The following is a 70,690-nucleotide window of genomic DNA, read 5'->3' on the forward strand; positions in this document are numbered from 1 at the left end:
CACATAGGTATGACAGACAAGCACCCACAAATAGTTTTGTCTTGCATTCATTAAAATAACATAGTATAGTTTAAATAGGGTATCTATTTAGAGCATCAGATTGACTTTCTAAAATTTAAATTTAATTACTTCATTTCCCTACTTTAAAAATATTCTAGGGATCCCCATTGAATTTGGATTATAGTTTAAATAAATGGCATACTATATCTGTCATAACCTATTTTTTAGCCTTATCTCTTAGGTAACCATCATCCTCACCATGAGCCCTGGGTGTCTTTCTTTTCCTGGCACAAAGGGTACTTCGGGTACTTCCTTCAGGAAGTCTACCTTGATTTTTCATATTGGTCCTAAGGCCTCTTCTCTCTATTCCCCCATTATCTTTTGCATAGCTGTCTTATTAGTTAATATTGCTAATTATATTCTAATAATACTAATTAATATTATTCAGTAGTGATCTGGGTCTATGTCAGTCTTTTTCTCCAAACTGTATGTTCTCCAAGCACGTGGACACTGTGGCTCCAGGATGTAGCCCAACACAGTGTGAGTTCAAAACAATTACTTGTTAAACTGAACAGAACTGCATTTATTAAAACACCTATTGTATAGAAGTGGATAAACACTATTCAAGTGGGGTGGACACGATTCTCCCAACACTAGGCAAATTCTCATTTGGACAGGACACCTGTCAACATGCACACCTGAGCTAGAATAAAGAAGGACTGGGGACAGGGCAGAACTCGAACTGACAGGAGCCATTGTTTTTCTGTTTCTCCTCTTGTGTCTTGCCATTTCATCTCTCCTTCTGTTCCCTGTACCATTTTTCATCTCAACACATGTGCATTCTCAGATAGCCACCATGGTAAAATGGTCAACTGCCCATTAGACAAACTCTTGGCTTGAAAGTGGGAAGGATTTAAAGGCTGACTGGCTTATACGGAGAGCTGGCTTAGATTAGGGGACGCAGATTTAAATACCTTCAAGAGCTAAGGAGAAGAGGTAACTATGTGAAGAGGTAACTATGTGAAGAGAATTTGTATTAGCTTGTTTTCATGCTGCTGATAAAGACATACCTGAGAGTGGGCAATTTACAATAGAAAGAGGTTTAGTTGAACTTATAATTCCACATGGCTGGGGAGGCTTCACAATCATGGCAGAATGTAAGGAGGAACAAGTCACATCTTACATGGATGGCAGCAGGCAAAGAGAGGGCTTGTTATAGAAACTCCCACTTTTAAACCCACCAGATCTTGTGAGACTCAATTCACTATCACGAGAACAGTACAGGGAAGACTTGCCCCCATAATTCAATCACATCCCACCGAGTTCCTCCCATGACATGTGGGAACTGTGGGAGTTACAATTCAAGATGAGATTTGGGTGGGGACACAGCCAAACCATATCAGCATTTGAACACAGATTTTTTTTAAAAGAAAGCATTTGCAGACCAAGTCAAATAGGACCAACTATTTCACCGGCTGGCTGCTAATATTGGACCTCTGGCTTTAACTATTAGTGAAGATCCAACAGTGGACTCAGGAGCCAATGGCTGGGAATTCACATCACAAATGTAAAGAATTTTAAGGTAGAATACATTGAAAGAAAAAACAGTGAGGCTCTGGCATAAATATTGTTGAAAAGATATGCCTCCTACATATCAAATGACCTCAGATTGAAGGTGGTGGTGAAACACACACACACAGATATAGACCATCTCCAAGACCAAGGCTTCTGAGCCCACATGCTTGTAGATCCAATCATGCTGTTTCTCTATTTTGTTATTTCTTGATTGCCTATTTATGTTATTTATAGGGCATCATCTGTAAGCTGCATGAGCTAGATATTGGAATGGAGGAATGAATAGAAATAATTACTGTCCTCAAGGACTTAATGGAATTGTAAAGGAAGACAGATATTTATATCTTAAAATGTTCCAAAACGTTAGAGGGAATAGTAAGGTCTACAGAAGAGTGTCAGTTACACCTTAAGAAGCCTCCTTGAGGGGATAAGCCTTCTGATACATTTTTGTACATGAATGAATAGAAGTTTACTAAAGAGTTGGGGAAGTGGGATTGGGGGAGGGTACACAACAGAGAGAAGTTTGAACACAGTTTCTTAAGCATGAAAGTGCCTTAGAGGAATGTGGGGGAACTATTAGCAGCTCTGCAGAACATTAGAAACATAGGGAATGATAAAAACTAGAAAAGCAAACAGAATCCAGACAATGCAGGCCTTAGAGGTCAGGCTAAGGATTTTGAATTCTATTCTATTGTTTAAAAATGAGAGTATTTGAAGGTGTAGCAGGATAATTTTATGATTATTAATTTGCATTTTTCATTTATTCCTACCCAATTCACTGCAGTCTCCTTTCAAGAAGACAGCCTGAGCTTTTCTCTTTCCTTGCCCTGGAGCTTTGGCAGGGCCAAAGGAGAAGCTGTTGGAAGAACAACATTCTTTTTGCATGTGTTCAAAGACTCTGCTTTGTGGGGAGATTGTGCTCAGCATGCTGGCTAGGGAGAGGAGAGAGAAGAATGGGAGCGAGAGACAGGAGAAGGATAGAGAGAGAGGGAGGGAGAGAGAGAGAGGGAGGGAGAGAGAGAAGGAGAGAGAGAAGGAGAGAGAGAAAGAGAGAGAGAGAGAAGGGGAGAGAGAGAGAAAGAGAAAGAGACATAAAGAAAGAGAGAGGTGTTTCTTTAGGTAGAGAAGGAACTAAGGTTGGCAGTTGACCAAAAAGTCAGGGAGGCAAACCTGGTAACCTAGATAGTGAGCTCAGAGAGGTGATTCAGAGAAGCCTGTCCCAGGCACTACTGCTTCTTGCTAGGCAAATGCATCAGTTGGCACAGTAGCTGCAGAGATGTCAACACGTCAGGTGCCATGTAGGTTTGGAAAGCGAGGATATCAGTGGCATCTATGACAGTACATTACAAGCTACATTCGTTTTTTATGGGCACTATGTAAGGTTTCTGGGCTACTCTAGGCAGAGGAAAGAACCCACATTAAGTACTGTGATTGAATTTTCTGCCAACTATAAAAATTGGGTCTTAGAGTGAGATTTCATTGGATTTAAAAAATGCGATATCTTTAAAATCTGTAGAATAAAATGTATGTATTCACCACAAAGATTTTTATAAAGGAAAATTACATGATTGGGTTTGAGTTATGACGGGATGTTTGAGAAAATTCACCTGGTTTCCATAAACCTTATTGCAATTTGGGAATCAGATCTTTCCACAAACCGAAAAAGGTGGACAAAAGACCAAAGATAAAATTCACAAAAGAAACAGAACCTTTCTTTAAGAAAGGTCAGCCCTTCCCAGATAGAAGGAGTATTTTCTAAAATCTGTGCTCAAGGAATGAGAGCTCAGAAATGGAGATCAGCGTCGGTCCCACTCCCAACAGCTAAGGAAGTTATGACACTAGTGCAGCCTTTCCCATATCAGTTCAATCTTACAGATATCTGTGTCCACTAAAATACATTTCTTGAAATCTTACATGTGATCATGGATCTAAAAAAGAGCCACAGCGTCCTAATCTATTTTCTATTGCTATCACAGAGTATCATAGACTGGGTAATTTATAAGAAAAAGAAGGTTTACTTAACTCACATCTAAAGGCTCAGGAGTTTAAGATCATGGTGCCTGCATCTTGTAAGGGCCTTCTTGCTGCATCATAAGATGGCAGATAGCATGAACAAGACAGTCAATGAGAGCTCATTTGTATAACAAAGTCACTCCTGTGATAACAGAGCCATTCCTGTGATAGTGACATTAATCCACTTGTGAGGGCAGAGCCCTCATTCATTCATTAATCGACTCATGAGGGCAAAGAGATTAAGATTCCAACACATGAACTTTTAGTGGACACATTTAAACAATAGCACTTAGTATTATTGAATCCAAGTCCATGTTTCCAGGGATAAAGTACTGTTACTCCTATTTCAGAGCTAAAAATATGAAATCCCGAAGACATTATAATTTTTAATTAAGTTATTTTTTTCAATAAACAGGACTGAGCTCCACCATATTCCAGACACTCTGGTAAGAAGAGCTTTGAAGAATTCTAATTATGGGAAAATATATACAAGTAAATATTTCTAATATATATGTTGATAAGTGGTGGAGCATGTTTTGCACTTATTCTTTGGAGTATCTGTTCCCCACATAACCCTGTACCTCTGAGAACTTTTCCCTCTCTGCTCAGTACTGACCCCCGGCAGATACGTTTTTGTGATTTAATGCAACCTTCTTGTTTCGGTTGATTTTATCTGGTATCATCACCGAACTGAAGAGTGGCTAGCTAAATTCTTTCTTCAGGGGATTTAGAATTGGGCTTGAGAAGTAGTCAGTCTGAGTCAGTCTCTCAAGTCAAAGACAGTTCTAGTAAATTATATATTACTATGAATTTCATCAAAACTTTTAAATTAGTCACATAAATTTGTTCAGAATAACTTATCTTTTTAATATCTGCAGCATCTATGGTTGTGACGTCTCTCACTCCTAATATCGGTTATTGTGCCTTATCGGTTTTCTTCCAGATTGTCCTTGTCAGAGATTTGTTAATTATATTAGCTTCCAAATAAACCAACATTTGTTTTTTTTTCCATCTTCTTCATTTGTTTTTGTTTCTATTTAATTAAATTCTGCTCTTATCTTTATGATTTCCTTTCTTCGATTTCTTTGGGTTTTACAGTTCTTCCTCCTGAAGTTTTGTGATGGATGCCTTGCTCATTAGTTGTTAACCTATCTTCTCTAATACAAGCACACAAGGCTATAAATTTCTAGGTACTGTTAAAATTGCATCCTCTATGGTTTTAAACTGTTTTGTTATAATTAAGTTGAAAAGGTTCCTAATTTCCCTTATAGTTCTACTTTGACCTTTGGGCTATTGAGAATATTTCCTAATTTACAAATATATAGAAAAATTTTCAGATGTCTTTTTGTTACTGACTTCTAGCTTTATTTCACTCTGGAAAGAGAGCACAGTTTTAAATGCTTGGAAATTTGTGAAGACTTGCCCAGAATATGATCAATTTTTGTGAATGTTACATGGTTGCTTATAAAAAAAAATAAAGGTATTCTGCAATTCTTGAGTACAATAAATATGCATTAAGTCAAATTTCTTAATCGTGTTGATCTTCTACATACTTAGAGCTTTGCTTTTGCTTTTTATTTTGTCCCTTGTGTTTTTTGAATTCCCAATTGAGGTGTAATGTTAAAAACCTCCCAATAAGATCATAGAGTTGCTTATTTCTCTTTAGATTTTGTTTTTTTCTTTATTTTGAGAAATGCTGAAATAAACAAACATGTGCATGTGTCTTTATAGCAGAATGATTTATAATCCTTTGGGTATATACCTAGTAATGGGATTCCTGGGTCAAATGGTATTTCTAGTTCTAGATCCTTGAGGAATCGCCACACTGTCTTCCACAATGATTGAACTAATTTACACTCCCACCAACAGTGTAAAAGCGTTCCTATTTCGCCACATCCTCTCCAGCATCTGTGTTGTCTGACTTTTTTAATGATCACCATTCTTACTGGTATGAGGTGGTATCTCAATGTGGTTTCGATTTGTGTTTCTCTAATGACCAGTGATGATGAGCTTCTCTTTGTATGTTTATTAGCTGCTTCAAGGTCTTCTTTTGAGAATTGTCTGTTGATAACCTTTGCCCACTTTTTGATGGGGTTGTTTGTTTTTTTTTCTTGTAAATTTGTTTAAGTTCTTTGTAGATTCTGGATATTAACCCTTTGTCAGATGGGTAGATTGCAAAAATTTTCTCCCATTCTGTTGGTTGCTGGTTCAATCTGATGATAGTTTCTTTTGCTCTGCAGAAGCTCTTTAGTTTGATTAGATCATCTTTAGAATTTTTTTTTGTCCCCTGTAGGTAATTTTAACTTTTTTTAAAAAGTCTTCTTTGTCTTTTTATTAAATAGCATCCTCTTCTTTCACTATGGGGTTTTTTCTTTAATCTTGTTATCATTTGAAACGTACTTATTACAATTTCTTGAAGGTTGCTTCACTCTGTCATCAGTTCCTTTTTATGATAGATGCAGTTTCTCACCATATATTTTCTAAGCTTTATGTTGAGCTTATCATCAACTCCTTCTCACCCCTATTTCCCTTAGATGATCTGTAAGGACAGAGTTCAAAATATCTTCCTCCAGATGAAATGTAGATCTTCTTTAATCAGGCCCCATGCTGGGTTTACTATGCCACGACTAAATTACACATCGATTTGTCTGCTTAGAATTTCCATACCACATGGGCGATCTAATTTAGGAATATCATACCTGTGTATAATACAATTTAGATTTTTGTGTGTCTAATGAGAAACTTTTTACCCAATCTCAAGGCCAAGAAAAGAGAATTCCTAGCCATTTCTCTAGGCCAGAAAGTAAAGCTTTTCTAATCTCCTTTTGTAAAGAAGATAACCATTTGGGGTCTTGGCTTTATGCAGAGTTTTGGTGCATGGTTTCTACCCCACATGGGTCCTAACCATGTCTCTGTTCTCGCTTGTAGTTCACAACCTAGTCTAATGTCACCTTAGGCTGTCTCAGCATTAGCTTCTATGCTTATCATCCTGGTAATAAACTCTGGGTGTTTTATGGAAATTGGGAATTCCTCATTCTTTCCATCAAGCACAGCCATATTCTCTCTCCATATATATGTATATATATATATGCACATATATATGCATATATGTACATATACACACATATATATACACATATATACATACATATGCATTTATACATATTTGTATTAGGAAGGGGATGGAGAAATCCACATTCAGTTTACAATGAGGCTGACATTTTAAGTCCCACACCAACAAAACAAGAAGTCTAGGTGATGTCCAGTAACCCTTACATATTTGAAGTCCTATTGTTTTCAGTGCCATTATTGACTTTAATGCATTTACATTCATTTCAAATTCTTGTAGTCCTTACTCGCTATTATTTTAATACTAGAAAATTTATTAAAAAATTTCCTGAGAGTGTTGCATTTTATGATTACATATTTATAAAGTGCTAAGCTCAAGCAGAGTTCTATACAAGCTTCTCTGTTAAGGTATGAGAGTGTGACCAAGCTCTTTCTCTATCTTCCTTTTTAAAATATTATCTCTGTGTTGATTATCACTGTCATTAAGTTTGTACAGAATTATTTCATCTCCCTCTTCTTTGAAGCATATGGTGGGATTGTCATTCTCCTTCATTTTAAATTTGGTGTGGCCACATGCCTCGCTTTGGCCAATAAAATGTGAACAGATTATATGCCTTTATAAGGGAAGCTTTAAGAGCTAATGTGTGCTTCTTCACATTTTTCCCATTCTCCCACAGAGACTGACAACATTCCTGGTAGTGTTGCTTCTTTAGCCTAGATCCCAGAATGAGATTATGCAAAGTAGAGTTTCTAATTGATTCATAGCTAAAATGAAGTCTGGGAAATAAACCTTTGTCATTTAGGATTTTTTTGGACTGCTTTTAATTGTAATATAATGTAGCCTTTTCTGATTGATATAAGAATCAGCGGTACAGCTTATTTCTTACTGTATTCCCATATCTTAGCACAAGGCCTGGTACAGGAAGTATTTGTGATTTGTTGAATCAGATTTTAGAATCAGAGTTCTCTAACTGCTGTGGTGACAATGCAAAGATGGGGACTGATTTTCTGTGCTATTTTGCCTTGAGTTCTCAATACATTTCATTCATTTTTCCAGCTAGAGGGAGGAGGAATGACATTTGACTTAGTCACAAACGGAAATCATTTTGTTTGGTACAAAGCCCATTGGAAAAAGGAAGACAAAGGCCATTTCTTCCAGTAGTAACCTGCTACTGCATTTCCTGTAAACATGAAATATCCTATTCTGTCAGTCTGTGAGAAATGTTGTTAGGTAGGAGAAGAGGCAAGGGTTTTCTTGTTTGTTTGTCTCTTAGTTCAAAAGAATCAGGGGAGAAATATCTTCTAATTACGGAGTTGTGTGCTTTGGAAGGACCTCTGTATTCTGTCTCTTAGTTCAAAAGAATCAGGGGAGAAACATCTTCTAATTACGGAGTTGTGTGCTTTGGAAGGACCTCTGTATTCATTGAGTCTACCCACTGCCTACAAGTAATCTATCTTGGAAAAGGTGTTTTATTCTTACAAGTATGAAACCATTCTTGGCTTTGAAGTAAGATGATTGGATTTACCAATAGACAGTTGGTCAGATAAATATTTCATACATTTTACTTTTCAAATAAGTAGAGCAGCCATAATTATTTACTGTTTAAGCATAGAGACATTGGAGTGTGAAAGAGGGCACTGCTACCCTTTGTACTAGGACAACTAGCATAAAATGACATTTTCCTGGGCAAACTATACAAACATCTTACAAATAGGGACACTTAATTGTAACTTTCTTAACATCATCGAGTCATTATTCTGAGAAGAGCCAGCTGACCAAGAGACCAAAAAGCCAAGAGAAGGAATGTCATCCTCAGTTTAGCATTTCAGTGAGTAAATCATTATTCCATTAGCTGATTGTCACTGAACTGTCTTAAGACATGCCTTTTGTGGGACCTTTGACACCTGTGTACAAAGGCATGGACTATTTGCCTGACTTAGAAGGTCCTTTCCTCTCAGCAACCCCAGACTCTAAGACCCAGACTAAATGTTATTTCCTGTGGAATGGCTTCTTCAACATTCCTGGACATGGCTAGTCTCTGATAACTGGGTTTCCCCAGCACAGTGTAAACGCTTCTACAGTGATACTTTTCATATTATAATTCTTCGTTTATGTCTGTCTTCCCTCAGGGGCTGTCCAAGGGTAGAAACTGTGTCTTATTTATTTTTGTGTCTTTCTAAGAAAAACTTTTTTTACTCAAAGGTAATTGCTCAATAAATTATTGAAAGACTGAATCCAGAGAACTACTTATTTAGAAAAAGAAGTTTATGCTAACAAAGCCTTCCCAGCTTTAGCTTGAGATAAAAGGAATAAAAAGAATGAATTGATTTACCAGCTGTTTCCAGATTCATAAGGAAAGAAATACGGAGTAATTCTGAGGTGGGAGGCAGGGGAGAAACAAAGCATAGTTCCTTCATTTAATTACATTTGGCTGTGGTGCCATTTCAGGGTAGAATTCGCAAAGCTAACTGCTAGGAGCTGTGTATGTATTACTTCAGGGAAAACAAGATAATGTACTAATCTTTAAGATATTTTAAAAAGATGATTTTGTGGTACATTGTCTAGAAATGAAAGTGAATGTAGGTTATATCCCCCCAGTGGTAACTACAGAAATTAGAGATGCTGAGAAATCATGTGGTCAAACCTCCCAGCACAGTAAGCACCACGTCACCTGAGCCATGTTTATGTTGCTCCTGTCGCTTCTCAGGAGTCGGCAGAAATCCTAGGAGAGCAGAGAAGACTGCTTTGGAAATCTAAAGCAGACATTTGGCTCCTACTGCTAGATGGCCTTGGTGAGGCACTGGGAATTGACAGATGTTAAATTGGCAGCAGAACTCTCCAAGCTAGGAGTTAAGACTAAAGTCTGAAGTAGGGAGTAGCCATATATATTTATGTAGCAAGGAGGGGCCTCTTTTGAGCCAAAAGGAAGTGGGTGGGTAGGGGGTCTATTTACTTTCCTGAGCTGTTTTGCAGGATTTGGGGAACTGATTTCATTGAAGCATGCATCAAGACAGGGCAATCACTCTCAGAGCCAAGCAGTACTGTCTGTGAAGAATATCCTGGGGCCAGAGACTGGTGGGATTACTTTAGGTTCTAATTCTGGACGGACACTTGAGTAGTTAGAAGCATAAAATATCCATGTTTCTCCCCAGGGCTAGAGTTTTCATAGCTCTGTGGTGTAGACGAGAGTACTGGTGACTATGGGAGGCAGTTTCAGAAAGAGATGGCATAGAAACAGCAATGTGCATCCTCCCTACAATGAGTCTGTCTCAGCCTCTACTATCCTTTCACTCTATTTCTCCGAAAGTATGGCCCAAGCTCATAGTACTGTGCAAAGCAGTGCAGAATTAATGGTAAAGACAGCACTGGCTCCTAAGATCTGCTGGCCTAGTGGGGAAGGCAGCCACAAAACAAACCACCATCATTCATGGTGATATGTATAGCATTGGAAATGTGGATAGGAGGTTATGAAAATATAATGGAAGGAGTTGCTAATTTTGTGTAGTTATAATTAGGGAGATCTAAAGTTTGGGGACGGCATCACATGTGGCTTCTCATTATAAAACCCAGCCCTCTTGGTCTGGTATTCTGGCCCTCCAACGTGTGTCTCTGCCAGTCGAATCTCAGCACCCACTATGCCTGACACCAACTCTCTGCTCCATCCAGGGTCTGCCTGATTCTCAGCTTTGTCTTCTTTGTTCCCTGGCTGGAATGTTCCATTTTTCTCTACTGACCTAATCTTATCTGTTAAAGGTCAGCGAAAGTTCTACCTCCTCTGTAAGTCCTCTTCTGAGTTTTCCAGCCCATAGTGAATTCCCCATTCTGGACTCATTGTTTGGATTTCTACCTTGACACTAGATTTTATCCTGCATTGTGACATGTTATATTGCTGTATAGAGCTTCTAGTATTGATTTAATACACATACATTTCTCTTTTCACCAACTAAAATTAAAGACATTCAATGAAAGAATACATTATCTAATATTCCATATAGGCCAAGGATCCCGAACCTTTTGGCATCAGAGACTGGTTTTGTGAAAGACAATTTTTCATGAACCAGGGAGGTTGGATGGGATGACTTTGGGATAAAACCATTCCACCTCAGATCACCAGGCATTAGATTCTCATAAGGAGCATGCAGCCTAGATTCCTTGCCTGGGCAGTTTACAATAGGGTTCCTGCTCCTGTGAGAATCTAACGCAGAGGCTGATCTTACAGGAGGCTGAGCTCAAGTGATAATGCTTGCTGCCCTGCTGCTTACCTCCTGCTTTGTGGCCTGGCTTCTAACAGACCACCAACAGGTACCAGTCTGTGGTCCAGGGGTTGGGGACCCCTGATACAGACCTTAGTAGAGTGTAGGACATAGCACTCAGTAGACACCTGTTGAGTAAATGAACATAAGCATTTTGCTCCTTAGGAGAGATTTAGGATAAAATTCTCTCTCTCTCTCTCTCTCTCTCTTTTTTGCACCAAGATTCAATATGGAGTGTGAAGCCTCTTCCTGTGGCTTCAAATTTGGATAACATTAATTTTTCTTTAAGACTATCCATGCATTCCTCCATCTACCAAATATTTACCCAAGAGTTTACTATGAAACATTGCTTGGTACTGAGAAACTAAGGTGAATTTGCCAAGAGATGGAGTTCTTGGCTGGAAGTAATTTTTCCTCAAAATCCTTTTTTTTTTTTGAGGCAGAGTCTTTCTCTTTTGTCCGGGATGGAATGCAGTGGTGCAATCTTAGCTCGCTGCAACTTTCGCTTCCTGAGTTCAAGCTATTCTCCTGCCTCAACACCCCACATAGCTTCGATTACAGACATGTACCACCATGCCCTGTTAATTTTTCTATTTTTAGTAGAGATAGGGTTTCACCATGTTGGCCAGGCTGGTCTTGAACTCTCAGCCTCAACTAGTCCGCCCAACTTGGCCTCCCAAAGTGCTGGAAATACAGACGTGAGTCACTGTGACTGGCCTTCCTGCAAAATCTTGAAGGCATTGCCCAATTATTTCTGTTAGTTTGGTGCAAAAGTCACTGTAGTTTTTACCATTGAAAGTAATGGTAGAAGCAGCAGTGACTTTTGCACCAACCTAATAACTTTCACTGTGGCTGAAGTCAAATACTATTTCTGATGCTTGATATTTTATGTGAGACTTCTTTTCTTCCTAATTGGTCCCAAACGCTTTAGGGATCCTCTATGTGTCACTGGTATCAATGGATATCTACCTTGGTGTGTTTTGTTGGTTGTTTTCATTACAGTAAAATACAGATGACAAAATGTACCATCTTCACCAGTTTTAAGTGGACGGTTCAGTGGCATTAAGTACATTCACATAGGTATGCTGTTAATTTTAAACTAACAGTTTTAAGCACTTAATGGGCCCTTTCAACCTGGAGATTTATATTCTTGTTTTAGTTAATAATTTCCTTCTATTTTCTCTTTCTGGAATTTCTATTAAATAGATGTTTGATCTTGCACTGCTCCTCCTATTTTATGTTTTTCCTGCTATTATTTATCTCTTTGATCATTTGTTCTACTTTCTGAGGTTTCTTTAACCTTTTCTTTCAATTATTTAATGAGTGTTTTATTTCTATATTTTACTTCTCTGTTTTTTCTTGCTTTGAAAGTATTTTTAAAATAGCATCCCATTATTGTTTCATTGATGTAAACTGCTATATTATTCTCCAAGAATAGTAAGCATATTTTTTGAAATTTTCTTATAGGCCCTTTCTTTCCTCCAAGTACCTTTTGTCTTTTTCCATTTGTTTAGTTTGGGATCTCTCTTCCACTTTAGAAAAGTTGTCCTTAAATATCAGCCATCCCTGGCTATCTCTTCTTGACTAAGAATCTGTCACTAGGAAGCTGAATGGATGATCTATGAACATTGGACAGGGATGGTTTGATTAGTTAGAAACACAGTAATTTTCCTGGTGAATTGCTTGCAAGTATCCATGGGTTTTCTGTTAAGCCAGTATGTCAGCAATCTGAAAACCCAGCAGGATAGGAACAGAAGTGGGGATCTCATCATTTCCAATGTAGGCTTTTATTTAATTACTATGTTTTAGCACAGTATTCCATTATCCCCTTTACCTCATGTGCTTAACTCTGGGAGCTCTCAGGTTCATATTCTCAGTATACCTCTCACCTCCTCTGAGCATGATGTAGGGAAGGCATCAGGCACCACCCTCTTCTTAGGAAGATTTTCGACTAATCACTCCCTACCTCAATGTCTCCTTAGAACCCCAGTGCCTCTAATTTCTGAGACTTTCCACACTTTTGCAGCTCAATCAGCTTCTCTCTTCAATCTTTCTCCACCATGCTACGTAGGTCATCATATATATAGTACTTTGTATATCCAAATTTTTTGGACATCTATCATCTGCTGTCATATTCTATTCCCATTTCCAACATAATTTATGTTTTTGATTATGTATTATTTTGGAGATTTTTCTGGATGGAGTTGACATTCACCTGCATCTTTACCTGCTATATTTAACTGGCAGTCCGTTTCCTTACATTGGACTTTAGATTTCCCCTACAGATTCTCCTGAAAGCTCCACTCACACTTGTGTCCCACCCTATACTCAGTGCTATGGTATAAGGTTGCCATATTTAGAAAATAAAAAAAACATATATACAGTTATTTCAAACTTCAGATAAATAAAGATTACATGGAACATTATCTACAAAAAGCATTATTCATTGTTTTTCTGAATTATTATTCATTGTTTTTCTGAAATTCAAATTTAACTGGTCATCCTATATCTTATTTGCAACTTGTCTTAGTTCAAGCTGTTTTAACACAGTGTAGACTGGGTGGCTTATAAACAACAAAATTAAGTTCTCCAAGTTCTTTTTTTTTTTTTTTTTTTGAGATGGAGTTCCACTCTTGTTACCCAGGCTGGAGTGCAATGGCGCGATCTCGGCTCACCGCAACTTCCGCCTCCTGGGTTCAGGCAATTCTCCTGCCTCAGCCTCCCGAGTAGCTGGGATTACAGGCACGCGCCACCATGCCCAGCTAATTTTTTGTATTTTTAGTAGAGACGGGGTTTCACCATGTTGACCAAGATGGTCTCGATCTCTTGACCTCGTGATCCACCCACCTCGGCCTCCCAAAGTGCTGGGATTACAGGCTTGAGCACCGAGCCCGGCCAAGTTCTCCAAGTTCTTAAGGCTGCAAGTCCATGATCAGGGTGCCAGCAGTCAAGTTCAGGGGAGGTCCCTCTTCTGGGTTGCAGATAGTCAACGTCGCATCATAACTTCAGGTGGTAGAAAGACAGTGAGAGAACTCTCTAAGGTCCCTTCTATACAGGCACTGATCCCATTCATGAGAGCTACAACCTTAGGAGGTAATTACTTCACAAAGATCCCAGCTTCTAATACCATCACCTTGGGCATAAAGATTTCAACCTATGAATTTTGGGGAAACACAGACATTCAGTTTATGATATAATTCTTACCCTAGCTTTGGCTTCGTATTACCAGAACTCATATGTCTATCACACATAATTCTTAGGTCTAACCACATAGCCAACATCTGAGTAGCCCTTATTTGTTCTCTTGCCTCCTCAAGAAAATAGTACTAGACATTACCCATGCTTCAAGAGCTTCTACACCATACCAGAATAAGATGAATAAAATATTTGCCCTTCACATTTTGTTTATGCTAAGCTAAAGACTTTGAACTGCATCCTTACAGCTTTGGAGAATTGTCAGATATTTTCAATGGTAAACTGATTATTTACTGGTCAGATCTGGATTTTAAAAAATCACGCTGTAAAACTAACACAAGAACAGAAAACCAAACACCACATATTCTCACTCATAAATGGGAGCTGAACAATGAGAACACATGGACACAGGGAGGGAAACATCACACACCAGGGCCTATGGGGGGTGGAGGATTAGGGAAGGGAGAGCATTAGGAGAAATACATTACATAGATGATGGGTTGATGGGTGCAGCAGTTCGCCGTGGCATGTGTGTACCTATGCAACAAACCTGCATGTTCTGCTTAAATATAATGTAACTTATATATAATAATAATAATAATAAAGAATTTTGTAAAAACAAACAAACAAAAAAATCATGCTGTAACATACAGAGTGACAAGCCTGGGAGCTGAGAGCCCTTTGGATGACTATTATAGAGGGTAATTCAAGCAAGAAAAGATAGCATCCTGAAACAGGGAAGAACAAATGAGAAGGGAGAAGAGAAAATGCAAGGAATATGAAAGAGGTATAAACTACCAGATTCGGACACTGAATTACTGTGGCGAAGGGACAGCAGCTGTTGAATGACTGCTGAGTTTCTGGCTTAGGCAAATGATGGTAAGTAGACCCTTTCACCAAAAGAAAAGTAAAGAAAAGAAATTCAGGATGAGAACAGATTTAGGGGAGGAGATTACCATTGTTTCTCTCCTAAATGGTTTGCATTAACACAGCAGGACGGGGATGTTCTTCCAGGAATTATGAATGTCTTTGGCCTCTGTCCAAACTCCCAGCAAGAAGAAACCACAAAGATACATCCAGCTTACTGAGCCTTTTGCAAATGGTTGCTCCTATTCTGACCACGAACTCAGATGCTGGAGGAAGACCTTGCATTTCTCACATGCAAGCAAGGGAGGGGTCTTCTCACGTGAGGGTCCTGTCTTTTAAACCAGGGGGTGACAGCTATTGGCAATTGTCAGCTCAGCAACACTGTAAATAGACTGTCCTCATTTTGCTCTGGTGCATAGTGACCAACAGGAATGGCAGGGCTGTTTTTTGCTCAACCTGAGTTGAAGAAACCCATTCTGGACTGAGACCTGATAGCATCAAAATGGGATTGACTTTCAGGAGGGACCATTTTCTTACCAATTCCAGAGCTTGCCCCTTTGTGTTCTCTCTTAACTTTCAGATGACATCATTTGCATCAACTTCTCTTACTGCACTAAATCATCCACTTAGAGTAATTGTCAGGAATAGTTCATCAGCTGTAAGGCACATCCTGAGAAGCTGGAAATAATGTGAACCTCTCTGTTGTTAATTTTTTTGGCCCACACCAAATCTCATTATTGAATCAATTGAGTTTGTTGAGAGTTTAACATTAACTTTAATGCTAATTCTTTGTCCTGTTAATAGTCAAGCCAATACAGGCACCTGCTATCTCTGTTAAGCTAATGAGGCAGGAAAAAAGATGGCAAGGATAGCAGGTGAGGCGAGTTCTTCATCCCCTGAGTCTCTGGGTTGCCCAGGCAACTTTCCTGCAACTGTAAATGGCAGCATTTTGCTTTTCAATGTTTCTTTGCTCTGTACTGTGTTAGCAGACTGCCATTCCCAAAGGAATGGTCCCTCTACTTTGTCTTTCAAAGGGTGTGCGGGATGAACTCAAGCAAACAGTCTTATGGCAATTCCAGGCATAGCTACTCCGTCAATTTCTATTGTTGTTGATTCAATCTCTTTTTGAAAAAGTTGTGCAGAGTTGGAAACACAACTATGTGTGTTGCACAAAGCAACAAATGGTTATAGTGCCTGGGAAAAGGGAAGGCACAGGTTACAAGACACATTTAAAGAACTTGTGGGGGCGGGGAAGGAGGAGGCGGTTCTGAAACTCCTCTAGCTGAGAAATTCTAAGCTAATGAGTCCATAAAGAAGTAAAAAAAGGGTTTGTAAAAATTGTAGCACTATGAATTCAAACCAACATGATTATGCCTAAGTTTGCCTTATCACGTGAATTGTTACTCTCAAGTCAAAGTACAGGGAAATAAACAGATTTTTTTAAGTTGATAGCTTAGAATACAGGACATCTGTGGAAGCAGAGTGAGACACTGCACTTTACTTACAGGAATCCAGGAGAAAAATAACATTCATCCGCCAATGTGGGCTTGTTGCTGGTATGTTTTTTAAACAGCCCAACTGTTTTAAGGAACAGTTTTAGGGAACATAATGAATTAAGTTTAGCGGTCAAATTATTTCTCTCCTAATCTCTGTGTGTGTGTGTGTAATTATTCATTCTCTGAGCCTCAGTGTACTCCTCTGAAAAGTGGGGGTGATTTAAAGAGAAAAAGCTGTGAAGTCCTGAGCCTAGGGCCTGGCACTTCCTAGCTACTACATTCATTGGTATAATTTTAGGAAACTTGCCTGCAAAGACCATGTCCTTTCTGCTTCTTCGGTTCACCAGCTGAAGCACAACACACACCATTCCTGCTCCCTTTGTTTCCTTCCAGGTGGTACTTCCTAGATCTTTGCCTCCCTTGCTTTTTGTTGCTGGCCAGGCACAAAGCCTCCCAGCTCTGGATGGTGGAGACTTGGTTATTTTCCAGGCTCTTTTGAGGATTCCCCAGGAGGACTATGTCAGAGGTGCTAATGAGTCTCTGTTTAACCGTGACTGTGCACTCCCCTGGCAATTGGGACAGAGAGAAACACCTTGCACAACAATTAGCTTTTCGCAGCCATTAGCAATTTGCAGTCATTAGCACTATAGAAACACTGCAAATAACACTCAGGAAGCAAATTCCGCTGTAAGGTGCCACAGGGCTTCTATGCTGGATCAGCCCTCAGCAAGGCAGGGGTCTGAGACTCTAAGGTCCCCTGTGCCCACTTACTCCAGCAAATGGGTTTTGTGATTTGAAGTGCCTCTGTTCCTTCCCATCATATCTTTGAAAATGGCTCTATCAAGCCCGTTGTTTGTTTCAGTGATACATGAATCTTTCACAAGAAAAGTCCAGAAGATGTAGTGCATAATAAAGAATTCTGAATTCCTTCAAGACCAAGAAGCCTAAAGGAGTCTGGAAGGAGTGGTGTGAATAACTGAAATTTGAGAGGAGTGAAACCCCAATGCAATGCAATAATTTAGCTCCAAAGCTCTTCATGGCAGCATTGCTAAATACCAGCACCATCTATATCTCCAACGGTAGGGACCGGTTTAATAATTGTGCTATACCCATTGAATTGAACATAATACAGTCTTTAGAAATAATATTCTGGAATTTACAGGCAGATTATATAAAAAAGATTATAAAACCTTATTAATATTTCCTTTTTATTGTAAAATATGATATGCACCTTCTAAAATATTAGTGATGATTGTCTCTGGGTGCTGGAAATGGGAATAGATGATTGTGAATTTTTAAATTTTGCTGTTCTGTTATTTTTCGAAAATAAGTATAGATGTATGCGTAATCCTTTTAAGTAGAGAGAGGAATAAAGACAGCAGAGTGAGAAAGTAAGCCGCGTATGGTGTGGTGAGTTTAACATACCTAAAAAAAACTAAGTAAATATTTTATTAAAGTACAACATATATGGGGAAACAAGACAGCAATAATAAGGATGGTTTAATGACTTTTCATGAAGTGCATAAATCCAGATACAGAATGAATCTTAAACACCATGATGGTTATGCTTGTGTGCTTGCAGCTCCACAAACAAGCATCTGCATGGCAAACAATCACAGTAGGAGGTCAGCTGCGGGTGGGAGAGTCAGTGATGCAAGTTCATCAATTGAAAGCCCATGATGGTAATTGTGTTAGTCTGTTTCACACTGCTACAAAGAAATACCCCAGAATGAGTAATTTAGAAAGGAAAGAGGTTTAAGTGACTTACAGTCCCACATGGCTGAAGAGGTCTCAGGAAACTTATAATCATGAGGGAGCAGCAGGCATGTCTTACATGGTGGCAGGAGAGAGAAGAGAGAGCGTGTGAAGGAGAAACTCTCAAATACTTATTAAACCATCAGCTCTCGTGAGAACTCACTCACTATCGCAAGAACAGCATAGGGAAAACTGCCCCCAGGATCCAATCACCTCCCACCAGGACCCTCCCTCGACATGTGGGTACTACTGGGATTAATATTCGAGATGGAATTTGGGTGGGGACACAGAGCCAAACCAGAATTTTGTAATTCTGGAAGGAAAGTTGGTAAACCTCCGATTTACTGGTGCAGAAACTGAGCCACTGGGAGTAAGAGTAACTTGAGTCCCATAGCTACTAAATGGAGGAGCTGAGATTTATTCCCATTCAGGCTCTGGAATCAATGCATTTCCAAGAAGAAAAAATACAGCTGGGGCAACTAGCGGAAGACCAGGGCATCTCTAAAAGCCTGATGACCAGAGAGTAGGAGACAGCAAAGAGCTGTGTCAGGGAGGGCAGGAAGGCTTGTCTGTTAGGAAGGAAGGGCAGAAAATCAGTTCTTGGCAATTTCTGCAACAATCAGACCAGTGGAGAAACTAAGAATGCTCAGTCTGATGCCTTTGTGCACTTATATTTCATGTGGACCCGAAAGGTGGCCTTGAGGCTGATGAACCAGACATGCAGAGCATAAGAGCTCTGACTTCCTTCAGAAGTCATAGTTAGCTCAGACGAACAGGATCTAATTTATTTTTTATTTTATTCTTTTTTGGGGGGTGGGGAGACAGAGTCTCGCTCTGTCACCCAAGCTGGAGTGAAATGGCACAATCTCAGCTCACTGCAACCCCTGCCTCCCAGGCTCAAGTGATTCTTATGCCTCAGCCTTCCAAGTACCTAGGACTACGGGTGTGTGCCACCATACCTGGCTAATTTTTGAGTCTTAGAAGAGACGGGGATCTGCCATGTTGGCCAGGTTGGCCTTGAACTCCTGACCTCAAGTTGTTCACCTTGGCTTCCCAAAGTGCTGGGATTACAGGCATGAGCCACCATGCCCAGCCAGAAAGGGATTTAATTTATATTTTCTTTTTATTTCCTAATTCATAGGGGAGCATGGCACTACTCATAATCCTCCTATGTAGAAAAGTGGCCCCCCAAATCTCCATTGAATGATCAAACTTCTTTTCCCTTGAAACAGGTGTTCTGGGGGAACCATGCAGACAGCACACTCTGGGCAAGGGGTGCCTCTAGAGAACATAGGGTACATGTTAAGAACCTTGGTCGATGAGAGGAGAAAGCCACCTTCCAAAATGAACTCAGCTGGGGAGGATCAAGCTTGGGAAGTTTGTATGGAAACCATTTCATCAAAGATATATATCTAGGAACTTTGCTATCTTAATTAACTCAGTGGTAGCACCATACTATGCTAAGAGGACTGGATGTGAGACTTGTAAATACCCCTCTTTAGGCCTTTAACCCTATTGGGTTACTGTAAGCTTTTCAAGTATTGAGGCCACGTGGTTGGTCATCTCTACATGCCCAATGCATAATAATGTGCCTGGTAGATAAGAGACGTTAAACAAATGCTTAACGAATGCATACTTTGTGTCCTAGATATTCTAGGCCAATATCACTTTAAATAGTCCACTGATCATGCACACTGGTTTGCATTCAGAAACACTGATCATCAGAGAATTAGGTCTGAAAGTGGCTGATGGAATTTCTGGGAATTTTCAAGAGACATTTCTCAGCAGTAGCCACTATACCAGCCAGTTTTCATAGTCCTTCTCAATCATTCATTCATTTTAGTAAAGGTAGAATTAGACAGACATGAGGAATACTCGAAAAGTGAAGGAAGCAAGAATTATATAGAACCTGAAATTGGTTCCTGGGCTTCATATTTCAGCAACTTCAGACGTTTTTTTTAAGTCACTTAAGATGTTTTTAAACAGTCATTTACTGAAGTCTTACTAAGTAACAGGCTTATACTCAGTGCTAAATACAAAAATCAGTAATATAGAACACACAGACTTGAAAATAGATAAATTACAACCCAAGTTGGATTGTGTTTGTACTATGTAAGATGTCTTCAGTCGCAAGTAAGAGAAAAGAAATAGCAGCTAAAACAATAGAAATTTTTAATAATCTCACAAATCATGAGAGACTGAAAGCAGATGGTTCCAGATTGGTCCAGCAGTTGAATGATACTCTATCTTTTCACTATTCTATCCTTTGTCCTTGGTTTATTGCCTCATGGTCACAAAATGATTGCTGTAGCTCCAAGTAACATGTTTGCACACAATTGCGTTTAAGTCAGGCAGGAAGAAACTTACTGCTTCTCTTCATAGCAGGAAACAAAGATCTTCTGAGATGAGCTGACCAATAGACTGTTTCTTTGGTCTGATTGGTCAGGACTGGGTCACTTGCGCATTCCCAAATAAATCATGAGCAAAGGGAAATGGGATTGCTATGGTTGGTATAAGTCAATGATGCTTCATTCTCTCAGGCTGGAGGAAGGGCTGCATCTTCCTTGAGTGCGTTGCTACCACCTAAAAAACTGGGTCCTATAACCTAAAGAAGGTGAAAAGAAGTGCAGAGGAGAAGTTAAGCAACTTGTTTGCCACAGGATTAAGCACAGAGTTGAGTGAATCGATGCACCTTATTTTTTCTAATTTGATGCCACATCTTCAGCTCCGCCTTCCTTCCCTAGCATAAGGCCAACAGCCCAAGGCTACTAGAAAACCTGGCCTTTCCCTGACACTGCGTTGGCCTTGATCAGTTCAGAGAGTAAAACAAGCTGTCAGACTCAGCTCCTGCCCTATCCTTGGTCTCTAATAACCTCAAGCTTTCATAATTCCAACCAAGTTTAAAATTCTAGCTTGTTGATTTGAGTGGGAGTTTGGAATGCTGGAGGGAGAGGGTGAAAGTCAGGTCAACAAATGAGAAATGATTTTTCTTCCTCAAACACAAGTCTCACATCAGAACTCTGAACTCAGATGGCCTCTGCTGAATGAGAGGGATGGGAACACATGTAGGGAAGGCCAGGAGAGCCCAGCCATGGGTGTAGCTGAACGTTGTTTCAGATTAAAAACAAGATTTCTCTCCATGAAGACCACTGGGTACTACTTTCAAGATTTACGTTAAGAGAGAAGTAAGGGCGTCCTCGATCTGGGGAAGAAGTTAAGGAGGTGGTTGGAGGAGAACTCTGAAAGATGTGGCTTTATTCAACACATCTGTAGACACTGGTTTCACAAGGCCACAATCAATATAATAGATGATAGGATTTATAGCATTCAATATGATTTAATGTAATATAGTAGTATAGCAGTGCAATATAATGATACCAGTAACTAAAATTCATTGATCACTTGCTGTGTGATTAACACAATGAAAAGTATTGTCCTTACAGGATTACTTATAATCATATTCACAGGCAAGTTCCATCATAATCCAGAGGCTAAGCAATTTGTGCAAAGCCGCTCTGTTCAACAGTGGCCTCAGGACGCAGGACCGCAGGGCTGTTTGCCTCTAGAACCCTCCTCTCCACCACTTTGCTATTTTGCCTCCATTTGTCTCTTACCTACCAGGGTGTTAATGCATATAGTGATGAAAAGGCCAAGTGGTGACTACAGACGAAGACACTGAGCGAGATTTAGTGAAAAATAGCTCATCAGAATAAATATTTTGCTAGCTAAAAAAAAAAAATGAAAGAAATAACACCAAAAAGTTATTTAAATGCTCAGGGCACAAAATAGTTAAAAGTTTCTTGTTTTAAAGAGCTCAAGAAAGTAAAGAACATAAGAGGAAATACAGCACTGATAGGAATTATATAAACAGATGAACTTCTTTCTCCATAATAGAATTCATGAGCATTCATGCATGCATTATTAAGATTTGGCCATTCCCTTGTGGGTTTTTTCTTTTTTTTTTTTTGGCATTCATTCTCCAGCCTATATAGTTAACTCTTTTTCTAACTCACTCGCTCACTTTATTCTTTCATTCATTCATTGATTTATCTAGTCATCTGTCAGATGTTTATTCAGTCTTTTCCTCGCACTGGGGACCAAGAAGGATAATGGAGGCTTAAGAATAAAGAAATACGGTCTCCTGCCTTAAATGTGATGGAATTTAGTATGCTCAAAAGGCAATTTTCCCCTTCAGATCCCCTTCAGACTCACTCCATTGCCTGTGAATGGTCCTGTGCAGTAGAGAGACCTCCTTCAGCCCTCTGGCATGTGGCATTACCCTACTGCAGGGAGTTGCCTATCTCTGATTTAGGACTAGAAGTGGAGGTCCAGAAGATGAGAAACTGTGAAGAACAGAGGACACTAGATATGTTACTGTCTGTCTGATTGAAGCCAATTCTAGCTCAGGAATCCCCTGGGAGGTTCTAAGACTTCAATATCTTATGGGATTTTGGAAACATCTAAGTTTTCTGCAACTGATAAAACCATCTTGGTCCCTAAAGATTTGCCTTCTACCTACTGGGAGGCACTAAACTAAGGACAGGGTAGATGCCTGGGGCAATGTTTATTTCCAACCGCACTCAAGAGCTAATCTCTGCTACTGGATGCCTGAAACCACATGCCGTATTCCAGCCTTTGGCTTGACTGAAGGATCCTAATGAACCTTTCCAGCATATATTTCTGTATACTGGAGAACCAGTGATGAGCACTATTATTGAAACATCTCTAAAACTGCCCATACTTCTTTTCTGTATGACGTCTCTCTCTCTCTCTCTCTCTCTCTTTTTTTTTTTTTGAGACGGAGTTTCACTCTTGTTACCCAGGCTGGAGTGCAATGGCGCGGTCTCGGCTCACCGCAACCTCCGCCTCCTGGGTTCAGGCAATTCTCCTGCCTCAGCCTCCTGAGTAGCTGGGATTACAGGCACGCGCCACCATGCCCAGCTAATTTTTTGTATTGATAGAGACGGGGTTTCACCACGTTGACCAGGATGGTCTAGATCTCTTGACCTCGTGATCCACCCGCCTCGGCCTCCCAAAGTGCTGGGATTATAGGCGTGAGTCACCGCGCCCGGCCCCTGACATCTCTTTTTGTTTGGTTGTTTTCTTTTTAATTTTATTTTGCTAAAATTAATAGTGAGGTAGGTTTACATTCTCACAAAATATAATACAGGCAATGAAGAGATAGTCTAGGAGCCTTTCTTAAGGCCCCTATTGCACGCAGCCCCGAGGTACTGGGACCCCTTAGAACATCTCATTTTTAGGAGGTGTTCCTAATCGCCAACAATGGCCTTTGTCAAAATTGCTCTCTATAGTGACAGCTAATGTCCTAAGCAGATGTCTATGTCTGAGGCAACTGGTCCCTGTAAGGGGTATCCAATTATCATGAGGCTCCAGGAAGATGCATATGGATGTGATGAGAAGGATGATGGAATGGGACCCAGAAGACACCCCACAGCCACTATCACCAAGCCTGGACATTTGTTCCTGCCCATTTCTATGCCCATATTTCCTCCTCTGCAAAATGAACAGTTCAGACTAGAAGAGGCTTCAGGCCCTATTGAGCTTGGACAAGTTATGACCTTCTGAGTACTGCAAGTGTCATCTGCTTTGGCAGTTTGCACTAAGAATTGGACTTCAGAGATTTGGCACATTCTGATGTTTCTTCAAGTGGTAAGTGTGCTCAGTTTTTGTGGCATGTGTCTACAAAGCACAAAAGCCTTGGGTTCTCTGGACTTCTGAAGTGCAAGAGTTAGACTGCAATCCCAGCCCAGTCTCAGGGAGAGACACAGAAGCAAATCTGTGAAAGGGTACTTCAGTCTCTATGGGAGCCAGTCTGTGCGCTTGGCAGAGAAGACAGCTTGGGGAAGGGAGGCACATCCGAGAGCTCTAAAGTCTGGGCAGAATGCCCCATGGACCCACAATCCCACATACCTGCAAATGGAGAGAAAAGAACAGGTAGTCCCAGTGTGAATATTTGGTATCCAGAGTCTTATTGACCTTAAAAATTTGGAAGTATGTGGGACCTGGAAACGCTAATACCCAGAGGCCGTGCAGTATCGTGGAAAGAGAACTGGCTTTGGAATCAGAAATTCTGGTTTGACTCTCACCTCTGCCCCTAAGAGCTACGTGACTTGGAGCCGGTCTCCTAACCCTGCTGAGTGTGGATTTTCTTGTCTGTCCAACGAGGAGCATTAGGTCTTTCCTGATGATCTCATAGGGCTGAGCTTTCTTGCATAGGGCTGTTACTTTTCCTGCACACAGTGTACAAACCCCCGGTGATGCCTTAGTCACAGTCTAACAATATTAAGGAAGGACACTGATAAAATGATAAAGATAATTTTTGTGGAGAATATAACATTGATCATTATTGCTACCCACTGTTACATTCTTAATATATACCAGGCACTCTGCTAAGGACTCCAGAAACATTAATTCATCACCCAAGGTCACATGGCTGGTAAATCACACGGCAGGACTTAACTCTGAAAGCTCTGACTCCAGAGCCAAGGTCTTCACTCAGTGCTTGCCTCATTCCTCCTGACCCAACAACCAGGTTTCCTCCAGACCTGGCTCACAGAGAGGGAGAAAGATGACTGGCTTGTCTATTCACATATTAACAAACAAACCAACAAATAAATCATTAAGTGGATGTAACATGCCGTTGGGTTTTGGCTGTGTCTTTTGATTGGGAATTCGGTCAATTTAAATTTAGGGTTACTGCCATTTGATGTTGACTGGCTGTTTTATCCATTTGTTGGTGTAAATTCTTCTTTATGTTGGTGCTCTTTACTTTTTGGTGTATTTTTAGAAAGGCTAATACTGGTTATTTCTTTCTGTGTGTAATGTGATCCAGACCTGTTTCACATGCAAGGATACACAAAGACTCAAAACAAAGGGATGGAGAAAGATTTACCAACCAAATGGAGAGCAAAAATAAATAATAAATAAATAAAAAGCAGGAGCTGCAATTCTTGTATCGGATAAAATAGATTTTAAAGCAACAAAGATATAGTGGTAAAAGGATCAATGCAACAACAAGAGCTAACGATCCTAACACCCAGATAGGAGACTTAGATTCAATGAGACAGAAAATTAATAAGGATATCAAGGACTCGAACTCAGATCCAGAACAAGTAAACTTAATAAATATTTATAGAGCTCTCCACTTCAAATACACAAAATATACATTCTTGTCAATACCACATCACACCTACCCATTAGTTTAAATGAAACATTGATTGGCCATTATTAATACCCAATTTTTTTCAAAATAAAGCAATATTTCCATTTACTCTCCCTCTTTCTCTTCCTCTTTCTTCCTCTCCTTATTTTTTTTTTCTTTCCTTCTCTCAAAAAAAAAAGAAATCAACTTGTAAACCTCTAGATCCAGGTCGGCAATGTCTCTTTCATTGCTTGATTTCCTTTCTTCGCTTCCCTCCCTCCCTCCCTCCCCGCTTCCTCCCTTCCTTCCTTCCTTCATCCCTTCCTTCCTCCCTACCGTCCTTATTCCTTTCCTTTCTGCCTTCCTCCCCCCCCCAAAAAAGAAAAAATGAATAAAAATAAAAAATAAATAAATAAATAAATCATTAAGTGATCAGTCACATTCTTTAAAAGAGTCAAACTTAGCAACTTTGAAAAATCATATGTTAAAAGACATTTATAGATCAGATTAAATAAATAAATGTATGAAAAAATGTGATTATATTTTCACTAACAGTTAACCAACATTGCTAATTGCCTATGTATGACTTTTTCTTAGGCTTGTAACAAATTATTTGTCCCACCCGTCCACCCAGCTAAAAAACAAAGTACTGAACACCTTCTCTATGCCAAATACCCATGAAGTGCTCAGATTTAATGGTGATTGTGGTGTTTCTGCCCTCAAGCATCAGTCTAACAGAAGATACTGACAGAAAAACAATTAAGTAGAGTATGAAAGGGCTTTGATAGGGGCATGAACAGGGTACTAAGGACAGACAGAAAATAAGAAGGTAATTCAGTCTGAATATGTCAGAGAAACCGTCTCAGAAAAGTTGACAGCTAGGTTGAGTGGCAGTCAAACTGTTGGAAGGAAGGGATGTGAACAGGAGAGAAGGGGAAGGACTTTTAGCAAGTGGAAGTGTCTTATGCAATGGATAAAGAGGCAAGAGAAGTGTGACCCACTCAGGGAGCCACAAGAAGTTCACGGTGGCTGAAACAGAGAGTCTAAGGACTGGAGAGGTGATAGCTGAAATGGAAGCCATATCGGGCAGGGCCACATATGTACTGCAAAGGGGTTTGAACTTGATTGTAATCACACTGAGAATTCATTGAAGGGTTCAAGTCAGGGCCAAAGGAATGGGTCAGAATCCCATTTGTGTGTTATGATGATGGAGAACGGATCTGTGAGGGAACAGGGGGTGGCTAAGAGAACACAGGACTAGAGTACTGGAGTACTTCAGCCAGCAGATGAAGATGACCACCCAGGTGGCATCAGTGAGAATGCAGAGAAGCAGATATTGCTTGAACATTTAGCAGAATGAGGCAGGTTTAGCAACTGAATGAAGGTAGCGTGAGGGAGGGCATGGTCTGAAGGATGTTGTGTCCGCTGGTCCCCTTAGTCCCTGAGTAAAAGAATTGATCTGTTTTGTTCCAGGTTCTTTTCTGGTTCAGATGACATGGCTCTGTGTCCCCAGTTTTTGATCCATCAACCCATACTTTTTGCCCCATATTTCCTTTTGTTTCCCAGTACGATAACTAGGGCAATGGGAACTGCTGTACCAAAGCCAAAACTCCGTGGTTTGACACAATAAAAGCGTATTTCTTTGTTCATGTAAGAGTCTTTTCTGGTCAGTCAGTAGCTTTCTTCCACCTGTGGGTTTAAAAAGGATGCTTTCTTCTATTGCATGGTTTGCCATTTCCCAGGGCCTGAGTTCTCAGCATTTAGATGGTAGAGGGGCAAGGGTGGAGAAAGAATCCCTTTTACTTAAAACCCCACCTACACCTCCATTAATAAGAACTTGTCACATGGCCATATTTAAAGGAACAGTTACATTCCTACATACTCACATGAGGGAAGGAGCAGGAAATTTGGCTAAACACCCAGCCACCCAGCATGCCTAGGTTTTAGTGGTGAGAGTGGGCATCCTTGTTTGGTTCCAGTTCTCAGGGGGTATGCTTTCAACTTTTTCCCATTCAGTATTATGTTGGCTGTGCGTTTGTCATAAATGGCTTTTATTTCATTACGGTATGTCCCGTCTATGCTGGTTTTGCTGAGGGCTTTAATTATAAAGAGATGCTGGATTTTGTCAAATGCTTTTTCTGCCTCTATTGAGATGATCATGTGATTTTTGGTTTTAAAGCTGTTTATGTAGTGTATTGCGTTTATTAACTTGCATATGTTAAAGCATCCCTGGTATGAAACCCACTTGATCATATTTTTTTGATATGCTGTTGGATTTGGTTAGCTAGTATTTTGTTAAGAATTTTTGCGTCTCTATTTGTCAGGGATATTGGTCTGTAGTTTTCTTTTTTTCTATCTCCTTTCTTGGTTTTGGTATTAGAGTGATACTGATTTCACAGAGTGATACTGGCTTCATAGAATGATTTAGGGAAGATTCTCTTCTCTCCTGTAGAATAGTGTCAATAGGAATGTCTGATAGAATTCAGCTGTGAATTCATCTTGTCCTAGACTTTTTTTGTTGGCAATTTTCTTATTACCATTTCAATTTTCCTGCTTGTTATTCGTCTGTTCAGCATTTCTATTTCTTCCTGGTTTAATCTAGAAGGTTTGTATATTTCCAAGAATTTATCCATCTTCTCTAGGTTTTTGAGTTTATAGATATAAAGGTGTTCATAGCAGCCTTGAATAATCTTTTGTATTTCTGTGGTATCAGTTGTAATATCTCCCATTTCGTTTCTAATTGAGCTTATTAGGGTCTTCGCTCTTCTTTTCTTTCTTTTTCTTTTTTTTTTTTTTGACATGGAGTTTCACTCTTGTTACCCAGGCTGGAGTGCAATGGAGCAATCTCTGCTCACCGCAACCTCTACCTCCTGGGTTCAGGCAATTCTCCTGCCTCAGCCTCCTGAGTAGCTGGGATTACAGGCACGCGCCACCATACCCAGCTAATTTTTTGTATCTTTAGTAGAGTCGGGGTTTCGCCATGTTAACCAGGATGGTCTCTATCGCTTGACCTCGTGATCCACCCGCCTCGGCCTCCCAAAGTGCTGGGATTACAGGTGTGAGCCACCGCGCCCGGCCCACTCTTCTTTTCTTAATCTCGCTAATGGTCTATCAATTTTATTTATCTTTTCAAATAATCGGCTTTTTGTTTCATTTATCTTTTGTTTTCTTTTTTGTTTCAATTTTATTTAGTTCTGCTGGGATCTTTGTTATTTCTTTTCCTCTACTGGGTTTGAGTTGGGTTTGTTCTTGTTTCTCTAGTTCCTTGAGGTACAACCTTAGATTGTCTACATGTGCTCTTTCAGACTTTTTGATGTAGGCATTGAAGCCTATGAACTTTCCTTTTAACGCCTCCTTGGCTGTATCCCAGGGGTTTTGATAGGTTGTATCATTATTTTTGTTCAGTTAAAAATTTTTGTAAATTTTCATCTTGATTTCATTTTTGACCCAATGACTATTCAGGAGTAGGTTAATTTCCATGTATTTGTGTAGTTTTGAGGGTTCCTTTAGGAATTGATTTCTAGTTTTATTTCACCGTGGTCTGAGGGAGTACTTGATATAATTTCAATTTTTAAAAAGTTGTCGAAACTTGTTTTGTGGCCTATCATATGGTGTATCTTGGAGAGTGTTCCATGTGCTGATAAAAAGAATGTATATTCTGCATTTGTTGGGTAGAATGTTCTGTAAATATCTATTAAGTTCATTTGTTCTAGGGTGTAGTTCAAATCCATTGTTTCTTTGTTGACTTTTTCTCTTGATGACCTGTCTAGTGCTATCAGTGGAGTATTAAAGTCCTCCACTGTTCTTGTGTTGCTGTCTATCTCATTTCTTAGGTCTAGAAGTAATTTTTTAAATAAAATTGGGAACTCCAATATTGGGTGCATATATATTTAGGATTGTGATATTTTCCTGTTGAACATTATATAATGTCCCTCTTTGTCTTTTTCAACTGCTGTCACTTCAGGTCTCTTAGCCATGGATACTAGCACTTGCTCTGTTTTGTCTGATATAAGAATAGCAATTCCTGTTCCCTTTTGGTGTCCATTTGCACGGAGTATCTTTTTCCACCCCTTTACTTCAAGTTTATGTGAGTCTTTGTGTGTTAGGTGAATCTCTTAAAGAAAGCAGATACTTGGTTGGTGAATTCTTATTCATTCTGCCATTCTGCATCTTTTACGTGGAGGATTTAGACCACTTACATTCAACATTATTAGTATTGAGGCATGAAGTACTATTCTATTAATCATACTATTAGCTGCCTTAATACTCTGGGTTTTAAAAAATTTATTGTGTTATTGTTTTATAAGTCCTGTGAGATTCATGTCTTAAGGGGGTTCTATTTTGATGTATTTCAAGGATTTGTTTCATGATTTAGAGCTCCTTTTAGCAGTTCTTTCCTGCTGGCTTGGTAGTGGCAAATACTCTCAGCATTTTTTGTCTGAAAAAGATTGTATCTTTCCTTCATTTATGAAGCTTAGTTTCACTGGATACAAAATTCTTGGCTGATAATTGTTTTGTTTAAAGAGGCTGAAGATAGAGCCCCAGTCCCTTCTAGCATGTAGGGTTTTGGCTGAGAAGTCTGCTGTTAACCTGATAAGTTTTCCTTTATAGGTTACCTAGTGCTTTTGCCTCACAGCTCTTAAGATTCTTTCGTCATCTTGACTTTAGGTAACCTGATGACTGTGTGCCTAGATGATGGTCTTTTTGTGATAAATTTCTCGGGTGTTCTTAGAGCTTCTTGTATTTGGATGTGTAGATTTTTAGCAATGCTGGGGAAGTTTTCTTTGATTATTCCCTTAAATATGTTTCCAAACTTTTAGAATTCTCTTCTTCCTCAGGAATATTAATTATTCTTAGGTTTGGTCATTTAACATAATCCCAAACTTCTTGGAGGCTTTGCTCATTTTTTGATTATTTTTTCTTTGTCTTTGTTGGATTTGGTTAATTCAAAAATCTTTTCTTTGAGCCCTGAAGTTCTTTCTTCTGCTTGCTTGATTCAATTACTGAGACTTTTCAGTGTATTTTGCATTTCCATAAGCATGTCCTTTGTTTTCAGAAGCTGCTACTGATTTTTATTTATGCTATTTCACTGAAATCTATTTCACTGAAAATTTTTTCCTTTGCATCTTGCATCATTTTTTAAAATTCCATTAAGTTGGACTTAATCTTTCTCTGGTGCCTCCTTGATTAGCTTACTAAGTGACCTTCTGGATTCCTTTTTGGGAAATTCAGAGATTCCTTCTTGGTTTAGATCCATTGCTGGTGAGCTAGGGTGATCTTTTGGGGGTGTTAAAGAACTTTGTTTTGTTGTATTACCAGAATTGTTTTTCTGGTTCCTTCTCATTAAGGTAGACTATGTCAGAGGGAAGACCTGGGGCTCAAGGGCCACTGTTCAAGTTCTTTTGTCCCATCAGGTACTCCCTTGGTATAGTGCTCCCCACCTTTCCCTAGGGATGGGGTTTTCTGAGAGCCAAACTGTAGTGATTATTATTCCTCTTCTGGATCTAGCCACCCAGCAGAGTTACCTGGCTCCAGGCCTAGGGGGTGTCTACACAGAGTCCTGTGATGTGAACCATCTTCTGGTCTCTTAGCCATGGATACCAGCACTTGCTCTGGTGGAGGTGGCAGGGGAGTGAAATGGACTCTGTGAGGGTTCTTAGTTGTAGTTTTGTTTGTTGCACTAGTTTTGTGCTATTTGGCTTCATGCCCAGAGATGGAGGATCAAGAGAGCATCAGCTGTAGCAGTATAGGGATGGTCAGGCAGTGGGCAGGGCCCTAGAGATCTTTGTCTTTGGCTACCAGGGCAGGTAGAGAATGACCATCAGGTGAGGGCAGGGTTAGGTGTGTCTGAGCTCAGACTTTCCTTGGGTGGGGATTGCTGTGGCTTCTGTGGGGGATCGGGGAGTGGGGGTGTGGTTCTCAGGCCAACGAAGTTATGTTCTCAGGGGGATTATGGCAGTGTCATGCATGTCGCCAATGAAGCGGAGGAAAGCCGACAGTTACAGGCCTCACCCAGCTGCTATGCAGCCCAAAATGCCAGTCTCACTCCCGCCATGCCCCCTTCCCAACATCACCAGGTTTGTTTCCAGGCAGCAGATGAGCAAGGCTGAGAACTTGCCCCAGGCTGCCAACCTTCTGGCTGTGAAAGCAAGCAGGGCTTTCAGGTTTTGCACCTCCTGCCTGCTATGGCTTCTGTGCTGTGTCTGCACTCCAGATTCATCCCCTCCCCCAGGTTATGTCCAGGAAACTTCGCATTCAGTTGAAATCATTACAAAGTTCAGCTGGAAGTTTCCTTCTCTGTGTGTTTTTTTCCCAGTTCCTCTGGAAGCCCTCCCCAAGGACCTCTGTGAGGCAAAGTCAGAAATGGCTTCCCTGGGGACTGTGAGAGCCCACAGGGCTCTTCCTGCTGCTTCTTCTACCCCTGTATTTCACCTGTCTCAGCTCCAGAGATGGTCAAATCCTTCTCCCATGATCTGAACCTTCAGCTTCCCCAGTGAGGGTGTATGTCTGGGAGCAGATGATTCCCCTTTCACACTTTGGGGACTCACAGTTTTTGGGCTGTCTCCCAGGCCTGCAGGAGAATCCGCTCCCTTCAAAGGGTCTGTGGATTCTCTCAGCTTCCCTGGTACATACCTGCAGTAGTCATTTGAGCAAAAGTTTATGATGTGATTCTCCACGTAGCCTTTCTCTAGCTAGGCTAGCAGTCAAGTTGTCATGTGGACACATTCAGGACCTCTGGTTAGCCAAGATGTTTCAGACAGTGAATTAGCTATTGTTTTCTCCCTCCTTGGATCAGGGTTCTTCTGCCAGGAGTTGCTATAATGGTTTGAGTTGGTTGGCCTCTAGCCAGGAGGTGACACTCTCAAGAAATAACCAACTAAGGTAGTCATAGGAAGATCTAAGCTTTCCCTAAGTTGGCCAGGGTAAGTCTTTTGGTTTCTCAGGCAATGGGCTGGGCCATAAAGCTCCAAAGAGATTCTATCTTTTGTGTTCAGCTACCAGGGCAGGTAGAGACTTACCATGAGGTGGGGGCAAGGCTAGGCAGGTCTGCGCACTGACTCTCCTTGGGCAGGGTTTGCCACGGTCACTGTTGAGGATGGAGGATGGTTCTCAAACCAATGTGGTTATATTCCAGAGGGGATTTTGGCTGCCTCTGCTGTGTCATATAGTTCACCAGGGAAGTGGGGGTAGCCAGTAGTGAGAGGCCTCACCCAGCTCCCATGCAGTTGGTGAGGCCTGTCTCACTCCTGCAGTGTCCCACTCAAACCTTGCTCCAGGCGGTGAGCTTCCCCACTGAGAAGGCAAGCAGAGTCTGTGGACCTTGTCCCTCCCATCTGCCCACTCTGTCGGCAGCAGTTCCTGCACCCATATCTCCAGAAGTTCCTGTTCATCCTCTGGATTCTGCTCAAGAAAATTTGTGCCCAGTCAAAAGTATTAGTAATTTCAGTTGGAAGCTTCTTTTTCCTTTTGAAACCTCCCTAATTCCACTGGCTGCTTTCCCTGCGAGTTCCTGTGAGGTATAGTCAGTGATGGCTTCCCTGAGTTTCAGCTGGAGACTGGAAGTGCCTTTTAGGCCCTGCTTCTACTTTCTTTTTTTCACTTTGGTGCCCAGGCTGGAGTGCAGTGGCGCGAGCTTGGCTTACTGCTACCTTTACCCCCACCTCCCAAGTTCAAGTTATTCCCCTGGCTCAGCCTCTCGAGTAGCTGGGATCACAGACATCTGCCATCACACTACCACATCTGGCTAATGTTTGTATTTTTAGTAGAGACAGGGTTTTACCATGTTAGCCAGGCTGGTCTTAAACTCCTGACCTCAGATGATCCACCCACCTATGCCTCTACTTTTGTATTTCATGAGGTTCCCTAAATCTGTGTCAGCTTTAGGTAAGGTTTAACGTCTTCTCCTGTGATCTAGATTTTCAGATTCACTAGTTCCATCTCTCACACTTCGGGAACTCACAGTTTTTTGCCTGTCCCGTGGAATTTGCAGTGGCCTTCTTTCTTTCTTTTTTTTGAGACGGAGTTTCGCTCTTGTTACCAAGGCTAGAGTGCAATGGCGCGATCTTGGCTCACTGCAACCTCCGCCTCCTGGGTTCAGGCAATTCTCCTGCCTCAGCCTCCTGAGTAGCCAGAATTACAGGCACGCACCACCATGCCCAGCTAATTTTTTGTATTTTTAGTAGAGACGGGGTTTCACCATGTTGACCAGGATGGTCTCGATCTCTTGACCTCGTGATCCACCCACCTTGGCCTCCCAAAGTGCTGGGATTACAGGCTTGAGCCATCGCGCCTGGCCCAGTGGCCTTCTTTCAACTGATCGGTGAATTCTTTCAGTTTTCCTGGTACATTCCTGCTGTGGTTCTGGAGCAACAGTTCATGATGTGAGTTTCTACACTGTTCTGTCCATCCAGTGGGAGCTGCACATTAGCCCTGTCTTCTATCTGCCATCTTGTCTCCTCCCCCTTTGTCTATTTTTAATTTTTTTATTATTGAGTTAAGAGCTCTTTATTCCTTATCAGATACATGATTTGTGAATATTTTCTACAATTCGAGGATTATTTTTTAACTTTCTGATATGGTTCGGCTTTGTCCCAACCCAAATCTCATCTTGAATTATAGCTCTCATAATTCCCATGTGTTGTGGGAGGGACGCAGTGGGAGAAAATTGAATCATAAGGCAGTTTTCCTCATATTGTTCTTGTGCTAGCAAATAAGTTTTATGAGATCTGACGGTTTTATAAGAAAAAATTCCTTTCACTTGGCTGTCACTCTTCTCTTGTCTGCCATCATGTGAGAATTGCCTTTTACCTTCCTTCCTCCATGATTGTGAGACCTCCCCAGCCATGTGGACCTGTAAGTCCATTAAATGTCTTTCCTTTGTAGATTGCCCAGTCTTGGGTATGTCTTTATCAGCAGCATGAAAACGAGCTAATACACTTTCTTAATGGTGTCCCGGGTGGCTCAAAAACATTTTCTTTTAACTTTTAAGTTCCGAGGTACATGCGCAGGATGTGCAGGTTCATTATGTAGGTAAATGTGTGCCACAGTGGTTTGCTGCCCATCACCTCAGTATTAAGGCCAGCATGCATAAGCTATTTTTCCTGATGCTCTCCATTCCCTGCCACCCCCCCCAAGATGCCCCAGTGTGTGTTGTTACTCTCCCTGTGTCCATGTGTTCTCATTGTTCAGCTCCCACTTATGAGTGAGAACATGTGGTGTTTGGTTTTCTGTTCCTGCGTTAGTTTGCTGAGGATAATGGCTTCGAGCTCCATCCATGTCTTTGCAAAGGACATGATTGTTTTCCTTTTTGTGGCTGCATAGTATTCCATGGTGTAATTATACTACATTTTCTTTATCCAGTCCATTATTGATGGGCATTTGTGTTGATTCCATGTTTTTGTTATTGTGAATAATGCAATGAACATACACATGCATGTATTTTATAATAGAATAATTTATATTTATTTGGGTATATACCAAGTAATGGGATTGCTGGGTCATATAATATTTCTGGTTCTAGGTCTTTGAGGAATTGTCACACTGTCTTACTCATTTGCATTTCCACCAACAGTGTAAAAGCATTCTTATCTGTTCATAGCCTCACCAGCATCTGTTGCTTCTGGATATTTTAATAATTGCCATTCTGACTGGCATGAGATGGTGTCTCACTGTGGTTTTGATTTGCATTTCTCTAGCAGTCAGTGATGCTGAGCTTTTTTCATGTTTGTTCGCTGCATAAATATCTTCTTTTTAGAAGGGTCTGTTCATGTCTTTGCCTACTTTTTAATGGGGTTAATTATTACTAAAAATATAATTTTATGTCTTTTAAATGAGCTGAGAGAAGAAAAGAAAGCAAGCATATATTCTGGGGGATTATATACACCAGCTAATTTGCCATTTCTTATTCTCTTCCTCTTTTTCTGTAGTCTTCAGTGAGCATATGGTGTCCTTTCCTTACTACAATACAGCTTTGTCCACCTACCTCCTTTTTGCTGTTATGATCAAGTATATTATATTTCTACTAAATATAATTACATACATATTACTTTATACCACTTTTTTAAAGTAAGTTAAGAGAAAGGAGAAGAAATATGCCTATCTTTTATAACTACATTATCACCTCTGTTAGTGCTTTCTTTATCTAGATTTAAATTATTGTCTGTGGTCACTTGCTTTTGGCCTGAATAACTTTGCCATTTTTTGTAAGGCTGTTTTGGTACTGTAGCAACTTTAGATACTAATTATTTTCCTTTTTCCATGTTTTTTCATGTTACTTGCTTATTTATTTAGTAACTTGGTTAGAATATTTGAATAAGTCCATTTCCTGTGCAGTGTGAAGCCTCTGATCTTCTTGAGAGGGTGCAGTCTTGGGCATGGGCATGGTTATCCTGGGATGACTGGTTTTGGCAGGTCTCTCTTTCTCTCTATTTCTTATCTGTCTTCTAAACTGCATGTCTCTGTAGCATCACATCCAGCTGTTAGGCTTCATTAATTGCTGGTCGATTACTCCATTTCTTAAAAACAATGTGATGGTGCATAAATTGCTCCACACTCTGATCTAATTAAATTTGGGTGTCTTGACAGCGTCAGGCTTTGAGGTCTTCTCTGACCACAGGAGGAGTCATCTTAGAGTTATCTCATCACCTGGTTCTTTCTGGTTATTTTTTAAATTATTAAATTTATTTAATTTAAATTATTAAAATATCCAATTATTATTTTTTAATAATTATCCAATATTTATAATTATCCAATATCCAATATATATCCAATATATAATTGAATATATTGGATAATTTGGATATCCAATATATAATTATCCAATATAAATATCCAAATATATTGGATATTTAAAATATCCAATATTTAATAATTATCCAATAAAATTATCCAATTATTAAAATATCCAAAATCCAGCTGGCTTACAGTTTTGCTTGTTGCTCTCAGGCAGCTACCAGCCTCCTCTTTAATTGCTTGTCACCAAAATCTCCATCGTTCTTGAGAGTGCCTTTAGGATTGAATTTACCCACACTTTGTACCAGATAAATTCAATTGGGGGAAGAAGCTTCTACATCTTACGTTATTTTGACTTGCCTCTTCATCTGGCAAAATCTCTGAACCACTACTCTGGAGATGACAGCAGGCAAAATCACCCACTTCTCAAGGAATATTGCTGATCCTTCTTTTGTTTTTCAGAGTCAAGGAAATGTGTTTTGAACTATTTATGGCCTTTCATAATTGAATAAGGTAATACACTCCTATGAGCAAGATTTGGAACGTTTGTTTTTCTCTGCCTGGTTCCCATAAAATTTGGAAACTATCTGTGAGTATTCTTATGGCAATATTGTTGTTTGCATCAGTGGAATAAGAATCCATTTTTCTTTTGCAACAGGACACAATTGGAAAAGTGGTTATTTTACCAAGTCTTTAATTGGAAGGACATGCTTCTCTTTAAGGGGTCAGTCTCAATTTGCAGGGCTGGTGAAAGCCCCGTGGGGAGACTGGCCTCATACCTGCGTCTACAAATTCCCTGTACAGGATTCCCAGCCTGTGGTCAGTAAAGAATGTCACTTTCAGCTGGGCGCGGTGGCTCAAGCCTGTAATCCCAGCACTTTGGGAGGCCGAGGCGGGTGGATCACAAGGTCAAGATATCGAGACCATCTTGGTCAACATGGTGAAACCCCATCTCTACTATAGATACAAAAAATTAGCTGGGCATGATGGCGCGTGCCTGTAATCCCAGCTACTCAGGAGGCTGAGGCAAAAGAATTGCCTGAACCCAGGAGGCGGAGGTTGCAGTGAGCCGAGATCGCGCCATTGTACTCCAGCCTGGGTAACAAGAGCGAAACTCCGTCTCAAAAAAAAAAAAAAAAAAAAAAATGTCACTTTCTAACAGGTCCAGGAACTTCAACTTGATCTTGGGATCTTAAGATGACAGGATCACCCAACTCACAGGTATTTGAGGATAAACCCATGGCTGGGCTGGGCTTTAAAAATCTTGACTGAGATCCTTTGGAGAATAGAATTCCATCAAAGCCAATCTAAAAGGCTTATGTAGAAATAATTATGCTTGCTGCACTTTATGAAAATCATCAGGACAAGTATAAAACTAGTCTATTTTGCAAACCACTCAGCCCTATCATAATTTGTTTTAATAAAACTGAGGGCTGGAGAGAAAGAAATTATGTTCCAAAACTTATCATACATTTGTCATTAAATTCTAAATTCACTAGTTGTTTTTAAGTTTTTGCCTACATTTTAGATAAATCCTGCTTGTTCCTGTGAACCAACCAGCAGTCTCTGGCTGCAGTTCAGAAAAAAACAAGAAGAATGGGTAGTGTAAAAATCTGGATCAGTATTCTAGTTCTGAGCAGTTATCCCGCAAATTCTGCTAAGTGATTGGAATAAATAGGATGCCCATCACTCTGAGGTTTCTTTTTTAGGAAAGTAAGACCAAGAAAGCTAACCAAAGTCACTCAAATCCTACAAGCATAACTATAGCCACCACTTATCTGGGTGTATCACAAGACATCCTTTTCTCTCCCTTTTTGGGGGTCTCATTTCCATAACTCCACCTTAGCATTTGGCTTATGATAAGGAGTCCATTCAATGCCCCTAAGATATGTTTTTGTTCCAAACTCAATTCCAAGCTTTGGGTCAAAGCCCTAGGAAAGAGAACTGGATTTAAGGAATCCAAAGGCTGATGACAACCGAGGTTAAAAGACACAGCACAAGTGAGTGTGGCTAATTCCTGCCGATTAAGCCAAGCCCGAGCTTCCTGTTTCATGGATAAAGCCCACATTAGTATCCATGGCATAAATGAGGTCTAGGGAACTCCAAGGCTACTGACAGAAGGGGAGATAGGGCATATGTTGGTAAGAGCAGATGATTCCAACCCCTAGAGACCTCTGCTGCATGGGTGCAAGCCACTTTGGTACTCATGGTGGCACCAGCTGAGGTCACCAGGACTTGGGGATATAAGGACAGAAAAGGAAAAGAGGATGCTCTTCCCTCTCTCCCTCACTTATCCTGCGTACCTGCTAGGAAGAGAAGGGAACTAGGCATGCCTGCTCCTCTCTCTCTAGATGGGTAGCCATTCAACTTCAGTCTGTACCCCTTTCAAATTCATCCTGAACAAATGGGACTCCTTTGAAAAAAACAAAAATAAAAAACCTTTTTTCCTTTCTCCTCCTTGGTTCTCTCTTCACAGAGAGGTAATTGTATCTCTGTATGACAGGACACCCCCCTCAGATGCATCCTCTAAACTGAAAAGAGTTTCTCTCTCAAACCTTAAACTGGTTGGCTTAGGATCAGGCTCAGGGGAACAGAAACCAGAAGCCCAACATGTCAGCAAAAGGGTAAAAATTTTTTTTCTTAACCAGTCTTTCAGCCTCCTTCTCCCTGTGCAAACTCATAAAAGGCCTAAGAATTTTTGAGCTGTCCTTACTCCTCCCTTTGTTTTGTTTTGATGCATGTTTTCTAATAACCCCATTTGTCTGATCTTGACTTTAGGCCATCAAATTTCAAACTGTCACGTAGTCAGAGCCTCTGATAGATGGCCCTTTCTTCTAGGAACCCTTTGATAGGCCTCTGAGGGAGCTCTGACTGCCATTTTCCCAAAACAGCACCCCCTGTCAGCAGGAAGCAGTTAAGACCAATCTTGGTCCTAATCTTATTCTAAGGGCAGTTAGATGTCCTTCTTAAGAGAGGGGAATGAAGACAGCACGGTGAAAGGGGGCCCCCAGAGAAATTCCAACCAGCCTGCACCCTGGGAGAAATGCGCACTGGGTGGAGCCACAGAAGTTCACTTCATTAGCATTGGGGAGGAGCCTGGCCCCTCCTCTTCCTGTGTGGAAACTGGGATTCAAGCTGTGGGCAAGAAGCACTCTAACAGGGACTCTGGCATTGCAGAGGATCTCTGTTTCCCTCTTAGTACCCCTTTTCACTCAACTAAACTCTTCTTTACTCACCCTTCAACCCTTCCAGGAGCCTAAATTTTTGTGGCTGTGGAATAAACAAGAACCCCAATGTGATGGTTAATACTTAGTATCAACTTGATTGGATTAAAAGATACAAAGTATTGATCCTGGGTGCGTCTGTGAGGGTGTTGCCAAAAAAAATTAACATTTGAGTCAGTGGGCTGGGCAAGCCTTAATCTGGGTGGGCACCATCGATTCAGCTGTCAGCAAAGCTAGAATATAAAGCAGGCAGAAAAGCTTGATAAGACTAGACTGGCCTAGCCTCCCAGACTACATCTTTCTTCTGCTCTGGATGCTTCCTGCTCTGGAATGTCAGAAACCAAGTCCTTCAGTTTCGGGACTTGGACTGGCTCTTCTTGATCCTCAGCTTAATGATGGCCTATTGTGGCACCTTGTGATCATGTGAGTTAATACTTAGTAACATCTCATATATATATATATATATATACACACACACACACACACACACACACACACACATATCCTATTAGTCCTGCCCCTCTAGAGAACCTTGACTAATAATACACCTACCTTTAACTGAACTAAGGAAAAGTCCCACAACAATATGTTTTGCAAATATTTTCCCATTCTGGAGATTGTCTTGTCATTTTGTTGGTTGTTTCCTTTGCTGTGCAGAAGCTTTTTAGTTTGATGTCATCCCATTCATTTATTTTTGCTTTGTTGTCTGTGCTTTTGGTATGCTATCCAAAAAATTATTGCCACAGCAGTGTCAAGGTACTTCTCCCTGTTTTTTTTTTTTTTCTAGGAGTTTTATGGCTTAAGATCTTATATTTAAGTCTTTGATCTAGTTTAATTTTTATATATAGTATAAGATAAGGGTCTGATTTTTTTTTAATTTTTGCATCTGGATATCCAGTCTACCCTACACCATTTATTGAAAAAATGTTCCTTTCCTTTCCTCATGGTATATTTTGGTGTGCTAGTCTAATATTAGTTGACCATATAGATTTTCTTGAATAAATATGTCTTCATTTGATATATGCCCTTAGGAAATTTACATAGACTTTAAATAGGTACTAGTTTTAAAAATAATTTTCACCAGTTAAAGCTGTTTTGTATGGGAGTAGCTTTGAGCTCCTCATACTGTCATTCTAGAGTCATATCTGTCCAATTATCTTTAGATGAAACTTAACTGATTAGGGTAAAAGAAACAAATTAATGTAAATGCAAAGAGAACAAATCTGAAGTCTAACTAATTTGGTTATTAGTGGTAATTATTATTTACAGATAGATTTATTTGTAGTTCATTAACTGCAAACTTGCTTCATTTGTGTGCTGTAACTAATTAATCAGAAAACTGCAATGAGTGATGGGACTCTAATGTGGTTTGACTTTTTAAATAAATTTTGAAATTTGAACATCGAATTTCAATGGAGCATTACATAAGCACTTCAGGGGATTAAAGAATTGGTGATTATATGCATTTCTCTATAAGACAAATTCTTCAGTATCTTAAGTGTCAGTGTGCCTATACACCCAGGTTTTAATATGTCTGCACCATACCATATCTTATGTTTGCAAAACTAGCACAATAAAAAATGATATTATTTTATAGAACACACAGCCTCTGGTTTAATTAACCAAGAAATATTTTTAGAGTGCTCACTGCCTAGAAAGTCACTGTGCTGAAAGATATAGATAGCTCAGTAAATGTAGTACCAGATACCTATCTCCAAGAAGCTAATTATTGAGCTGGTAATATATTCTCTAAACACATTAAAAATAATTTCTAAGATATAGTAGTTTAAAAACAGATGAGTGGTGCAGATGGATTAAGATGAGAGTGAGGCCTTTAATAGTTGAAGTATTTTCTGTTAGAACACTTGTTTGGTGGCGTACAGTGGGGAAGGTTTGTTTCTGCTCCATGCAGTGCTGTCTAGGGAGTGGTAGGTAGTGGATGATGATTAATTGAAGGCTGGAGAATTTGCTTCCAACACAGCTCCCTCATGTAACTATTTAAAATTACTAAGGAATTTCTTGGATTCTACCTGGATCTTGATATGTTTAGATGCTCCTTTGCCCCACGAAGGGAGATTCTCAGATTTTGCATCATCTTATCTGTATGTAATATGAATCCAGATACTTCCAGAAGGGAGAAAGTAGTTTTCTTTTTCTGTCTCCTTGGGAATAATCCACCTAGGAAATTAAGAGAAAGCTGAGTAGTTCCTGGCTTCAAGCAAATTAAAATAGGGCTGAGCGGGGCAGCCAAAATTATGGCAGTGAGTGGAAATTTTCATAGGAATTACAGTAATTTCCTCCAAAGAACTATGTGGCTTTATTCATAGTCACCTATTAGGTGCAAAAGCTGCTTGAGACTGTAGAGTCCATATTGGACTATGCTGATGATTTGCCTCAGAAAAAGTGTTTGAAGCCAATGGGTTGCACTGATAGGAGAGAAGGCAAGAGGTGTCAGGAAGGTAATTTTGGTGAAAGCCACCACTTCTGAGAGCAATCACTGCTAAAGAGAGTTCCTCCTATAGAAAGCTCCAGGGTATAGCCTCCAGTGGGAACCAGCTTTAGCTCCTGACCACCAGTAGTAATGGAAGAAGTCTCAGCAGGGCTAAAGATGCTACTATCTTGGCTGGAAATGTCAGCAGGAATCGCTGTGAGCCCATGAAGGGAAACTATCAGAGAAGCTAAATTTGGATTCAAAAATAGGAAACATTCTTTGGAAGTCAATGGCCCAACCTTCCCTCCTAGTGAGCACTGATCTTAACATTGATTGGAAGAATAGATTGATATTTAACAGACTTCAATCAAAAATCACATAGCACAGTGGAAAGAGCATGAGCCTTGGAGGCTGTCTGACATGGTTTTCATCCACGCTCTGCCACTTACTTGTTTGTGCCCATTGGTGATTTGTCTCATTTCTTGTCATCCGCTTAAAAAAATAATAGGGTGCTACAGAGAGGGCTGAAGGAGATAATGCAGGCAATAGAAACCAGTACATTGCAGGTACTCAAAATATAATAGCCAATATTGTTCTTTCCTATGTGAAGTAGAAACTGATGAAACTCCAAGGCCTCTAGCCAATTACTGACCCCTCAAATTATGTCCTGCCTCTTATATTCTTATAGAAATTATCTAGGGGAATGTAGTATGGGAAAATTATTAAATAAGTACTAGAAGCAGTCTCTGTGCCTGTGAAAGCCCACACACTATTACATGGAGATGAACTTGCAATCAGTCCTAGCAATTTCATGAGCTCTAGAGACCAGCATTCCCCTTCTATGTATTTCCAGTGATAACTGCAGGAGACATCATTATTACATTGGTAAAAGAACTGTAGTCACAAAAGATTTGGTTTCTGGAAAAAATTTTCAACTTAAGTTTCCTTTACCTCATGTATAAAAGATGCAAGCCAAAATTCTCTTTTAAAAATCCACCACTTGTTTTATTTCTTCTTGCCCAGCTTTATGTATAATAGCTAGATGTTTTGGGTATCACTTTGCAATTCAAAATCTGAGCCTTTCAAGGATGCTTCTTGATTTGATGTTCCAGGTGGCTGAAGAGGAAATGGACGTTAAGTGATTGTTCATGGCTTTGAAAGATCATGATCTATTACCCGCAGTAGGTTTAATGTGCACCTGAAATTTAGCCCTCACATTTTTTTGATTATGGAGACAAATCCTATGACAGTGGCACATAGCTCATTGTCATGCATATCCAATGTTCAATCAAGGCAGGGCTCAAAGCTGATGGGCACTTCTGTGATTGGCATTTCAGAGGTGAATTTATTTCAGTCCTACACTGCCTTTCTTACTTAACTCCAGCATCAAAGGAATTTGAACGATTTGGCTGGTGGGCACGAGGGAAGGTTATGCCTCACTGTATATATAATCATTTATACTTAGTGCTCTCAAAATGTGTCATTCTTTCACAACTCAAGTTTTGCATGATTTATTTATAATAGATAAAGAAATTGACAAATTTCAAGAAAATATTGCAAGAATGACAGATGTGAGCATCTGAAGCATCATTGTGCATTAAAAATCCATAAAGTTTCTAGAGATACTGCTATTTTCGGTGTAGCATCAAGTCATTGTTCTAATAAAAAACACTTTTGAACTTTATGAAATATCATTTGCATCTAGAGTTTGGTGCACATAAAAATATAATTGAAATGTTTTATATATCATTTATACACTCAATCTCAATGAAATAAATTTATTTCACTATATATCCTTTTTTTAAATTTCAATAGTTTTTTGGGAAATAGGTGGTGTTTGGTTACATAAGTTATTTAATGGTGATTTCTGAGATTTTGGTGCACCCATCACCCAAACAGGGTACACTCTACCCAGTGTGTGGTCTTCTATTCCTCACCCCCTCCCATCCTTTCACCTGAGTACCCAAAGACCATTGTATTATTCTTATACCTTTGAGTCCTCATAGCTTAGCTCCCACTTATGAATAAGAACATATGATGTTTGGTTTTGTATTCCTGAGTTACTTCACTTAGAATAATGGTCCCCAGTTCCATAATGAAGTAATTCAGATGTTTGTTTAACTACAAAATATTTATTAAGAGTCTGTTTTGGGTTGAGGATCCAAGATGGCTTAATGGGAACAGCTCTGGATTGCAGTTTCCAGTGAAAATGCAGAGGGTGAGTGATCATTGTATTTCCAAATGAATTTTTACTGGCCACAGACCAGGAGATTTCCAGGTGGAAAAGCACCATGAGTCTCCAGCACAGCTGTTTCAGCTGGCGCAGCATGTCTCTGCACAAAAACTCACACAAATCTGGGCACTGTTTCAACTGGTGACTGGAATGCCTGGGAGACAGTCACCCATTCAACTGAAAAAAAGGGGACTGAAACAGGGAGCCAGGTGATCTGGCTCAGCTGGTCCTACCCCACAAACACCAGTAATCTGAAACACTCTGGATTGAGAATTTCACAGCAAGCACTGCTGGACCCGGGATGGTCTAGCTCTGTGGGGGGAAGGGTGTCCACCATTACCGAGGCAGTCTACCACTACAGAGGCAGTCCACCATTACTGAGGCAGTCCATTACCGAGGCAGTCCGCGATTGCCGAGGAAGTCTGCCATTATTGAGGCAATTTGCCATTACCCAGGCAGTCCGCCATTACTGAGGCAGTCTGCCATTACCAAGGCAGTCCATCATTACAGAGACAGTCCTCCATTACTGAGGCAGACTGTCATTACCAAGGCAGTTCTAACTATACACCTATAAACAAAATGGCAAGGAAGTTCACACAGCAGCTAGGGAGAGCCCACAGCAGCTCAGCAACACCTCTGCTGGCAGTCTGTGACCAGGCTACCTCCTCACTGGGCAGGGCATCTCTGAAAAAAGGCAGCAGAATGACAGGAACTTTTAAATAAAGCCCCACATTCCAGGGACAGAGCACCTGGGGAAAAAAAGGCATTTATGAGTTCTGCTGCAACAGACTTAAAAGTACCTGCCCAGCAGCTCTGAACAGAACAATGGAGCTCACAGCTCAGCAGTTGAGCTCCTGTAAGGGACAGACTGTCTCCTCAAGAAGCTTCCCAACCCCTGTATAACCAAAGAGACACCTCATAAAGGAGAGCTTAGGCTGACATCTGGTGGGTATCCTTCTGGGACAAAGATAACAGAAGAAGAAACTGGCAGCAACCCTTATTGTTCTATAGCCACTGAAGGTGATTCCCAGGCAAGCAGGGTCTGGAGTGGACCTACAGCAGTCCTACAGCAGGGGGTCTGAGTGCTAGAAGGAAAACTAAGAAACAGAAAGAAATAACTTCATCAGCAACAAAAAGGACATCCACTCAGAGACCCCATCTGAAAGTCACCAACCACAAAGACCACAGGTAGATAAATCCACAAAGATAGGAATAAACCAGTGCAAAAAGGATGAAAATACCCAAAACAAGAATGCCTCCTTCCTCCAAGGTATCGCAACTCCTCACCAGCAAGGGATCAAGGCTGGATAGAGAATGAGTCTGATGAATTGACAGAAACAGGCTTCAGAAGATGGGTAATAACAAACTTCTCTGAGCTAAAAGATCATGTTCTAACCCAATGTAAAGAAACTAAGAACGTTGAAAAAAGGTTTGACAAAATGCTAGCAAGAATAAACAGCTTAGAAAGGAATATAAATGAATTGATGAAGATGAAAAACACAACACAAGAACTTGGTGAGGCAGACACAAGTTTCAGTAGCCAAACTGACCAAGCAGAAGAAAGGATATCAGAGATTGAAGATCAACTCAATGAAATAAAATGAGAAGGCAAGATTAGAGAAAAAAGAGTAAAAATAAATGAACAAAGCCTCCAAGAAATATGGGATTATGTGAAAAGACCTAACCTATTTTTGATAGGTGGATCTGAATGTGATGGAGAGAATGAATCCAAGCTGGAAAACACTCTTCTGGATATTATCCAGGAGAACTTCCCCAACCTAGAAAAGCAGGTCAACATTCAAGTCCAGGAAATACAGAGAAAACACCACAAAGATATTCCTCAAGAAGAGTAACCCCAAGGCACATAATCATCAGATTCACCAGGGTTGAAATAAAGGAAAAAATGCTAAGGGCAGTAAGAGAGAAAAGTCAGGTTACCCACAAATGGAATTCCATCAGATTCACAGCAGATCTTTCAGCAGAAACCCTATAAGCCAGAAGAGAGTGGGGGCCAATATTCAGCATCCTTAAAGAAAATAGTTTCAACCTAGAATTTCATATCCAGCCAAACTAAGCTTCATAAGTGAAGGAGAAATAAAATCCTTTATGAACAAGCAATTGCTCAGAGATTTCATCACCAGCAGGCCTGCTTTACAAGAACTCCTGAAAGCAGCACTTAACACAGATAGGAACAAACAGTACTGGCCACTACAAAAACATAGCAAATGGTAAAGACCATCAACACAATGAAAAAAATGCATCAACTAACAGGCAAAACATCCAGCTAGCATCAAAATGGCAGGATCAAATTTACACAGAACAATATTAATCTTATATGTAAATGTGCTAAATACACCAATTGAAAGACACAGACTGACAAATTGGATAAAAAGTCAAGACCCATTGGTGTGCTGTATTCAGGAAACCCATCTCATGTGCAAGGACACACATAGGCTTAAAATAAAGGGATGGAGAAAGATGTATCAAACAAATGGACAGCAAAAAAAAGCAGGAGTTGCAATCTTAGTCTCTGATTAAATAGACTTTAAACCAACAAAAATCAAAAGAGACAAAAAAAGGGCATTACATAATGGTAAAAGGAACAATGCATCATGAAGAGCTAACAATCCTAAATATACATGCAACCAATACAAGAGCACCCATGTACATAAAGCAAGTTTTCAATGACCTACAGAGAGACTTAGACTCCCACACAATAATTTAACACTCCACTGTCAATATTAGACAGATCAATGAGACAGAAAATTAACAAGAATACCCAGGACATGAACTCAGACCTGGACCAAGCAAACCTAATAGACATTTGCAGAACTCTGCACCCCAAATCCACAGAATATACATTCTTCACCTACTCTAAAATTGACCACATAATTGGAAAGCACTGCTCAGCAAATGCAAAAGAACTGAAATCATACCAAACAGTCTCTCAGACCATAGTGCGATCAAACTAGCACTCAGAATTCAGAAAATAAGAACAACACAACTTCATGGAAACTGAACAACTGGCTCTTGCATGTTGACTGGATAAACAATGAAATGAAGGCAGAAATAAAGATGTTCTTTGAAATCAATGAGAGCAAAGACACAACGTACCAGAATCTCTGGGACACACTTAAAGTAGCCTCTAAAGGAAAACTTATAGCAATAAATGCCCACATGAGAAGCAAGGGAAGATCTAAAATTGACACCCTATCATCAAAATTGAAATAGCTAGAGGAGCAAGATAAAAAAAACTCAAAGGCTAGCAGAAGATAAGAAATAACTAAGATCAGAGCAGAACTGAAGGAGATAGAGACACAAAAAATCCTTAAAAAAATCAATATATCCAGGAGCTGGTTTTTTGAAAAGATCAACAAAATAGACACTAGCCAAATTAATAAAAAAGAAAAGAGAGAATAATAAAATAGATGCAATAAAAAATGATAAAGGGGATATCACCACAGATTCCACAGAAATACAAACCACCATCAGAGATTATTACAAACAACTCTATGCACACAAACCAGTAAACCTGGAAGAAATAGATAAATTCCTGGACACTCACACCCTCCCAAGCCTGAACCAGGAAGAAGTCAAAACCCTGAATAGGCCAATAACAAGGGCTGAAGGTGAGGTAGCAATTAATAGCTTACCAACCAAAAAAAAAAAAAAAGCCCCAGTCCAGATGGGTCCATAGCTGTATTCTACCAGACACACAAAGAGCAGCAGGTACCATTCCTTCTGAAAATATTCCAAACAATCCAAAAAGAGGGAATCCTCCCCAGATCATTTTATGAGACCAACACCATCCTGATACCAAAACCTGGCAGAGACTCAACAAGAAAAGAAAACTTCAGGCCAATATCCATGATGAACATAGATGCAAAAATCGTCAATAAAATATTGGCAAACCATTTGCATCAGCACATGAAAAAGCTTATCCGTCACGATCAAGTAGGTCATTCCAGGGATGCAAGGCTGGTTTAACACATACAAGTCTGTAAATGTAATTCACCACATAAACAGAACCAAAGATAAAAACCACATGATTATCTCACTAGATGCAGAGAAGGCCTTCAACAAAATTCAATAGCCTTTTATGCTAAAAACTAGGTATTGATGGAACATATCTCAAAATAATAAAAGCTATTTATGACAAACCCACAGCCAATATCATACTGAATGGGCAAAAACTGGAAGCATTCCCTTTGAAATCTGGCACTAGACAAGGATGCCCTCTCTCACCACTCCTATTCAATATAGTATTGGAAGTTCTGGCCAGAGCAATCAGGCAAGAAAAAGAAATAAAGAGTATTCAATTAGGAAAGGAGGAAGTCAAATTGTCTCTATTTGCAGATGACATGATTGTATATTTAGAAGACCCCATCATCTCAGCCCAAAAACTCCTGAAACTGATAAGCAACTTTAGCAAAGTCTCAGGATACAAAATCAAGGTGCAAAAATCACAAGCATTCCTATACACCAATAACAGACTAAAAGACAGCCAAATCAAGAACCAACTGCCATTCACAATTGCTACAAAGAGAATAAAATACCTAGGAATATAACTAACAAAGGATGTAAAGGACCTCTTCAAGGAGAACTACAAACCACTGCTCAATGAAATAAGAGAGGACAAAAACAAATGGAAAAACATTCCACCCTCATGGTTAAAAAGAATCAATATTGTGAAAATGGCCATACTGCCCAAAGTAATTTATAGATTCAATGCTATCCCCAACAAGCTACCAATGACCTTCTTTACAGAACTGGACAAAACCACCTTAAACTTCATAAGGAACCAAAAGAGAGCCCGCACAGCCAAGTCAATTCTAAGCAAAAAGAACAAATCTGGAAGCATCATGCTACCTGATTTCAAACTATATTACAAGGCTGCAGTAATCAAAACAGTATGGTACTGATACCAAAACAGAGATATAGACCAATGGAACAGAACAGTGGCCTCAGAGGCAACACCACACATCTACAATCATCTGATCTTTGACAAAGCTGACAAAAACAAGCAATGGGGAAAGGATTCCCTATTTAATAAATGGTGTTGGGAAAACTGGCTAGCCATGTGCAGAAAGCAGAAATTGGACCCCTTCCTGACACTATACACTAAAATTAACTCCAGATGCATTAAAGACTTAAACATAAGACCTAACACCATAAAAACCTTAGGAGAAAACATAGGCAAAACCATTCAGGACATAGGCATAGGCAAGGACTTCATGATTAAAACACCAAAAGCATTGGCAACAAAAGTCAAAATAGACAAATGGGATCTATTTAAACTCCAGAGCTTCTGAACAGCAAAAGAAAGAATCACTAGAGTGAACTGGCAACCAACAGAATGAGAAAAAAAATTCACAATCTACCCATCTGAAAAAGGACTTATATCCATAATATACAAAAAACTAAAAGAGATTTACAAGAAACAAGCAAAGGCATTCAAAAGTGGGCAAAGGACATGAACAGACACTTTTCAAAGGAAGACATATATGAGGCCAACAAACATATGAAAAAATGCTCATTATCACTGGTCACTAGAGAAATGCAAATCAAAAGTACATTGAGATACTATCTCATACCAGTTAGAATGGCAATCATTAAAAATCTGAAGACAACAGATGCTGGAGAGGATGTGGAGAAATAGGAACACTTTTACACTGTTGGTGGGACTGTAAATTAGTTCAATCATTATGGAAGACAGTGTGGCACTTCCTCAAGGACCTAGAAATAGAAATTCCATTTGACCCAGAAATCCCATTACTGGGTATATACCCAAAGGATTATAAATTTTTCTATTATAAGGACACATGCACACATATGTTCATTGTGGCACTGTTTACAATAGCAAAAGACTTGGAACCAATCCAAATGCCCATCGATGATATATTGGACAGGGAAAATGTGGCACATACACACCATGGAATACTATGCAGCCATAAAAAATGATGATTTTTGTGTCCTTTGTAGGGACATGGATGAACCTGGAAACTATTGTTTTCAGCAAACTAACACAAGAACAGAAAATCAAACACTGCATATTCTCACTCATAGGCAGGTGTTGAACAATGAGAACACATGGACACAGAGAGGAGAGCATCACACACTGAGGTCTGTGGGTTGGGGGACTAGGGGAGGGACAGTTGGGGGTAGGGATTTGGGGAGGGATAATATGGGGATAAATGCCAGATATAGGTAATGGGGATGGAGGCAGCAAACCACATTGCCATGTATGTACCTATGTGACAGTCCTGCATGTTCTTTACATGTACCCCAGAACCTAAAATGCAATAAATAAATAAATAAATAAATAAATAAATAAATAAATAAATAAAAAATAGCATTTAAAAAGAGTCTATTTTGTGCCAAGCCCTGAACTAGCACTACATTTTAATAGGCCTTATTCTAGCTCTAAGTACAGACAAAAAATTTTATACACACACATGCAATAATTAAAGATTGTCATACATGTTATAAAGGAAAGAGTGTGCAGGGATGATGAAGTTTATGAGGTGATCTACTGCAGATAGAACAGTGAAGGAAGAACTCCCTAGGACTTAAGTGAAGTCACATTTAAGCTGAGAGCTGAAGAATGAGAAATCAGCCAATTTTTTCATTTTGTTTCATTGTGTTTTAATTTTTGTAGGTATATAGTAGGTGTATATATTTATGGTACACATGAGATATTTTGATAGAGGCAATGCAATACATAATAATCACATCAGGTCAAATAAGGTATCTATCACATCAAGCATTTATCCTTGGTGCTGCAAACAATATAATTATACTCTTTCGGTTATTTTGAAATGTATAATTAAATTATTATTGACTATAGTAATCTTGTGCTATCAAATGCTAGTTTTTATTCATTCGAATTTTTGTACCCATTAACCATCTCCTCTTCCCCTCACTACCCTTCCCACCCTCTAATAACCATCTTTCTATTCTCTGTCTACAAGAGTGTTGTTTTAATTTTTACCTCCCACAAATAAGTGAGAACATGTAAAGTTTGTCTTTCTGTGCCTGGATTATTTCACTTGACATAATGACCTCCAGTTCCAACAATGTTGTTGTAAATGACTGTATCTCTTCAGTATATATACCACGTTTTCTTTATCCATTCATCTGTGGATGAACACTTAAATTGCTCCCAAATCTTGGCTATTATGAATAATGCTGCAATAAACATGATAGTGCAGGTATTTCTTCAATATACTGATTACTTTTCTTTTTGGTATATACCTTGCAATGGGATTCCTGAATCATATGGTAGCTCTATTTTTAGTTTTGTAAGGAACCTCCATACTGTTCCCCATAGTGATGGTATTAATTTACATTCCCACCAACAGTGTATGAGGATTCCCTTTTCTCCATACCTTCACCAGCATTTATTATTACCTGACTTTTGGATAAAAGCCATTTTCACTGCAGAGATATCTCACTGTAGTTTCAATTTGTTATGGGTTATCTCTTCACTTTGTAGATTGCTTCCTTTGCTGTGTGGAAGCTTTTAACTTGATGTGTTCCTATTTGTCCATATTTTTTTTTGGCTTTGGTTGCCTGTGCTTGTGGGATATTACTCAAGAAGTCTTTGCCCCAGTGTTCTGGACAGTTTCCCAAATATTTTCTTTTAGTAAGTTCATAGTTTGAGGACTTAGGTTTAAGTCTTTAATCCATTTTGATTCTATTTTTGTGTATGGCAAGAGATAGGGGTCTAGTTTCATCCTGCTCCATATGGATATCCAGTTTCCCAGCACCATTTATGGAAGAGACTATTTTTCCCCAATGTATGTTTTTGCACCTTTGTCACAAATAAGTTTACTGTAGATTCATGGATTTGTTTCTGGGTTATCTATTCTATTCCATTGGTATGTGTGTCTGTTATTATGCTAATATGATGTTGTTTTCATTCCTATAGCTCTGTACCATAATTTGAAGTCAGATAATGTGATCTTAAGGCCTATTGGCTTAAAATCAGTCCCAGGACCTAACTGAGAGAGTCAAATTGCAGAGAAGGCTCAATTTGAAGTTCTACTAAACCTCATATTCTGAAGTCTAGCCTTGATAGGGAAAGAAAATGGGATCCTGGGACATAGGATAAGAACATCTAGATGAAGGAATTTGAGAACCTTGAGTCCTCAGAATCCTTGAACCCTCTGGGCCTGTGGAGTTAGTTCAGTATTTTTTGTCTAAAAGTATTACAGAGGCATTCCTTGAGGCAGATGCTTTGCAAGATGAGAATATTCCTTCCCAAGATTTGTCCCCCTCCCATCACGGCATTAACTTTGTTGAACTGGTTAATATTAGCCATAAGCAAATTGATGCAAAGTAACTCTTCAAATACTGTTTCCAATTTCTATACCCAAAATATTTCCATTGCTCAACACATTTTTGAAACTCCATTTGTGAAAAATTTCATATTTGTGCAGTGCTTATATGGCTCTGAATGTCTATAATATTACTTTTTGTAATGGATGAAGGATTAAAAGATTTTTGAAGTCCAGAAATAAGATCAGATTTGCATAATACTTACTGTGACCTTTACCCAAATAGGTCCTTTCAACGACAGGAAAATTTGGTAATTTAGTTCTTAAAAGTCCTATTTATGTCAGGCCAGTAGGAAGAAAGTCATTTTTTTCCTTTCTGACCCACCTCTTAGCTCTGCTGTAATATTGTCAAGGTCTTCTGGGGTAGTTGCTCTGTTTTACCTGTAAGGGCTGTACGTTTTATTGGTGGCTGAAGTGATTCATCCACATGCCAAACACAAGTGAAATTCTTTGGCATGACAGATGTTACACAAAAAGAGAAAACACTTGAAATAAATGGCAACATACAGGTACAGCTTTCTTTGGAGCTTTTCAAATCTGGAAAAAACTGAGAAAAAAAGAGTTTAGTGCATTCCATTTGTAGTTCAACCCATTTACTAGATTATCCTTTTTATACCAAATAGTACTGAATAATCAATCTGCATAGCACCAAATAGCTTCAGAGAATAATGGAAACATACGTGGGTCACCTGTGGAGTAACATTTTTTTTTTTTTTTTTTATGTAGCATCTTAGAATAAGAATTGTCCCAGCTCACTTTGTCAGTGCAGGAAACAATAAATACTTGGTGAAATGAGTCCAGGTCAGACTATGTCCCCAGTGCTGAGATACAAAGGTAAATAAAACACATTCTACCCTGGAGGAGCTCACAGTTTGGCAGAAAAATCAGAGATGCTAACAAAAGAGGATAATAAAATGTGATATAAGCAAGATGCTATAGGACTCTAGTATAGGGTAAAATCAATTGTTAGATGGAATCGGGGTTTGCAGGAAAGGCAACGTCCTTCAAGACCCACTAGGTGGAGAAACAGGGAAGAAGGGAAAGAGAAGAGGGGTTTCTAGGAAGTGTCTATGAGGTTTCAATGAGTAAAAGCACTGAACATTTTCATGAGACTGGTTTGAAGGAAGCATGAAGGTGCTGAAAGGAGGACAATGAATTCGGTCTAGAAAGCAGGTTGAGATCAGGTTGTGAAAAGTACCATAAATAATACAAAGGAGTTTGGATTTCATTTTCCCCATGGAAAAGTCAGTTTTTAAAGTTCTATATTGCCCACAGGACTAGGTTTTCCAAAGACTATTCCTGGCATGCTAATTCTAAAGGATGTTAATAAGAGTTATACCAAAATACCTACGCAGCTTTTAGTTGAAAAAGGAAGGATAATCGTCTGGCACAGAGAGTATGACACAGTGGTTATGAGAAATAACATTCATAGAGAATTTTTCTGAAACATGTGCAGTCCATCCAGCTCTTAGGTATCGTACATTAAGCCAAACTCAACTGCATACTTAAGCCCAGTAATCTGCCTCCTCCTAGAATGGATTTTACCATTCTGCTCTTCTGCAAGATGGGAATGGCCTATGTTGAGAATTGTAAGAAGAAATGGTTTGATTCAACATTTATGAGTGCTACCTTCAAATAGCTGGTTTGTCTTTAGCTTAGTGTGTAGGTGCTATAATTGATTGTGTGTCTGTTTTTGCCATAAACACTAGAAGGCTTAGAGTCAAATTTGTGTCTCACCACCAAAGGAGGATCCTTAGAACAGTCATTCTGGGGTAATAACTAAACCTAGGATTTTTCTAACTTAAAACAGTTGTATTCCCTTTGCCTTCATCTATTTATTTGATCTTATTGAAAGCATTTTTCAATCTCTCTCTGATCCTTTAGTGGGGTAAAACCTGAGATTAAGAAATGTAATGAACATACATCACTTACCACAGCATCTGGCATACAGTGCATATTAACTAAGGATTTTTTTTTATTATGGTGATTTTTATCAACCCCACCACATCATTTCACAGTCCTGCCCTGTTGACAGAAGATGAAAAGTAGTGTATCTGACCATCAGAAATGTTTTTCAAATTTTACTTTCATGGTCTGAAGTTCCATTAAGCACATTAATAAATAGACAAATATTAGCCAAGAAATTACTGATTGCAAGGACCTGAGCTTTGTGCGGTGAAAGAGGCAAATCAATAAGTCAGAGAGATGGTAAGTGGAGCTTCTGATCTGATTAGGTATGATATCATAATATATCTCAGGATCCTCATCTGTAAAATGGGAATAATAATATAACCTACCCCATAAAAATCACTGTAAGAATTCTGGCTTCACACATGTAAAGTGAAAAGATAGTGCCTGGCACATAAGTACTCAGTAAATGTCATTTATTTCATTAGCTTTTATTACTGCATATTGTCTTTGTGTGTGAGCAACAGAAGAATATGCGATCATTAGAGGCTCTGTGTTCAGACATAGGGGAAATTACTTCCAGCTCAAGCTATTCAGGAAGGCTTCCCAGAAAAGGTATGATCAGAGATAGTCTTGAAGGATAGAGAGAATTCAACTAGGCAGAGAGAAACATGGACATTTGATCCTTGTGGGAGCCCAGTTTAAAAAGGCAGAGGATGGGGGGATATCCCTTTGGGAAGAGATCTCATGAGGGCAGGGGATTCGTGAGGGAGCCTAGTAGGTGGCAAGCCAGGCAAAGGCTACTGCCTCCTCTTTCCTAAAGGCTCATGCGGTCAACACTGACATCCTGCCTCTTCATGGGCCCTTTCCAACTGTCTCCAGAAAGAAAATCAGGTGCAGTTCTCTGAAAAACCTCTGAGCACCTTTCTGCCTCCTTTAAGTACCTTATAGTCAACAGGAAAATTACTTCATGGTGTGGTAATTATACGGAACTACAGATACCCTGTCCATTCTCCCACTAAATTCCTACACGTAGACTGAAAAAAACTACGATTCTATTTCAGGCAGGCGAGCGCTTTGGAAAGAAAGTGCAGGAAATGTGAAATGAGAAGGTGGCAGCAGAATTCCCATCTGTGCAGACATTGAAAGTCTTTTATTACGGAATGTAAAAGAGAAATCCGGCGAGTTATGGCAGCTATGGCTGGACTGGCTCCAGTGTGCAGGCTGCAGAAGGCAGCCGCCAAGATGACTGACGCTATCTCAGAGACAAGACTTCCAGGCTCCTTCTCCACATTTGTGTGTTTGTTTAAAGAGAGAAAATGTATTATTTTAATATCCATAGTCTGATATTTATAGGCTTAAAATTTGGAGCAAAAAAACTTCAGCTCAAAGTCATTAATTTCGATAATTAAGGACAATTCTTGTAGCAAGAAGAGGAAAACCAATTTTAAACTGCAGTGGTAAAATGTGAATCAATAAGGTCTGTGACAGATTTGATTGATGTGTGCAAGCCAATAAGCCTATTTTCATTGAAGACAGAAGCCTTAAGAGCTGATGGATGGAGATAACAAGAAAAGAGGAAAATTCTAATTTGTTTATTTATATCCTGCTTACTCCAAAATTATTTGTACTTTCTGAAATTCAAGTTGAGAAGTCAAACTATCCAAAGAACACCTGCTGACACAATTGACCATCACATTTCTTTCTTTTCTTTTTTTTCTATTGTACTTTGGCCTCTGGGGTACATGTGCATATCCTGCATCCTGCAGGATTGTTGTATAGGTAACTGCATGCCATGATGGTTTGCTGACTCCATCACCCCCGCGACCATCACATTTCTTAAAGCAAATGCTAACCTTTGTCTAGGAAAATGGTTTTTCTCTTACTTTTCTCTTCTACCATGCAGTACCATTCTGAGTGGGGAAAAGAGCATCAGTCAAGCTGGCGATGGACTTGAGTCAAACTTACACTCTCCATTTACATCACTATCCTAAACGCCACAGAGAAATATGTTTCACAAAGGGAACTTTTCTCAATTAAAATTTTTATGAAAGTATAAAATATACACATATGTGTAAATCATACATATACAACTTGATGAATTTTTACAGTGTAACAATGTCCATGTATCCAGCACCCAGATCAAGAAATAGAACATTACTGGGCTCCCAGTTGCCCCCTATCAGTTACTCTATATCCTCAAGGTAACTACTGTCATGAATTCTAATACCATGAATGCAACTTTTGCCTGCTTTTGAGCTCATATGAATGGAATTATACATCACTGACTCTTTTATGTCTGACTTCTTTCACTCAACATTATGTTTGTGAGATTCATTCATATTGTTGCATGTAGTTGTAATTCATTCAGTCTCCTCGTTGTAAAGGATTTATTTAAAGTGACATGATTTACTATCCATTCCACATGTATTAGACATTTAGATCATGTTCTGTTTGGGATTAAGTCAAGTAATGCTTTTGTAAGCATTCTTGAACATGTCTTGCAAATATTGGGATTATACCCATGAGCAGAATTGCTGGATACATTTTTGAGTGCTTGCTATTTACCCAAAGCTAGGCTAGGTGCTAGAATAAAACCACAAAAAGGCCCTATCTCTGCCTGCAAGGACCTTAGGATCCAGTGAAAGACAGATATTACTGGCAAATACTATTCCATGTTTGTAGGAGTATCCGGAGTTGGATTGGGGTACAGGGGAAGGTGTTGGAGTCAGGATAGGCTTTCCAGTGGAAACACTCAAATGAACTTTTGAAGAATAAGGAGGCATTGGCCAGGGAAAAAATTGCAAAGGCAAAAGGAACAGCATATGGAAAAGCAGAGAAGAGTGAGAAAGCAGGTAAAGTCTGGATACCTCATGTTATGCCGCAGAAAAAACATGGGAAATGTGTGGTAAAGATGAGGGCTGAGTAGATAACTTGGGGTCCTATCATGAAGGACCTTGTTCACCCCTAAGAAATACATACATAATTCTGAATGTGAGGGCAGCTACATAAGATTCTAGAGACATTGAGTGACCAGATCCACTTTATCCGGTAGTTATATGCAGTCTGGACTAGAGAAGGAGAGCCTACAAGCTGGAAAGTGATGGGAACACGTGCTTTGTCTGGAAAGGGAAATGAGGTACAGTATCTTAATAAGCAGAAATTAGGTGATTCTTTGAGGAAAGTCTTGCTTTGGCCCAATATCCAAGCCAAAAATCTTGATGGCTTCTATGGAATACACAGTGTTGCAGGGGGAGGGGAAAGGAGCAAGGGAGGTGTGTGTATGTGTGGGTGCCAAGTTTCAATGTGCAGAAACCACACACAGTAATTCATGCAGAAAGCTTTTGAGGCCAGCAGGCCACCTGCTGACATCCAGACTGGTGCAGGCAAGGAGCCCTCTGCTTGAAAGCGGAAAGGGAAAGCATATGTGTGGGAAGTTCAAGCCAAAAAGCAAATTCACTACAACATGAGTCTGCAAAGTGGTGCCAAGATCTCATAGCAGCTTTCCATCCCCCCTGGAGACAGAGATGGAATGCTGAGTGGAGATGAGCAAGGTCTAATCCTGCTCAGCTCCCTGCTAGAGTCACAAGAGGATTCTAGAAAGTCTTGTTGTCACTGATTGAAATAATAAATTCAGTAGAGAAATTTTATGTAAATTTCCCTAAAGTGGTGGCTTGGTTGAGCCCAGAAACTTGATGTTAGGCCTAAAAATGGAGACTTGATATAGCAGACAAGTGAATAAAATAAAATATGGCAGAAAGATGCTGATTACTTTGTTAAGTTCAATTTTACATTTAAAAAATAAAATTCTTTCTTGTTTTTCTAAGTATAAAATTGGTAATATATTAGAAAGTATAAAAGTTCATGAGAGTTGAAAATATTTGCCCCAAATTCTACTGGTCAAAGAAAACTGGTTAGAAGAGATGTCTTTCAGCCTGCCTGCCTTTCATCCTTCACTCCTTTTCTTTCTTTCTTTTTTTCTTTCTTTATTTTAATGTACACATTCCTACCTAGTTGTAATTGTAAAGCAATCTATCTTTTGCCATATTGGCATTATCTCATCTTATTAAAAGAATTTTTATGACCTAAGTTTGTATTTTATTTTTATTAAAATATTAAAATTTTCATTTCAAAATGTAAAAGAAAACGCTATGCAAAAAGCAAAGAAAATAAAAACCACCATAGTCTCTACCATTCAGAGATAATTATTACCAATTCTTACTACATATTTTCTTGACATTTTATGTGTTCTTATATATAATTTAACAAAATTATTTTTTATATGGAATTTTATAATTTTTTATTATTACCTATGTATTATTAATATCTTTTCTAACTGTATCGTATTGTATAGCATAACTTTTATTTAAATAATTTCTACTTTTGGGCACTTAGGATATTCCAAGTTTTTATAATATAAGAAATGCTATACTTGTCCTAATTAAAAAATATATAAACACATACACATACACACCCACTCCATGGAATTGCTAAGCAAAAAATAATTTACATGAATTTTTCAGGCTTTGGCTACATACTACCAAGCTTTTATCTGGAAAGGACATACCGACTGATAATACCAGCAGCCAAGTGACATTTCTCTATGACTTCACCAACACTGGCTATTACTAATCATTATAGAAAAACTATGTGGTATTTTTATTTATGTATTCTGACATAAATAAGAAATTATGTCCCTTATTACTAATGAGGTTAGATATTTCTTTATGTGTATATGGCAGATTTTTATTTCTTCTTTTTTTGAACTGCCTGTTAAAAGCATAATTTTTATACTGGCATAGATCTGTCATGTGGATGTACCATTATTTATCTAAGCATTCTCTATTAAAAGGAAAAAAGCAAAGTATATGTGTGAGGAGTTCAAGCCAAGAAAAAATACATTATTATCTGTGTTTGGAACAGTGTGACAAGATCTTATTGCCTTCCAACTTTTCTAGAGGCTTCCGGAGTTTTTCCTATCATATTCATACTGGAATGAACATATTTGAGGATAAAGGGGTTTTGTATGTATATGTTTTGGATATTTAAGATAAATTCCTGGAGGTATTGCTACTAGTTCAAAAAGCATGACTATTATAAATGTTCTAATTGTAGCCAGTATTACTTTAATATAAAATTATCCTTTATTATAGCAATTACATAAACCACCATTAATCTGAGAACAGATGTGTATGAAGGCAAAGTAGACTAAATTCTGGTACTGGCAGGTCAAGTGTCCTTTTATATTCAATATGAAATATAGGAAGCATATCTTGCCAAAGGTTCCACAAGCATGGGATCGTTCATTCATCTTGTCACACAAACACATAGGATTCTGAAATTATTAGGTGGAACAACATGTCCTTCAATCCAAATCATGCATATGTTAGTGAAGATGGAGGCAGAAATGGAACTGTGAGGTCAAAGATGTTTGTATGCCTTTTCCTTGTTCTTTTTGGATAAGCTTCTGGCACCATATAGCATAGCTCCTCTAGAAATTATTGGGGGAAAATACACTTTAAAAATGATCCTTGGTGATGATTTTAATTCCTTCATTTTTTTAGTGGGGGAGGCTGTGAAGTAAATTAAAGCCTTGAGATCAGTGTGTGTGAGTATACATACATATACGTCTGCTTATGTATATGGTGTTAAGGAATAAAAGAGTTTTTAAAACTACTTGATGATCCAAGAAGCTTTTTTTAATATGTGTATTTCTGAACCTACCTTGGAGTATGAAGTAGAACCATAATATTGTATTTTAATGTACTTTTCAGGAGTTTCAGATAACTGGTCAGACTTGCCTTCTGGTCGCTATTAGGCTGATGTCCTCTGTTATTCTAATAATTTTCTCTTCATATACTGTCTTTTCTCTCCACTTGATCTTCCACTAGAATTCCCTTGTCTTCAGTGTTCTGCACTTCAAATGACGCATCTAGCTGTAGATTTTATATGATGCACAGGAGTTGGTGTGCTTCTTCAATCTGAGACTGCTTCTGCCTTTTATAAGTTCTGGAAAATTCAATCTGCTTCTGCCTTTTATAAGTTCTAGAAAATTCACAGCCATTTTCACTTAAAATATTGCACCTTCTCCATTTTCTCCTTTTGAAACTTCCATTAGACCTAAGTTGTAACTTTAATTTAATCTTCCATATCCTTTAATTTCTCTTTTGGATTGTAGCCCTCTTTATCTTTCTCTGCAGCACTTTGGGTAATCTCCTCAGATACAGCTTTCACATCACTAACTCTCTCTTCAACCATGCCCAATATGCTCTTAAAGTTGGCCACTATGTTTAATTTTATGATTCTTCTATCTTGAATTATTCTATTTGGTTGTTTTTCAGATGTTCCCATTCTTTTTTAATGTCCTGTTTTTTCATGAGAGTTTTTATTCCTCTCTATCTCTTTAAAGAGTATAAATATTCTTAATTTCTAGACAGTTTTAGATTGTTACATTATCTCATGTTCTTAGGGTGCTATTTCTCTCATATGTGTCTGCTGACTCTTCCATATTTGAACTCTTTATTTGGTTTGTACTTTTTCATTGTGAATATATTTTCAGCTAGAATATTTCTTCCCTGTGGCATTCCTGTGTACCTTAAGATGTGGTAGTAACATTTTAGACAAGTTTTACATTTGATTCCTCTGGAAACTCCAGGAGTTACACTAGCCTGAAGTATTTATGACATCTACATTAATATATCCATTTGAGATTCCTATACTATGCAAATAGAGTAAAATTTGGATTCTATAACTATGCACAGCACAGATTTGTTTTCAGAAACAGAGTCTTGCTCTATCACTCAGGCTGTAGTGCAGTGGCTCAATCATAGAAGACTACGGCCTTGAACTCCTTGGTTCAAGCCATCCTCCCGCCTTAGCCTCCCAAGTCGCTAAGACTATAGGTGCACCACCATGACCAATTAATTTTTTAATTTTTATATTTTGTAAAGATGGGGTCTTGCTCTGTCCCCCAGGCTGGTCTTGAATTTCTTGCTTCAAGCTATCCTCCCACTTTGGCCTCTCAGAGCTCTGAGTTTTTTTATACTTTAAGTTCTGGGGTACATGTGCAGAACGTGTAGGTTACATAGGTATACATGAGCCATTGTGGTTTGCTGCACCCATCAATTGATCATCTACATTAGGTATTTCTCCTAATGCCATCCCTCCCCTAGCCCACCACTGCCTGACAGGCCCTGGTGTGTGATGTTCCCCTCCCTGTGTCCACATGTTCTCATTGTTCAACTCCCACTTATGAGTGAGAACATGTAGTGTTTGGTTTTTGGTTCTTATGTTAGTTTGCTGAGAATGATGGTCTCCAGCTTCATCCATGTCCCTGCAAAGGACATGAACTCATCCTAAACTCTGAGATTTCTGTAAAGATGAGATCTTGCTATGCTGCCCAGGCTGGTCTCAAATTCCTGGCCTCAAGTGATTCCCCTATATTGGCCTCTCAAAGCTCTGAGATTACAGGCATGAGCCACCATTCCCAGCCAGCACAGTTTTTTAAATTTCTATTTACTATGAGAAACTTTTTCTCATCCAGATATCTAATCAGTGAGAATTTTACCAGTTGCTTTCTAGCACATGAACAATCTGTTTTGTAGTCCCCTTGAATGAGGCGAGCAGGTCTTCAGTTCTAAGTTCTCACCTTTCACAGGCCCAAGGTTAAGTCGTTTATTCTATATGTGTGTTAAAGCCCAACCCGTAGCTGTTAGGTCCTATGGCCAGGTCTAATACCCTCTTCACTGTTCTGGCATCAGCTCATGCATTTACCATGCTGGCTATAAGGTTCTTCGTTATCTGTGGAACATGGACATTTCCTCTCTTCTTTCTGTTTACCTGTCTCTCTATCGGCTTTGTATGCAAAATAGTTTTGTTTTATCCAGCAGTTCTATGTGTCTCAGCACACAGAAGCATGTCAATGCTCTAAGCAGGTAGAGCTAGAAAGCTGTGTCAGTCAGGTTTGTAGACTACTGACTCATTCAATAGAAGTACATGACCTTTGGAACTGAAACCTGAGACTGGGCTATAACTTCAACACTTACCATCTGAGTAAATTGTGCCTAGTCATTTAACCTCTCTAAGCTATATTTTTTCATCAATAATATAGATAATATTAGCACTGGTTTTCATTACATGGTTTTCCTTATTGCTCTAAATTCAATTTTATTTAAATTCAAACCATTTTCTCCATCCCAATTCCTAGAAAATCTAGAGAAGATTGCAATTTTCTTACATATCTTATTCAATATTTTCCCTTACAAAACAAATATGCTATAAAGGAGTAAGTGGTTATTGATTGATCTTGTTAATTTCCTTTCCTCAGTGTACTTTTCACATACCAATAGACTGAGAAAAGCTCTGATAGAAAAGAGAGGTAAAACAGGAAGGAAATGATAATTTCATTTCTTGGTAAATATGCAAGGGTGGGGTTGGGGTGGAGTTACATCTCTGTGGAGTTTCACCCCTCACAGTTTTCATCTCTCTTTCTCTCCCTGCAGGGCAAATGAATGAAACCTTATATTGGTTTAGACATTCTGCTTGAATAAATGTTTAAGAGCCAATAAATCTGTCAGAGTAGATTTCAGGCTGAGCCAAGGTGAACGGCCTCACAGTAATTCTGCCAGAGCCTCAGGGTACCAGGCAACATAAGCAGAGAGGTCACCAAATGCCTGCTTACCCCATGCCCAGGAGCAGAGATATGCCACAAAGGAATATGAGGAACTTTCCCAAACCTTGTGTTTGGCATGTGGTAACATTCTTTGTCAAACAGCAGAGCAGTCAGATTGAAAAAAAAAAAAAAAAAAACAGAGCAAAAAATGATCACGGCATATAGAAAATAGCAGGTCCTTTTAGTGATTCTAGCGGTTTTTAAACTCCAGGTGAAAGTTATTATTCATCATGGAAGGCAGTATGTAGGTATCACTCAATAAGTTTAGTGTACACACCCAAAGGCTATCCACTTTTACCTCATAGACATAGGTTGTCCATGGCAGTTTAATTTTTTTGTTTTTACTTTTTGTAGCTTGTTTCTAATAATGAAGGCCTATTGGTACTGACCTATAGGGATCCCAAAATTAAAAAGCCAATTCAACCAATTATTCCACAGTGTACCTCACAGGCCACAAACCAAGTCCCACTGCACAGAACTTCCTATGGGCATTTTTTTTTATATCTAACTTTTAAAATATGAACAGATAGCCAAGAATGATCTGACATTTTAAGAAAGCGTCCAGCACAAAAGATAAACACACGAAAGCAGAAGGAAGGAAGAAAGGAAAGTCAAAAGAAACAGAGGCAATATACTAAAAGAAGGAAACTTTAATCAAACTATATTTAATGACCTTGGAGATAGATACAAGATAAGCTATTTATCTTTAAAGTCAGGAAGCTAGTAGGAAAAAGAGGATATAAGTGGAGGTAATTATTAAAAAACAAAATGTTCTTAGAAATTTAAATATTATGATAACTAAAACTGTGTGCATGTGTATGTAAGATTTGGAAAATAAAGGTAAGAAAATATCTCAAAATATTAAGAAAAAAATAGAAGGCAAACAGAAGAAACTAAAAGCTCACTGCAGCAGGCGCAACATTCTACCAATCAGATCTAGAAAAAAATATATCAAAAGAAAGATTAAGGAAAAAATGTTGGACCTGAAGAACATGAGTTCCTATATTGAAAAGGCCTATTCAGCATCTAGCACAATAAATGCAAAAAGACCCAGCTCTGTTGTAAAATTTCAGTACACCAGGAAGACAGTAAAACTTTCAAGAAAGGAAACAATAGGTCACGTATACATAATCAAAAATAAAATGGCAGTAAATACCCAGTACCAGCAAGGAAAAATACAAATGTTTTCTGCCATTTAAGATGGAAGGAATCTTGACCACCCACACACCTTTTCTCAAGAAGTCTTCTAAAAGATGAGCTTTACCTAATGCAAGAAAGACAATATTATATCCAGAAAATAAGGAATCAACACAGGAGGAAGATGAAAGAAATTCCCTGGAAAATAATGAAAATAAGTCTGAATTTGACAACTCTACTTAGGATTAGAAAACAAGCAATACAGATGCAACAAGAGTCCAGAGGCATATGGAGGAGGAAGAGCTCTGTTAAAAAAAAATTCAACTAATTGGATTAGCTGGTACAGCTGCTAGTGTAGGTAGTTATGCATCCAGGTGCTATATGTCTTATGCTTGGGAACATGAGTGCAGGAGCCAGACTGCCCAGGTTTGAGTCCTTGCTCTGCCAGTTACCATCTTATGTGAGCCAATTAATTTCTCTGTGCTTCATGCGTCTCATCTGTACACAGATTATAGTTACCTATCTTATAAAGTTATTATAAAAAAATTAATTGTGGAACTGATACTGTGCTGAAAACAGTGTCTTGAATATTGTCGGATATTAGGGGAAGCAAAGACAATAACATGTACAGAGAAAACCAGGTCATTTTTTTTTTAATGAGTAAATTATCAGCTCTAGGAAAAATGACAATTGAACAAGAAAGGAGTTGTAATGATAGTATGCTCCTCGGCTCAACAGAAAACATTTCCATTGTCACAATAATACAAACCCTGAAAATCGTGATGTAATAAACTGGAAGGATAAAGGAAGACCAAAAGGATTTAAGGGAGAAGTTGTTATCTACCATACTAGAAGTGTGTAGAGGTAGTATTCTATTTAGAATATGAAATTAGATATTAAAATAAATGGCTAAACACATCTGAAGTAATCCTCAAGGAACAGGACTTGGTTAACTATGGCCATTTGGTTAGTATTAATAAAGAAGGAAGGAAGGAAGGAAGGAAGGAAGGAAGGAAGGAAGGAAGGAAGGAAGGAAGGAAGGAAAGAAGGAGGGAGTATAGGAGAACCTAGTGCTTCTGCAGTGATTCTAGAGCACCAGGTTCTAAGAGAGGTCTCAAGACTACAGGGCATGGTGGAAGCACCCACCATGGAGTCTGCACTGCCAGGGAACATTCTCAGGAAGGGAAGAACTTTCTATTTCACCAACCCATAACATGGGTCTCCATTACCCTGGAAGGGGTTTTCCTGTCTGGAAAAGGAACCTGCAGGGATAACCTAATTATGAAGGAGGGAAAACTTGTTGCTTTTACCTCTTCTGCCTAGAACCTAAGTTAAGTTTGGCTTGACACTATGATCTCTTTAAAAAAAAAAAAAAAAAAAAAAAAAGATTACATTTTGGTTTGAAATAATATTTCCTAAAACAGCAAGTCACAATACTAAAACTTGACATTTAAACACAGATAACTGACGTATTAATAAGGGGGTAAATATCCCTGTGGTGCTCTGAAATTAAATGAACAAAAAAGGATTCAGCTAAATAATAATTAAAAAAACGAAAGAGAAGGCATGCAGGTTGGCTGCATAAGGATAACATTTAAGTGAGGCCTGAATTTGCCAGAGCTCTACATGATGTGTTAAAGCCACGCCAATCTGTGAACAGCCTAAGGGTTGTGACATCCAGGGGTCATGACACTTTTCTACATTAGTGACCTATCACCGGGTGTGCCTCTGTCCTTGGGCAGGCCCTGCTGAGGTCCTCAGCCCTCACACTGTCTTTAAGAGCCACATAAAACCACAAGATGAGCCAGCATGGAGGAAAACAATTTATTAGGTATTTTCCTGTCTGGGGGACAGATGTGTTTGGATTTCAATGAAGGAGTTGAAACTTCAACAGCTGAGCTAGAGACAGCTGTTCTAGAAACCCAGAGGGAGACCTAAAGGTCTTGTTTTGTGTTGTATCTTGGCAACACTCCTTGCTATTGCTGACCTGTAGCAAAGGCCCAGTCCTTTGTGACAGGCCTTGAGGCGATCGTATTTCCAGCTGTGTCAGGAAGAAACAGTGTGACACAGTGACAGGAACTCCTTGCTTGGGTCACAGAAACACCAAGACACCACCTAAGCATGAAATCTCACACACAATATAAGCAAGTAGACATTTTAAGGCAGCTATGGGAAGTGATAATTTTGTAAGAAGCAAAATAAGTGCAGATGAATTTTTTTAACATGTAAAATTCTGAGCCAAATGGCTCTGGATTTATAATTCCCATGGATTTTGGTGCTTTCAATAATGAGTGGGAGAATGGTGTTTGGGGTTTCAATCCTTTAAGCATTTCTCTATAAAACCAATTCATGCTACCCTATTTTTCCCTTAAAAAAAGCGTTTTGGTTTACTTTCTCACTTTGTCCCCTAGTTTATAGCAATGGTTTAAAAAAAAAAAAAAGAAGGGGCAGGGGAAGGGGAGAGATAGAGGAAGGGAACAAATATTTATGAAGTGCCCATTCTGTGTGGGCATCGTGGGAGAAGCCTTGCCCACACAATCATAAAAATTATCATAATTCTAAGCCAGGAATTATTATAATAATATGCATTTTAAATATAAGCTGAAACTCACTGTGAAATACATTTAAAATCACAAGGCTAATATGCAGCAGAGCTGAGATTAAAATGAGGTCTGAGTGTCTAATCTATACTTTTCCCCATATCTGCATTCCAGTGTTCATGGAAGCTTTCTTCACAGTAGCCAGGCGACGGAACTAACTTAAGCATCCATCAGTGCATGAAGCAATAAAGAAACATGGTCTATATACACAACATAATACTATACAGCCTTAAAATAAGAAATTCCGTAATTTGTAACAACATGCATGAAACTCACAGACATTATACTAAGTGAAATAAACCAGTCACAGAAAGACAAGGCACCATCTCACCTATGTGTGGAATCTAAAAAATTAAAACCCATAAAAGCAAAGAGTAGAATGGTGGGCACCGGGGGCTGGGGAAAGGGTGAGAGGGGAGATATTGACCAAAGGTTATAAAATTTTACTTAGGAGAAATAAGTTCAAGAAATCTATTGAATAACATGGTAACTATTGTTAATAACAATGTATTATATACTTGAAAATGGCTGAGACTAGATGATATTCTCACCACATACAAAAAAGTATGAGATAATGCATATGTTAATTAACTTAATTTACACATATTTCAAAACATCATGAATGTATATGATTTTGACATATATATACATACTTACTAAAATAATTATTACTAAAAGAGGTATAAATAAGTGAAGAAAGAAAGAAGAAAAACCTATGCTCTTACCTTTTGACTATGTTTCTTCCCATAAACTTCACAGACTTTTGCTTTCTTTTATGCAGTAAGGCAGCGCTGTCACTAACAGAGGTAATACATTCCTTTAATTCATGTAAGCCATATAGGATAGTCCATAAATTAAAACTGAGAGTAAATGTGCTTATCTCTAGTTTATTAATTAAGATTCTTGCTGTGACACATTTCTCTCTTTGCCAAGTATTCTAAAATCTTCCTTATTCATTGCTTCTCATCTTGCCCAAGTAAAACTGGCAAGCACTGTTATCCCCCTTAATAACACAAGTTACCAAGGGAATAGCCTGGAGTAGAAGCTATGATGCCCAGAGCTTATGGATAAGCACTGTGAGTCCTCTGGACTCAGTGAAGAATTCGGAGGTCTGTTTGGTAGAAATTCAGTTAAGAGTCTGGCAGATTTGATTATTTCAGAGCTATGGTTTCCAGGACACACTATCTTTGCCTGTTTTCCTCCTAGGATTGCTTCTTTTTAGAGAGAATCTTCTTATTCCCCTAACCTTTTGGAATTGGTATAATATGCAGTTCTGGTCTCAGCCTTCTCCCTGATTAATCCCTTTATTCATTTAGCCCAAAAGTATTTGAGTTTCTATTACATGTACATGTCAACAACCTTTTGACTTACAGGCCTATTTCAACCCCTACTGTGGTTCTACGTCCAGTTAAACAGCAAGCTCTTTCTTCACTGTCCCACAGCCCGAAGGGTGATAGCAGCTTCCAGCTGCTACTAATTGCCGGGCTGCCTCCTTGCTCCTTGCAGGGCTTTCCAGCTTCTCTACCACCCTTTTAACCATGTATCTGCATTAAATCCAATCTGTTTGAATGACCTAGGAGGTTATTTTCCCAGCTGGATCTTGATGGATACAAACAGATAGCATTCTGAGTGACAAGTTACAAAAACAAACTTTGACATTTTGGCAGGAAATAAATATATTGTAAAGATATTGGAGAGCTCAAAGAATCTCTGAGAGAATCAAGAACCAGGCTGGGAGACCACAAGGGAAGGGGCAGTGCTCAAAAATCTCAAAGTAGAAGTGCTCTGGCGAAGCCACCATTATTGCCATGCTCCATGTCTTCGGGTGCACCACATGTCACCAACACTGGATTTTGAAAGCTACCATTCAGATTGTTGTATCTTCCACCGTCTGTCAACAGAATCAATTCTGGACATTTCCTACCTCTTCATGACTAGCTTCCAGTTTAGAGACTGGGGTTGGTGTGCCTGATTGGCAAAGTGCAAGCTAAGTGCCTAACCCTGGCTGCAAGGACAGCTGGAGATGCAAGTGTATCTGACGTTTTCAGTTCCAATCATGGGAGATGGGCTCTTTATAGGCGGTGACATTCCCTAAAAATAGGACGGGATTTAGATGCTTATGGGACATTTTATTTTGAACAGACCCTAAGACAAGGATTAAAGTATAAATGGCGGAGGGGGAATCCCAGGAATCACTGGTAAGGAAGTGGGGGAAGTAAGACAAAAGAGAAAACAGTCAATGGAAAAAAAATTATTGATCAAGTTTCTGCTATGAGTGACTAGAATTAAATACTACTGGGGAGATTCTGGGAGTCAGTGTAGAACACACACCTTGGAGCTGTCTTGCCCAGGGGCTAGGGAGCTGGTGTACTTCTCTACCACCTGTTATCTGACACTGTTAAAAGAATCTGGAGCAGGCTTCATTCCCTCACATTTCCTGCCTCCCTTCCTCTTGCATGAGCTGAATGGGCCTCAACAGCCAGAGAAAACTTTCAGACAGATAAATGTAGGCACTGGAAATTGAATGCCGGGCAGGTGTGATCTGGAAAGGAAAGGGAAAATGGAGGTGGCCACATCTGCTGCAAGAGATGAGATGAATAAAAGTCCACAGGCACCAGGAAACTGGGAGCATAAAGAGTGCAGCAGTGAGCAAGAGAGAAGCATTCCTGGCCTCACTAAGCTGGTAGACTCCAAGTTCAGACATGTAAATAGGCAAGTACAATAGACTGGGTAAGAGCAGCAGAGACAATATAGGGAGCTAGAGCTCTACTTCTGGCCTCCAGGACCCAGGAGGATGGGTCCAGCATCCTACTCATTTTTCAACCCAATCGCGTATAGTAGTATACATTTAATATGTGTTTTCTGGCCCTACACTGAATTATCAGGTACATTCCTGATGCATTATATTTATTGTCTCTGTTTCTTACTATGACCCAATAAGGAAGGTGTGTCCCATTTTACAGTGGAGGAAATAAAAGCACTCCTAATTCCTCTTAACTGCCTTACTACTAACATCCTTCATATCTCAGCTTTCATGTAATCTCTCTGAAAGGCCTGCCTGCACCATGTGCCCCCATTTCCAAGCTGAAGTTATCTTTATCACAGAACTTATCTTCTGCTTTGTAATTGGCAACTCATTCTCATGAATTCTCATGAGCAGAGCTCTTTAAGAGCAGGAGCTATATCTGTGTTGTTTAGCAATGTATACTCAGCATCTAGGCTTATGCTGGAACATTTCATTTACAACAATCATTTTTGAATGACTTGAATAAGTGACTAAGGCTCAGAGACATTAAGTAATGTGACCAGCAGAGCTAAGAGGTGGCACAACTGAGGTTTGAACATTTTGCTGAGGAATAAGCAATTTAATTCATTTATAGCAACCAGAAAATTTCAATTGGATTAAATGCTGGTATTTTTAGGTCAAAAGTAATGGGTAGGGCCGGACGCGGTGGCTCAAGCCTGTAATCCCAGCACTTTGGGAGGCCAAGGCGGGTGGATCATGAGGTCAAGAGATCAGGACCATCCTGGTCACCATGGTGAAACCCCATCTCTACTAAAAATACAAAAAATTAGCTGGGCATGGTGGCGCACACCTGTAATCCCAACTACTCGGGAGGCTGAGGCAGGAGAATTGCCTGAACCCAGGAGGCGGAGTTTTCGGTGAGCCGAGATCGCGCCATTGCACTCCAGCCTGGGTAACAAGAGTGAAACTCCGTCTCAAAAAAAAAAAAAAAAAAGTAATGGGTAGGGAGTCTAAGAACTTCTCATAATCTCATAATTCCTCATTGGGCTGAGGAATTATCAAACAGAACTGTGAACCCAAAGCTAGAAGAAGGTTCCTAGAGGGCAAGATTCCTTATCCAAACTTTGGGCCGGGCGCGGTGGCTCAAGCCTGTAATCCCAGCACTTTGGGAGGCTGAGACGGGTGGATCATGAGGTCGAGAGATCGAGACCATCCTGGTCAACATGGTGAAACCCCGTCTCTACTAAAAATACAAAAAATTAGCTGGGCACGGTGGTGCGTGCC

General features: G+C 39.3%; 1 long non-coding RNA gene across 1 annotated transcript; it reads right to left on the reverse strand.

The window, feature by feature from the left end:
- Positions 1–20,380: 20,380 nt before the first annotated feature.
- Positions 20,381–47,679, reverse strand: LOC103793023 (uncharacterized). The gene is made up of 3 exons (XR_001912158.4): positions 42,724–47,679; positions 41,372–41,519; positions 20,381–20,829 (listed from the first exon to the last, which is right to left on the reverse strand). It is a non-coding gene; the product is annotated as an uncharacterized LOC103793023 (long non-coding RNA).
- Positions 47,680–70,690: the final 23,011 nt, after the last annotated feature.

Source organism: Callithrix jacchus, chromosome 1, assembly GCF_049354715.1.
Source record: "Callithrix jacchus isolate 240 chromosome 1, calJac240_pri, whole genome shotgun sequence".
NCBI lineage: Eukaryota > Metazoa > Chordata > Mammalia > Primates > Cebidae > Callithrix > Callithrix jacchus.